This window comes from Thalassophryne amazonica, chromosome 13 (assembly GCF_902500255.1).
Source record: "Thalassophryne amazonica chromosome 13, fThaAma1.1, whole genome shotgun sequence".
Taxonomy (NCBI): Eukaryota; Metazoa; Chordata; class Actinopteri; order Batrachoidiformes; family Batrachoididae; genus Thalassophryne; species Thalassophryne amazonica.
Genome location: NC_047115.1, coordinates 85,551,592 through 85,623,680, shown reverse-complemented (window position 1 = coordinate 85,623,680; position 72,089 = coordinate 85,551,592). Strand labels below are relative to the sequence as shown.

Here is a 72,089-nt window from a genome sequence, read left to right as displayed (position 1 = left end):
ATGGGTAGATATGGTATCAAGGATAGGAATGGGGAAGGACAGATGGTAGTTGATTTTGCAAAAAGGATGGAAATGGCTGTGGTGAATACCTACTTTAAGAAAAGGGAGGAGTACAGGGTAACATATAAGAGTGGAGGAAGGTGTACACAGGTGAACTACATTCTTTAAAGGAGATTCAAGCTAAAAGAAATCAGAGACTGTAAGGAGGTGGCGGGAGGGAGTGTCGTTAGCATAGGATAGTTGTTTGTAGGATGACTTTAGAGGTAAAGAAGAAGAAGAGAGTGAGAGCTCAACAAAGGATCAGATGGTGGAAGCTGAAGGAGGAAGACTCTTGTGTGAAATTTAGCAAGCAGGTGAGAGAAGCACTGGTAGAAGGGGAAGAAATTTTGGACAACTGGAAAAGTACTGCAGATGTGGTGAGGGAGACAGCTAGGACAGTACTGGGTATGACATCTGGACAGTGGAAGGAAGAAAAGGAGTGGTGGTGGAATGAAGAGGTCCAGGAAAGCATAAAGAGAAAGAGGTTGGCGAAAAAGTTTTGGGATAGTCGGAGAGATGAAGAAAGTAAACAGGATTACAAGGAGATGCGGTGTAAGGCGAAAAGAGAAGTGGCAAAAATGACAGAAAATGCATATAGCGAGCTATACAAGAAGTTCAATAGTAAGGAAGGAGAAAAGGGCTTGTACCGATTGGCCAGACAAAGGGACAGAGCTGGAAAGGATGTGCAGCATGTTAGGGTGGTAAAAGATGCACATGGTAATGTGCTGACAAGGGAGGAGTGTGTGTTGAGAAGGTGGAAGGAATATTTTGAAGAGCTGATGAATGAAGAAAATGAGCGAGAGAAAAGGCTGGATGATGTGGTGAGAGTAAATCAAGAAGTACAAGAGATTAGTAAGGAAGAAGTGACGGCTGCTATGAAGAGGATGAAGAGTGGAAAGGCAGTTGGTCCAGATGACATTCCAGTGGAGGCATGGAAATGTCTAGGAGAGATGGCAGTAGAGTTTCTAACCAGATTTTTAAATAAAATCTTGGAAAGTGAGAGGATGCCTGAGGAGTGGAGACGAAGTGTGCTGGTTTCTATTTTCAAGAACAATTGTGATGTGCAGAGCTGCAGTAACTACAGCAGCATAAAGTGGATCAGCCACAGCATGAAGTTATGGGAAAGAGTAGTAGAAGCTAGGCTTAGAAAATAGGTGAAGATCTGTGAGCAGCAGTATGGTTTCATGCAGAGACAGAGCACTACAGATACACTGTTTGCTCTGAGAATACTGTTGGAGAAGTACAGAGAAGGCCAGAAAGAGATACATTGTGTGTTTGTGGACTTAGAAAAAGCTTATGATAGGGTGCCAAGAGAAGAGCTGTGGTATTATATGAGGAAGTCTGGAGTGGCAGAAAAGTATGTTAAGTTAATGCAGGACATGTACAAGAATAGTGTGACAGTGGTGAGATGTGCAGTCGGAATGACAGACTCATTCAAAGTGGAGGTGGGATTACACCAAGAATCAGCTCTGAGTCCTTTCTTGTTTACAGTGGTGATAGACAGGTTAATGGATGAGATCAGACAGGAGTCCCCATGGACTATGATGTTTGCAGATGACATTGTGATCTGTAGTGAGAGTAGAGAGCAAGTTGAGTCTAGTCTGGAGAGGTGGAGATATGCTTTGGAGAGAAGGGGAATGAAAGTCAGTCGAAGCAAGACTGAGTACATGTGTGTGGATTGGAGGGAGCCCAGTGGAATAGTGTAGTTACAAGGAGTAGAAGTGGAAACTAGATGAGTTTAAATATTTGGGGTTGACTGTTCAAAGTAATGGAGAGTGTGGTAGAGAGGTGAAGAAGAGAGTGCAGGCAGGGTGAAGTGGATGGAGAAAGGTGGCAGGCGTGATTTGTGACCGAAGAATATCAGTAAGAGTGAAGGGGAAAGTTTACAAGACAGTAGTGAGACCAGCTATGTTGTACGGCTTAGAGACAGTGGCACTAACAAAAAGACAGGCGGCAGAGCTGGAGGTGGCAGAGCTGAAGATGTTGAGATTCTCTTTGGGAGTGATGAGAATGGACAAGATTAGGAATGAACATATCAGAGGGACATCTCAGGTGGGACGGTTTGGAGACAAAGTCAGAGAGGTGAGATTGAGATGGGTTGGACATGTGCAGAGGAGGGACCCAGGGTATATAGGGAGAAGGATGCTGAGGATGGAGCCACCAGACAGGAGGAGAAGAGGGAGGCCAAAGAGGAGGTTTATGGATGTGCTGAGGGAGGACATGCAGGTGGTTGGTGTGACAGAGGAAGATAGAGAGGACAGGGTGAGATGGAAACGATTGATCTGCTGTGGCGACCCCTAACGGGAACAGCTGAAAGACAAAGAATAAGAAGAAGAAGGAGAGAAACCACGTCTGTGAAACCTCTCTTGTGCTGCCTGCTCTCTCCTCTGTTGACCGCTGAATGGGAGGAGAGGAGGGGGAGTGAGGAGGTTTCTGAGCTGAAGGCGGGTTGTTTCTTTCGCACAACACAGCTGAGAGTTAAGTCACCAGTAATGGCAAATTTCCTCTCGGGTTTAAATGGTCTGTGCCGCCGAGTATGGATTTTCCAAAAAATGAACTGAATTGTTACTGAGCTGCTTCGATGTGCTGAGGCTGTGAAACACTTTAACAGTAGCTCAGAACACAGCTGAGGACAGGTGAACAGAGATTCACTTTCTCTCAGCTGAATGGGGGGAAAAAAACCCCACCAAAATCCTTCAGTGTTTACCCAGAGTTACTCCTGTGAGCACCACTGATGATACATTTAGAAATTTAATTTATTTTACAGTTGAAAGGCTTCGTGTTTGCTCAGGAGGATAACGGCGAGTAAGGGAGAGAGAGAGAGAGCGAGAGAGAGAGGACTTTTACATCAGCGCATGTTCGCCATGTGTAGCTTTCTGTGCTCATGCTACGTCACAGCAGTTTAGCAAGCGATCCGGGGTTTTTTTCTGACTGGTTAAAATTGTGTCAGTGGCAGCATTTATGAAATCGCTAATGATGGATAAATTCTGCTTAAATGCCGACTTTCGGAGGTGGATATTTCAGTTGTAAGAGCTCCTTATTTTCATTGATACGCATCAATCATTAGTTTTTAGCACAATCTATCTTGTCAGCTGTATTTTATCAGTGGATTTTCCTTTCTTTAATTACAGTTATACACAATCCAACCAGCAGTGGGTAGCGTCCGGTGCCTGGGGACCAACTCCAGATGTAGAGATGCTGCCTTGGTCAGGGGCATAGAAGGGAGCAGTCCCCAAATAAGCATGTTTTTGATTGTGGGAGGAAACCCACACATACACAGGGAGAACATGCAAACTCCGCACAGAAAGGGTGGGAAGTGATCCCACAACCTTCCTGCTGCACTCAAAAACATAACTTGCTCAGTGAACATAAATAAATTATGTAATGTATTTCCACCCGAGTAAAATGCGTTAACCTCACCAGAAACAATTTTTGCTGAGTGACCTAAGTGTAAATTTGCTGGATCAACATGATGAATTTGCGTTACTGTTACCTAATTACCATGGTTCAGGCCAACTAGATTTGAAAAGGTAAATGTAGACCTAAATGTAAATTTATTAGGTCAGCATGATTAATTTCAGTTACTGTTATTCAATTACCATAGTTCAGACCAACTAGATTTGTAAGGGAAAATGTAACAAAAATAAAAACTAAGTCCCTTCAGCTTCTCCTTTGTTTGCGCTCAGGGTCACCCCAGCAAATCGATTCAGATCGCCCGCTGCGTGTTGTGATCTCACAGTCACCTGGGGCAGCCTGTCAGTGTGCACTCTGTGTGCATGCTCAGCGGTATATGTTGCTATGCATGTCCACGTGAGGACAGAAAGCAAACACACGCGCGTCGAAGTGGGCAGTTGTTAGTTCATGTCCGTCCAAACACAGCACGTGTTCCCCAGCCGTGACATCCAGAACCACAGAAATCCACAGCTACTCCTGTGGGCGGACACACCCCCTGTCAGTTCAGCGCACACACCAATGTGTCACTGTGTCTATTTCCAAAGCCACACTCTTGGGGGCACTTAGACAAATTTCACATCCAGCTGGACAGTGATCGTCTGCTGACTGTTGCCATGCTAATAATCTGAATGGCCACACATTTTGTAAGTGCCAAACCAGCGGTGTTAGATGTTTGTGTGTGTCAGCTGGAATTTGGCCGACACCTGCCGTGAGAGGGTTCGATGGGCTCTCACAGCGCACACTCTGTCTTTCATCTGCTGATGTGCGCAAATATTTGTAGCAACAGGTGTACGAGGCATTGGAGGCAACTACGGTTTTACATGTATTTCATACGATTCCTGCTTCATGTGCACTTCATGCGCAACTCGACCACATTCGTACAATGTGTGAAGGGGCCCTTAACGGGGTTTACCTGTAATAAGGATGCACTGATCCCAATGCCTGTATTGGGTATCAGCCCGATCCCATATGTCTTTACTTGTACTTGTAATCACAAAACTGCTCCGATACTAGACACCCGATACCCCTTTACAGCAACGTGATGTCAACCCTCTCAATGCATTGTGTTTGTATTGTGGGTCGATTGCAGTAGCTCTTGGGCAGGCGGAGGTCGCGGTTTGACGGAACTGCCTATTTTGCCCACAAAGCATTTGATGCCGCAAGCTTTTCACCTGTTTTCTGCAGCACAGCTCAGAGTTGAAAACAGTTGTCTCTCAAAGCGCCGTGATGGCAGCACACCTGCACTGAGCTTTACGAAGACATTTTTAAAGTGTTTGTCTTTAAAACTCTCTGCTGCTCCAAGTGTGTCCTCGATAAAAACAGCTGATGCACACGCATTAACAAATGCTAATGCTTGTTTTTTCCACCCAAATGCATCTAAAGTCTCTTTCTGATGATGACATGACGTAAAAAAAATGCTGTAAAACATAGAAAAAATTCCCTACCAGTCAATCTGGTCATGCTTTTTCCATAAATACACACGGTCAATTCTTCCTGCTCAGGCAGGAAACCAGGGGTGAATCCAGACGGAAGGGGGGGGGGGTTGTTCCCCCTCCACACCCCAAGATTAAACGTCCACTTTTAAAGTTTTTCATACTACTACTACGACTACTACTACTACTACTAATACTATGATAGTAATGCAACCCCAATTCCAATGCAGTTGGGACGTTGTGTAAAATGTAAATAAAAACAGAATACAATGATTTGCAAATCCTCTTCAACCTATATTCAGTTGAATACACCGCATTTATTGCTCCAAAACCTGGATGTACCATTCAGCATTGATGGTGCCATCACAGATGCGTAAGTTACCCATACCATGGGCACTAACACACCCCCATACCATCACAGATGCTAGCTTTTGAACTTTGCACTGGTAAAAATCTGGATGACCTTTTTCCTCTTTTGTCTAGAGGACACGATGTCCATGATTTCCAAAAACAATTTGAAATGTGGACTCATCAGACCACAGCACACTTTTCCACTTTGCATCTGTCCATTTCAAATGACCTCGGGCCCAGAGAAGGCGACGGCATTTCTTGTTGTTGTTGATGTATGGCTTTCGCTTTGCATGGCAGAGTTTTAACTTGCACTTGTAAATGTAGTGATGAACTCTGTTAACTGACAGTGGTTTTCTGAAGTGTTCCTGAGCCCACGCGGTAAGATCCTTTACACAATGATGTCAGTTTTTAATGCAGTGCCACCTGAGGGATCGAAGGTCACGGACATTCAATGTTGGTTTTCGGCCTTGCCGCTTACGTGTAGAAAGTTCTCCAGATTCTCTGAATTTTCTGATTATGTTATAGACTGTAGATGATGAAATCCCTAAATTCCTTGCAATTGAACATTGAGAAAAATTGTTCTTAAACTGCTGGACTATTTTTTCACGCACTTGTTCACAAAGTGGTGATCCTCACCCCACCTTTGCTTGTGAATGGCTGAGCCTTTTGGGGATGCTCCTTTTACACCAAATCAATTGGAACCACTCACTTGTTTCCAATTAGGTGTTCTTTGAGCATACATCAACTTTCCCAGTCTTTTGTTGCCCCGTCCCAACTTTTTTGAAATGTGTTGCAGGCATCCATTTCAAAATGAGCAAATATTTGCACAAAAACAATAAAGTTTATCAGTTAGAACATTAAATATCTTGTCTTTATGGTGTATTCAATTGAATATAGGTTGAAAAGGATTTGCAAATCACTGTATTCTGTTTTTATTTACACTTTACACAATGTCCCAACTCATTGGAATTAGGGTTGTAATTTTAGTCACAAAAATGGACCAAGAGAGGACTTGTGACCCTGCTAGAAAGATGTGTCGGCATTGATTAATAGTCTCTGGTCCCCTCCCCTCCGGGGTACTGATGAGGCATTTAGCAGGCTGACATTGTTAAATAGGTGGCTGGCGCAATTTTGGAGACAGCAAGGCTTTAGCTTTATTGATAACTGGCCTTCGTTCTGGGGCCGCCATCTCTCATTTTGTTCTAAAATTATGGAAAAAGTGGTGTCACGGCAGCTTGTGGACTATCTTACTGAGAATAATCTCTTTGAGCCACTGCAGTCTGCTTTTAGAAAATATCATTCCACAGAGACGGCTCTCACTAAAGTGGTGAATGATCTTCTGCTTGCAATGGATTCTGACACCACTATGGTTCCAGTGCTGTTAGATCTCAGTGCTGCATTTGATACCATGGATCAACATATTCTACTTGATAGGCTGGAAAATCACTTTGGGATTACTGGGAGTGCCCTTGCATGGTTGACGTCATATTTGACCAGTCGTTCTCACTGTGTTTTGAACAGTAACACTACCTCTAACCTTAGTGACATGAAATTTGGGGTTCCACAGGGGTCTGTCCTAGGTCCCTAGGTATGGTGGATCACCATATTCTACTCGAGAGGCTGGAGAATGATTTTGGGATTACTGGGAATGCTCTTGCATGGTTGACATCATACCTGAGTAGTCCTTCTCACTGTGTTTTCTACAACACTACCGCTGACTTTAGTGACATGAAGTTTGGGGTTCCACAGGGTCTTCTCCCTTTATATAGCACCCCTTGGGCACATATTGCGGCATTTTGGGATTACCTTTCACTGCTACGCTGATGATACTCAGTTATACATACCAATAACTGCTGGTAATCTCATTCACATAAAATCCTTAGAAGATTGAAGAAGAAGAAGATTGAAGATTGAGAAGAATAAACAGAAGCTGCTTCTCAACAAGAGTCAAGACAGAAGTCAGACTACCAGAGCAAGAATTTTAGCTGAGGAAGCCTCTGCGATTTGAAGCGAAACATCCTCGCGTCAAGCAACCCAGTCCAGTTGAAGATTCAAGCTTCTCTACTATGGAAACCACCTGGACAACTGAGAGCCTACACAGAAACATCAATAAATACACCTCTGGGGTTGACTTGGTCCACAGGTGCACTGATTATGGTTAAAACAAATTCATATCTCATTCAAACATTTTATCACTTTGTTTTCAATTTATATCAGAATTTTATCAATTAACTTCATGACATCACTGAGGGAGTCAGACTGTGTAGATAACAGCCTGCCTTATGATGTCACAAACACATAGAGGGGACTATTGTTTAAAAAACTGTCCTGTGTTGGAGGTAATAAAGGCTGGCTGTTACTATGCAGAGATGTGTTGCCGGCACATTTCTCGCTTTTTTTTTTCTTCCTTTTTTACTTTTGTAGCGGTGCTGTAAAACAGTTTCTGCCATCAGTGAAATTACTAAGTGCTGAACAGTGCACTTTCAGGGTGCACCACTCACATGAAATGAAACATTGTAGTATTCTGGCACATTTTCAAATTTGCTGCTATTTCATGGCTTTTATCTTTTATGCTAAGTGTTTTTACAGAACACACAAGTAGAAGTCTTGCTGTTTGGGGGTTTCCTCTCCCGCTGCTCCCTTAATGACTTAATGGGATTAATTACTGTGTGAGGAAGCCAGCCTGGGATGCTTAGGAGGGAATCCTGCAAATTGGTTTCACTGCAGAGCTTAAACTTACTGGATCTCAGTGTTAAGAGGGTCGCTTCCTTGCTAACACTTGTTAGCACACTAGTCCCAGATTTTGTGTCTGATAAAAAAAGGACAAGGCCCCGCAAAAGGAGATGACAAAAACAAGACAGGATGTCGGCTTTGTTTCACCTCCGATGGCCCGAGCTGAAAGAGAGGACCATGTGATCGGACAAAAAGTGCACACACACACACACACACACACACACACACACACACACACACACACACACACACACACACACACACACACACACACACACACACACACACACACACACACACAAACCTCACTTACAAAAACCTTCCTTCTAATTGGGCTGAGGGTGAAGTTGGGGTGGGGAGCAGCTAGGAGGCATACATGTGACCTTTTTTGTCTCTAGGAAGATTCCCAAGACACAGTGGGAAAGGTTTCTTTGCTTCTGCTCACAAAAGAGCTTCAGTTTATTCCGTTACTTAGCAGTCTGCACATTTCCCCCAGCGACTGTTCAGAACGAGCACAAAGACAAGAAAATCTAAACTCATAACTGAACACCAAGTGTGACGAATGCTTCAAACATGCAACACCTCTGCAGACCGCAGCATGCACACCACTGATGTGCACATTTTCTCAAAGCTCTTCCTCTTCTGCTTGGCTCCGTTTTGTTGCCTTCAGCGTCAGCGGCGCTGTGGGGACACACGCTGTACTCTGACATGCTACGGTTCATCAACTCAGCAGCTGCAGCTCTGCCTTTAAAAATGTTAAATGGTGAGAAAAAAAATCTCAACCTTAAAGCTTTTATTGACAGAAGCAGCGTTAGCGCTGGATATTGTGTGGATGGACTGTGCAGTTGGTTCTTTTGGTTCCCACCAGCCTTCGCACCACGGTGCACAAATAGTCAGTTTAAAAGAGAATATATATATATATATATATATATATATATATATATATATATATATATATATATATATATATATATATATATATATATATATATATATATATATATACAAGGTTGGGTAGGTTGGGTTACATGTATGTACATACATTTGGATTACTTGTAATCTGATTACTTTTGGATTACCTTTCAAAAAAAAAAATAAATATATATATATATATATTGAGAATGTAATCCATGCTTTTGTTAACACACAACTGGATTATTGTAACTCACTGTATTTTGGCCTGGACCAGTCACTCCTGCACCACCTGCAGCCGGTACAAAATGCATTATTTTAATGTTATTTGAATTTAATTTAATTTGAATTCATTTATTCAGTTCTATTTATAGTACTGAGTTATATATTTTAGTACTATTTATTGTAATTGCTAGGCCTGTTTTCCACAGCTGGTCCAATCAGAGCAGAGCTTAACAAAAGCATTTCTGCAAATGGAGTGATGTGTTTCCTGCAAAGACAGCCACCGCACCTCATCCTTATGTTACACTAGAATGTTTAAAAATCATCCCACAAAACAATATTCATTAATTTATGACATGAACACACATTCATTCCGTGTTTGTCACAACATGAAAAACCAAACTTTTGTCAGAAGAGATCATGACCCCTGGGATAAAGATGAGAGGATGCAGAGTGAGTATGGCTGCTGTGTGCCGATGTGAGGGTGTGTGTTCTGCTTGTGACACATTAATCCCATCCTGTGCAGCATACATGAAGCTCATCAGTACATTTGTTTGCACGGCATACAGCCGCTGCTGGTCCAACACACACGTTTATATATTAAAAGCCAAGTGGTCTCTGTGTGCGTGTGTGCGTTTGAATGGCTTTGATGATGGAGAAACTGGGGAGAGCTGACATTTGCCATTTGGTGTGCTTATATATTTTGGGTCAAGGATGAATGACACCAAAACGGAACGTTGAGGGGGACTAATATTTTTGTAGACAGTGTGGATATTAGGTAACAACACTGAACAGTGGATGTTGATAATTACATTCTGGACTCACGTCATTCCAGCAGGGGGCTGTAAATCATCTATATATTAAAAGTGAAGTGGCGTATGTGTACATGTATGCGTGTGTCCATGATTTTATTTAGTTCAGTGTAAGTACAGAATAACTGTAAATACATAAAAATATATGGATGACACAAGAAAGTGAAAACACTTATTTCCATTGTGGTCCATTTAAGAATCAAATGACAAAACAGAAGTAATAATAAAATACAGCAATAATAATAATAATAATAATAATCAGTCTGTATATGATAACAAAAACATAAAAAGGGAAATAAAAGTGTTGAGTTTTTTCTCTAAAAATTAATGAGGTCTAAGATTCTATAAACATTCTGAACTCTGCCATTCCAACTCATTACAGAAACTTTGCATAATTTATAATGTCAGCTACCTATTTTATAAACACTACCCAATCTACAGCCTGTGGGAATCCACACTAGTACACACAAAGCTTCCCTGATATGGATGACACAAGAAAGTGAAAACACTTATTTCCATTGTGGCCCATTTAAGAATCAAATGACAAAATAGAAGTAATAATAAAATAATAAAATACAGCAATAATAATAATAAGGACAAAGATATATATATATATACACACACACCTTTGAAGACTATTTAGACTGTTTTATTATGTGCACATAATAACAACACAATAATAACAATAACAAACATATTCTACTACTTTGAAAAAGTAATATGTTTAATATGTTATGATGATGATTATTATTATTATTATGTGCACATATACTACTACTACTACTAATAATAACAACAACAACCAGATTCTACTACTTAAAAAAAACAATAATTAAAATAATATATTGAATATATTATTATTATATTATCTTTTTTAATCTATATTATAATAGCCAAGTGGCTTTTGTGTGTGTGTGCGTATGGCTTCAATCATGGAGAACCTGGGGAGAACTGACATTTTGTCATACCTAAGTTTTTTGGGTCAAGCATGAACGCTGTGAAAATAGAAAGATAATAGGACAAATACTTTAGGAGAAATTAGCAATTTTGGCTCACCAGTAATGTAGATTCATCAGACCACAGCACACTTTTCCACTTTGTGTCTGTCCATTTTAAATGAGCTCGGGCCCAGAGAAGGCAGTGGCATTTCTGGATGTTGTTGATGTATGGCTTTCGCTTTGCATGGTAGAGTTTTAACTTGCACTTGTAAATGTAGCGACGAACTGTCGTAACTGACAATGGTTTTCTGAAGTGTTCCTGAGCCCATGCAGTAAGATCCTTTACACAATGATGTTGGTTTTTAATGCAGTGGTGTCTGAGGGATTGAAGATCATGGGCATTCAATGTTGGTTTTCGGCCTTGCCGCTTATGTGTAGAAAGCTCTCCAGATTCTCTGAATCTTCTGATTATATTATGGACTGTAGATGATGGAATCCCCAAAATCCTTGCAATTGAACATTGAGAAACATTGTTCTTAAACTGTTGGACTATTTTTTCATGCAGTTGTTCACAAAGTGGTGATCCTTGCCCCATCTTTGCTTGTGAACGGCTGAGCCTTTTGTGGACACTCACAGTTAGTGTCCTCAGTTCACAAAAGCTTATTGAGTGTTGTTAGAAGGAAAGGTGATGTAACACAGTGGTAAACGTACCACTGTCCCAGCTTTTTTGAAACATGTTGCAGGCATCCATTTCAAAATGAGCAAATATTTGCACAAGAACAATAAAGTTTATCAGTTTGAACATTAACTATCTTGTGTTTGTGGTGTATTGAACTGAATATTGCAAATCATTGTATTCTGTTTTTATTTACATTTTACACAACGTCCCAACTTCATTGGAACTGGGGTTGTACTACCCAATCTAAGATCCTCTGGATCCCCACGGGCAACACGCTAGTTACTATTATTATTATTATTTTTGTTGTTGTTATTATTATTATTATTATAAGGGCTGAAGGAACAACTGGAGCAAATGTGGTCCAAAGTGGTCCCAGTGGTAGAAGGAGCACTAGGAGTTGTAGTGGCTCCAGCAGATTCCAAGCAGAACATCAGAGGAAGGAACAACTACGATCCTGTGCAGAACCCTCAAACTCCCTGGCCTCTGGGAATATCTCTCCCCCTCTCCAAGGGGTGATAGAGACAAATCTGCATCAATCTTTCTATATCATCCTTGGCGTATACATCACTATTTCCAAACATGTCATTGTACCACAAAATCTCTGCACAGTATTGTATTGTAAGAATACTATTGTAAGAACGCCTAATCTGATTGTGATCAAACTCTGGATGTGAAGTTATTTGATTTTGGTTAACTGGTTTGAGATCAAAGTCAGAGGTCAATGGCAAATTTCTGTAACCATGCCAATATATTTGAAAATGAGTTAAAATATATTTTATTGTTAGTGAAGCTGACTATTTAAAATCCATGTAAGATTTTCTTAACATCCCTGATGCTTTGAAATGTGGGTGTGGCATCACTTGCTCTCCGTCCATTTTTGATCTAGTTGTGTTTTTGAATTCAAACGATGAATACTTAAGTCACATTTTCGACATTACCAAGGATTCAAATATCACACTGTACAATGTTCAGATGTATTTGAAACATTTCCATGCATTGCCTCTTGATCGTATTCACCACTTGTGCCAAAATGATTACAATAGACACAGTTCAAAACTTTAACTCCTTGAGGGAGAAACAGGACCAGGCCACTGTGTACAAGAGGTATAACAGTAAAGGAGTTTATCACAACTTGATGTATACCAACATGTATGAAAGAAAATAAAAAACATGTTTTGTCTGCAGCCATATACATATTATATACGAGTATATGCAAATTTGAACCACACGTTTCACAAGTTTCAAGATATTTCACAACAACAGCACCAAAGAGTTTTGATTGGTTCATCAACCCTCTAATACATTCATTCATTCATTATTTTCCAGATATACTAATCATCTATTAATTACAGTCCATAATTTACAATAAAATAACAATTATAAGGTACATTTCTTATTTTATACTACAATAATTCACCCAGCCTTCTAAATCATTTTTAAGAAGGCTGTGGATTTTTGAAAATTTCATGCAAGAAATTAAATTCATCATATTGTCTTAAAGACTTAAAAAGCTGTAACTATGTGTTGAGCTTTGCAACCAGCTTTCTCACTGATGAAAAGCTCGTTCTTAATGTCGCTCATTCGCCCCGTCACCAGCAGAACCTGTACACCCAAACTCAGAGGACTCACAGAGGTATTAAAACAAAGAAAAAAGAAAAAGAAAAGTCAAGTACTGCATCTTGAAGGATTGAACACCACAAAGTGAGGACGGGTGAAAAATGTCAAATTTTCACAAACCACTGAGAAAACAACACTGAACAGTTAAACTACCGGACAAAATGAGGGCACCTTTTCTGGATTATGGTTCCGTTTGGTCTGAATACTAAACTTAATCTGCATATTTCATTCACGCATTCAGACAGCCGGTCGGTGCTGACATGATGCTCACTGCGGCGTGCAAACAAAGGCACTTTGTAATCTGCGATGCTGCCTTTAAACATTTTCCAGTTTGTTGCACAGATTTACAAACTGCTGTTCAGGTATTTGGCTGTTTGCACTTTCTTACGTGACATGCGTCTGTCCAACACAGTTTTTAAAAAAGTGTAGACTGTCATTTCACTCTTTCTGTCACCACTTCTTGCTGCTGTACACTGTGAACCGCTGGCCCTGTGGTGTGCGCGATGGTGAATATTTACCAAACAGAAACCTGACAGATCCTTCAGAATGTGTTGCTCTAAGTATAACAAAAATCCTCTAATGGAAAATCTTGTGCAAAATGTGTCAAAGCATCACATCAGCCTTGTTAACTGAGCTTGTACCTTTTTTTTTTTTTTTTTTTTTTGCTGAGGTGCCAGATGTGTAACTAGATTATGAACTGCTACGGAACAAACATGACACAGACGGATGAAAGCCAGCAAACCCACACCAAGGCAAGAAAAGAGAACACATTCAGAGGAGGTGCAATCCAAGCCAAGAAAGTATCACTCCAGAATTTTCTTATCCATGGATTCCTTTCCGTTGGTCCGCGAGTAAGGTTCAAAGGCAGAGGAACTCAGGTAGCGGGCAGAAAGTTCCTGCAGGTTGCCAGCAAGTGAGCCGGCCATGGACAGAGGGCTCGAGGAGATGCGGGTGGCCACGCTGCTGAGTAAGGTGGGCACAGGGAAGCTGAAGAGGCTGTGAGCCGCGGGTGAGCTCTGTAAACCCGCCACTGTCCCTGAGGTGGTGACAGCAGGTAGAGGAGGGCTGCCGGCTGCCGTGCTGCCGCTGCCACCGCTGCAACTGCTACTGCTGCTGTTGCTGGCCATGGCCAAGGAGGGAGGGCGCATTGTAGAACCCAGCGTGCTGCTGCTGCAGTGAGGCAGGAGGCCCGGCAGACCCGGAGGGGTCAATAACCGACCCTGCTCCAGCAGTCTGAGGACGCTGCAGGTCGCAGCTGTTTCTGAAACCACCGAGCGAAGCTCAGAGTCTTTACCCTGGTCTTTCTTTTGCTTTGTACGACGGTTCTGGAACCAGACCTTCACCTGGAGACACAGACAGATTGAAGAGACATGGTCAGGCCAAACGTCTGTGAATGCAGTTGTAGTTGTAGACTGGTTCATGTATGCAAACACGATTATTGTTTTTATGATCACAACATGTAACTTCATCGAAACTGTTATCCCCCCCGTAGACAAAGTAGATACTTGAAAGGCTGCTTGAACTTTACATACATTTCTGTACAACCTTTGGGCACAGCTGAGCACATCAGTGCACAGTTTGAATTTCTGTAAAAATGAAAAATAAATACACAAGACAGAGCACAATTTCTTAAAATTTCTATAAAGAAGCTGATTATTACCCAATGGCCAAAATATGGCCATCAGGTACTGCAAAGACTTTGCATCCGTCCGTCTGTCCATCCGTCCGCCCATCCTTCCATCTGTGCTCAGCATAAGTCCAGTCCTGTTCTGCCAGAGTCTTTAAATTCACAGGGAACATTCTTGAGACACAGACTTTGGACAAGTTCAAAGATGGCTAACCTCGACCTATTTAAAAGGGTCAAAATGTCACATTCTGTTTCCTATTTATATACTCATACGGCCGAGGGTATTTTAGCATTCTGTTATATTTTTAAAAGGCAAATAATTATCTCTGTGACTCTCAGCAGTGTCCATTCCTTACAGATTTGGACTTGGAAAAGTTCTCGTGTCTGTCACTTGTCTTGACTCAATGCACCTGCATGAGTTATGTTCTGTTAAAGGGGGTGCACAATTACACAGTCAATTATTGTATCATTTATGGCTTTATTTGCTTTACATCATATTGATGATGGTTGTTTTCAAGTTGAGTGCAGAATTTTGTTTTATGTTGACATTAAAATCAAATACATGCACACACACACACACACACACACACACACACACACACACACACACACACACACACACACACACACACACACACACGTATATATATAAATGCTATCAGGGAATTAAAAATGTATCTAATGAATTACTATGATTTTAATTGCAATTAATTAATCTAAATTAATCTAATTTAATCACATGTATAATGTTTTAGAAAATTCACCCCCAAATTGTAAAACACATACACAGACTCTCAGAAACACAAAAACAATGTAGAAAAAAATTCACTCTCAAAAGCAATTACATAAGATCTTTATGTACGAAAATAAACTCTGCAGTCTGTGAACTTTGCAAAAATGGGGCATCATGAACGTACTGAGCATGATTTATTGCTGCATGACAAAATGTATTTTGAAAAATTGTTATCACTTTAATTAAGTTGATGGTGTGCGTTTTGTAGCAATTTTCCCTTTGCATATCAGGGTTTTTTTGTGATTTGGAACACAGCTGTAATCCAGGGCTATTTAGAAAATGTGTGTGTGAGTGGGGGGGAGCTTTTAATACACACACACTCATCTTCAACCGCTTACTCCAATTAAGGGGGCTGGAGCAGTCATAGGGCGTGAGGCGGGGCACACCCTGGACAGGACGCCAGTCTGTCACAGGGACACATACAGACAAACAAACACACTCACACCTACGGACAATTTAAAGTTTCCAATCCACCATCCTCCTAACCTGTGTGTCTTTGGATGTGGGCGGAAGCCCATAGTGCCCATAGCACTCCACACAGAAAGAGCACAGGTGGGAATCAATCCCATGAACTTCTTACTGTGAGACAACAGTGCCACCGTGCTGCCCGGGCTTTTAGTTAAAATAGTGGGTATGAGGGGGCAGGTTATTTCTCTTACATATATCACAGGGATGCTCATCAAACTGTGTCAGTCATAAATCCTGCTTAAATCAGGAGAATATCTGTAAAAACATGTTGAACATTAAATATCAAACATGAAAATATAAAAGATAGATAAAAATTGATTTGCCACATTATGACTCCTTTAATCATTATCTTATTGGATCCAAGACCATTTAATTTTCAAATCTGCTGATTAAATATTAAAATCTGGATGAAAAACATCAAAAATCAAATGTTTTTAGAATGTTTTAAGCCTGTAAGAGCTCCGTGTGGCTGTTTAATGATCATTAAAGCTGAACCAGCGTTTTGTGTGCGAACGTCGATTTACACACAAAACATCCACATTTGACATATGACAATGACAGTTATTAAAGCAAGTTACTTTGGTATGAAAAGAACTGAACATGTATTTCACCTGCATGTGCCATTAAGCAGGAGGAAGCATTAATGAAGTGCTTTTATTCCTCATGTCAGTCAACAAGATAAAGCTAAATGCATGTGCTGTAGATGTGCTATTCTTACTTTCCTTGGTGCTATTAAAAAAAAAAAAAAAAAAATTTAAAGTCACGGACATCCAAACAGTTATTGTCAAAAACACACTATTTGCAGACCAGGTCTGTGACTCAAAAGAAATAGGATCAAAGTACAGTTGATCGAGATTTTAAAAATTTAAGTGTTATAGGTGCTGTCATTAATTAATCTAAATGAAGGCATTATTTTGACAGCTGTAAATTTTTAAAATCTCAATTCCACAGCCAGTACATGAATAACAAGCACAGTGTGTGTGCACGGCTGCCTTAGATTTGTGCTATTTGTGGTGGAAAGCAGTTGACAGATAGTAAATGTTTATTTTTCTAGATTGTTTTTTGCCCACAGCGTATTTGTTGTGTTTCTGTACCCCTAACTTCACATTTATGCTATGCGTTTGCGTCGCATCACATCAGCCTGGTCCGCTGCTCAACGTGTGCACGTTTTCAAAATGTCTCCTTACTGTGTTCGTGTTTCCTTTCTGTACCAACAAATATTCCACCAACTGTAACTTTGTCATTGTTTTCTGCTAATTTCAGGAGTATAACTTCTCCAGTCACATGAAGAGGACCGTATGGCAAATACAGTATTGATGAAATTGCCTTTTCTTTTCTGTCCATGTATGTCGTCACCAAACAAATGAATGTTCTGTTCCAGATCATTAATTTAAAATCATTCTGTGAAAATCAGATCATTCATGTTTATGAAATGTTACAAGCAAACTGACAAAAATAGAAAAAATACAACTTGTGTTTCAAAGGCAAAAAGAGCATAAAGAAAATCTGAGCGTTTCAAAGGAAGGAAAAACTGACAGGGTGTCATCATTTGTGGTGCAGACTTTAATTTTCCTACCAGTGGTTCTTGTTTATCCTTTGGATGGGTATGTAAAATTAAGGACAATGAAAAATAATGAATTATAATGAGCAGAAAAACAGCAAACACGTCTTTTGTAATATGAGCCTTTTTGTGAGGACGGATGATTTTTTCTGTTCCCTAGTCGAGTGGGGAAGAGTGTGCCGATGACTGACGAGGGCGTTTTCAGCTTGGTCATAGAGCCGTTTGACCATCGCCTCATCAACCAACTCCCTGCCGCTTAATTCAGTATTGTCATTATAATACAGAGCCTGTACCATAAAAAGTATTATGTGCTCTTAATACGAGTGCAATAAATAATGTGCTAATATCATCTTAATATAAGCAATTGTAAAAGTTTAGAATTAAAAAAATGGCTGGTGCTCAATAGGTGCCGAGTGCTGATAGTCACAAGAATATAATCACAATAATGTGAATTGTAAATCTTAGCAAGACTGATGCTCAGTTTGCTTAAAACTTTTAAAAATAATGAAAAGCTGTTAAATATGGTGCATTTATACATTTATAGCAATAACTAAAATTATTAACCCTTAATAATATGCAATATCTTTTATACAACCTCCTGCAATGTATGGTAAAACATTCAGGTTGCTTTCATTTTATTGTGGTTATTAAATGAGTGTCAGCAATTATCTTTGCAGGTGTACTGTTCTGTATATGATATCATAAAGTAATGAAAATGTTTCTATTTTAAAATGAAGTTTGAAACTTCATAATTAATCAGCTTCATCATTTCAGTTAAAAGTGTCATTTCAAATGAGATCTTTTTGTTAACACAGAGATGAAGTAAACACACACACACACGCTCGCGTGCATGCCCACACACTGAATACCAGGGATTCTACTCTGTGAATATAAATGTCAGCACATTTTAAAAATCAGAGTTGGAGTGTTTTAAGGACTGAAATGGTCTCACTATTGTCAGATCTTATGGAATGTCTAAATTCAGTCATTTGGAAGCTTATAGTACCACATTTAGTGCTCACGTTTGCAAACAGAAAAACAAAGGCCGTCTTAATGATTTTGACTAAATTATAACAGCTACACTGCAGTTGTCCATTTTCAAGTTATTATTCTATTTCAGTGATTTGAAATATTTACAGTTTTCCCAAAAGCAGCTGACATTTCATAAAATAGTTAAATTTTTTAAATTTACTGTGTTGTTTAGTTCTTCCCCAGTGAATCCAGCTGCTCCTTCAAACAGGTTCAGGTATTTTCAACTTGAGTATGATGAGGTCAGAAAAACAGGTTCAGCAGCTCAGTCCAGCCGTCTGTGTTTGGGACCTAATAAGTGTTGAGACGAACATCTTGTTCATTTTAAAGTCAAAATCAAAGATGTAACGATTAGTGTGCGCACAGCAAACAGCCATTATTCCTTCATGGAACAGCCACTGAGTGACATGGAACAAATGGTTAAAGTCGCCACGCTGCCATCAAAACATTCCCGCAGGACAACACAGTAAATGCTGCTTCACCATGCACCTTTACCTGCACGTTATCATGAACATGCTTTGAAAAGACACCTGCCAGTTGTGTTACTCAAACAAAGAGAAGTATTAAAACATAGTAGAGGTTCAACACGGGTAAACTAATATTTTTTCAGGGAACGGTTGGTTCAGTGATTCACATTGTGAGAAATCGCTGATGTCCTAGAGAGCTCCCCATGAGGTCGACCCCCTCGGGGTGAAAGCACGTGTGACTCTTTGCCATTTAAAAACCATTTCAAAATAACTTAAGGCAGTAAAACATGAGACAAATTTCACTACCGTGTGGAATAAAATGGCGAGGTTGCCTGAAGTCCAAATCAGTCAGGTGGGTGGCTGTGACATTTGGTATCAAACAGAATTCAAATCCAGTTTGGCCTCACTGGTCAGTGCATGACCTGCTGCTGAGTGTGCAGCACTACTGCCAATCAGCTTATTAAAAAAACAAACCAAAAACAAAACCTAAAGGACGGCACAAATAAATATATTGTGTAGCTGACCTTTAAACCCATAAATTATATTATTTTGGATGAACCATGCATCGTATGGTTTTCTAAAATCATCACGCAGATGGTCATGATTTATTTTTTCATTATGAATATTATGTCATGTTTTTTTGTCTTTGTAGCATCCTGCACTGGACTGTAGACAACACAGTAATGAGATGCTTTTTCATCTGAAAAAGTCTGCTACATTCTGGAATAAAACAGACAAAATTCTTGGTAACGTGTGTGTGTGTGTGTGTGCGTGCATGGAGTAAATTCTGCAATTCTGCATAATTTAAATTTTGTGAGTAGAAAGGAAACAAAGTGTGACATTACCTGAGTCTCAGACAGATTGAGCTGGCGAGCCAGTTCTGTCCGTTCCCTCCCAACAACGTACTGGCACCTCTGAAACTCCATTTCCAGCCGGTAGAGCTGCTCTGCGGTGAAGGAGGTGCGGGTTCGCTTGGGCCGGTCCAAATCCAAGCCCTTTGGCAGGATGATCTCTCGGATAGAACCTTTAGCATCTACAACAACCAGGCAGCAAACAACAAATAAATGAGAACTGCAGGAAACACTGCAGATGGGTGAGATTTTACTCTTAACTCAAATGAGTGAAAATCGATGATGAAAGGGTAATAAAATGCTTGTAATTCAAATTCTGTTACTCATTTTGGTGTATTTGGGTGTAATGTGATAATACACCCAAATACCGTGCCTCAGGTCTGTTATTTTAATCATCATGAGGACATACTTTTAAAAACGACCATTAAATAGAGTTTTATTTTAGCTCATATTATGACTTTATTTCCTGCTGATTTCAACATTGATTAGGAAACAAATAGCAAATAAAAAGCAAATATTCAATAAAATGTTTGAATTAAAACTGCAATTTCACATGGAACTAATCAGGTATTATGTGAGTGAAGTTCTAATTATGATGTGGTTTCAAGCACATGTAGCAACCAGCAATTCAGGCAAGAAATTATATAAATTACTAATATGCACACAAATAATTTAACATTAAATATTGAGTAAAAGTAATCCTGGTCATGTATTTCTTTTATTTATGAAAATATTGAAGTTTCAAAAAAAAATAATAGTGCTAATTTTAAATGCATTTCAGAATATATGCCATTAATCCTGTTAGCGTGTTTCTATCATGTTATATACATTTTATTATAATTAGTGACAAATAGGAGTGCATCATTCATTTTAATAATTGTCCTTGAACATTTCAAAATATAATTCAAATGGGGAAAGGAAACAAACATCTTAAGTCTTTATCACATCCGCAGGGAAAGCAGTGTCAACAAACAATAGTCATAATAATAACTATAATAATATTACTATCAAACACGTACATTCTCACACACACAAAAATTTAATGTGGGTATTTACACTAAAAAACAAAACAAAACCAAGTCTCTGATATTTTGTGTTATCAAAATCATAAAAGGTTTTGAGGTCATATTGTGTATTCTAAATGAGCTACACATAATATGTAAATATTTTTTATTTATTTATTTATTTTTTTACAATGTAATATCTAATTCTTAATTCAGTGACATTTTCTCTTAACTTTTATTCAAAACCGAAATCTGAAAACCAGGCAGACTGTTCTGTGTGAAGCCACTGCCACGGTCTAAAATTTAAAAATCATGTTTTAAAACTACAGCACAATACACTCAAAATATTTGATCAATAGTACAGTGAATCTAATATGGCTTGAAATTATTGTTGCGCAGCTAAATGTGTATATTTTCAAAAACGCAAGTCAAAAGAATAGAAGTAAGCAAACAAAGCCATACCTCGGACAAGTATTCTCCGACAGTATTCTGGGTCCCCTGAGCTCCCCCTGCTTTTCTCGCAGCTGTCGACAGTCCCAGAGGACGAAAAGGAGCCCTGCTGCTCCTTGAGGAAGCTTTTGGACAAGCTGCCCTGGGAGTCCTTTCCATCTTTTCCCTCCTTTAGTCCATTCTTCAGCACCATCCCTTCTGTCTCTTGGCTATACCGCACCTCCATGCTCAGTGCTTTCGGACCTTCGGCTTGTCCGCCTCTTTCCTTTTTCAGGTGGTGAAAGAAAGACGATGAAAAAAAAAACTAAACAACAAAAAACAAAGACGATGCGTTGGACAGTGTGGGTTCTACTTTCAAAACAGCACCTTTAAGCAGGGCAGAGTCAGCTATCTAATGTTTGCTGAAACACCTCCGTCGCCCGACCAAGAAGCCCTATTATCACTGATCAAAGACCCCTGCCCAATGATCATGGACTTCTCAGCGAAAGTCAGCAGTAATTCAATGCTTTCCTCGTTACATAGACATCAGACAGATAGATGATCTCCAAAATCAGAGCCATGGATGTGCACTTGCCTTTTCAATTGATTACCGTAATTTTGCTGCCTCCATATTTGCGTAACCTCATGAATATACTAAATTGTTTGGGGAAATAGATCAGGTCTAATGGAGGGGTTTGCTCATCCCGTCCCCCTCAGTTTGCCTGCTCTCAGCCCAGGGAATCAGCCAAATGATTGGTCTTGTCTCGCAACCAAGCGTCCCTGAACCCCACATGAACACACAATCACAGGGTTATGACTCTTCCAGACCTGAAAAAAGTTCCTGGGTGCTTCATTCTTCCATCTGCAGATCACATCAGCCATTTTTCTTCTGATTTGTCAGAGAGAACCTGATTGCTGCATCATGTCAGGAAACTTTGATCGCGCTCTCCTTTGGCTGACTCGCCCATCAATAGAATCCTGCAGTGTGCAGAGCTCGTCGCTATGCTATTGTCAGCCAAGAGACACGCGAGAGAGACCGAGCAAAAAGGAGAGAGAAAGATTTAGGTGACGAGGACAACCAACAAATCCATGTTGTGCAAAACTGATAAAGACAGTCACGAGTCTCCTGGTTTCAGCACTGAACATTGTCACATTCATAGGAATTGTGTTAAAGTTTCCTGTTTTTTTAATTTTTGAGTACGATGAGCACATGGAGTAATCTAGCGAGGTCCTGGCCACGAACGCCACGTTGTTCAGTATTCAAATGATTGCACCCCAGAAGACAACCTCAGCTCTCAGAATCTTAACCGACACATTTGAAAAGACACCAGAAGAGGAAGAAAATTACTGATTAGTGCTCAGACTGCCTGCACTCTTTCACACATGGATACCCCTAGAACGGCCCCACCTCTGTTCACAACTCGCCTTCCAGCCCAATAGCCACCCACCTAACCACCAACTCTAAGCTGTTCCCATTGTCAGTGCAACAATATCTCTGAACACAGCAGTGGCCAGTAATCCAATAAGACCATTGATTAGGCTACAGTGATTCAATTCAAGCCAACTGCGTTTTACAAGGAACATTCTCTGGCCCTTCTTGTCACCTTAGCTGGCCAGAAGACCTCTTCAAGCTGCCCCCCTCCCTGAGTGCCGTTCATGCTTTTATGGGAAACAGAGAGGAAAAGGAGTGAAAGATGGCAATTATCTAATTGGACTATTAACAAACAATTCAGTGAGTGTGGCTGCCTGGCAGCGGTCTTTGGGTGGGTTTAAGGACTGCATGTTGGACTAACTTTATTCAGCGAGTGTTTGGGGAGGGGGCTGCTTGGAGTGGGGTGGGCATTATTGTTAAAGAAAGGTAAAAAGGAAACAACTAAGGGAACTGGGGCTTCTCAAGCTGCGGTGCAGAGCCTCAGCCTGGGAAAAAGATGGAATATTTTAGGCATCTTGGCTCAACACAATAGTTAAGGAGAACAAAAGGCTGTTTTCAATTTCAACATACGGTACACATCAAACATTTCATAAGGAATTCAAAGTTGAAGTGCAAAGTTTATCATTTTGTGAAGCACTCGTGTTTCAAGCAATTACATCAGTTTGGAATTTGGAGTAAAAGAAGGTTTATATGATGGCAGGTTGTTGTTTGGCACCATAGAGCTCTTCTGCAGAATGTAGAATAATCCAAATGAGCAGTTTTAAAGGGAAACAATGGTCTCAGCATGTTATATATCATTTCAATCTGGTCTCACGGCAAGTCGTGATTCAGCAGCACGAAATATACATTAATCTATTGGTTTGTGATATTGTGACGAAAAGCGCCTCATTTTTGTCATGGCAGCACAAATTCATTCTAATTCATTCCATGATGGCTGCACGAAATTAAAAGTGAAGTGGGGGAGTCGGGGTGGTTATGGTTAGGGTGGGGGGAAGGAGTAGGTTTAGGTTATGGTTAAGTTTAGGGTTGGGGGTAGGAGTAGGGTTAGTAATAGTAAGTTAAAAAAAAAACCTGTCACAAAAATTTTACTCAATTCGTCACGGGAGCACGAAAAAAAAATGTGAGACTGGGCTGATCATTTTTCCTGTGGTGGGTGCAGCTTTAAAAAAATGTTGTATCACTAAGGGTCCCTTCACACATAGTGGGCCTCATGTATCAACGTTGCGTACGGCGATATTTGAGCGTATATGGGGTGTACGCCAAAACGACAACACCACTTGGCATTTATCAATGTGGTCGTTGGCGTACGCTGCGCTGAAAATATACACCAGGTCGAGAGGTGGTGTAAATTATACACCAAAATGAACCAGCGCTGGAATCCACATAAAAATGAAGATGATCAACATGATAAACAGTACCATTATACAAATCAATGCATATGTTACATAAATAACACTTTCCTGATTATACTACATAATAAATACAAATCCCGCCTTTGCGGGACTGTTATGGAGCACGATCCGTGGTCACAGCGCTGACAGGAACGAAAGCGCTGAGCTTAACTTCATGTGGTGTGATCGTTTTAGACAGTGAAATTGATAATAACAACTGTAGTTTCGTCATTCCCTTAATTCGCCGTGCTGCAACCAGGTTTTGTCGTCTCCATTTGGTTGTCACAATAAAATAAATACAGAAATACATTTAAAAAATAAAGAAATCTGACAGATTAGGCGTGTCTTATTAATTGAGCGAGCAAATATCCACATGTCAAGAATTATTGACATGTGAAAAGAGAATACAGTGGTCCCTCGCTATAACGCCGTTCACCTGTCGTGGCCTCGGAGTCTCGCAGAGTATTTAGTCCAATTTTACATGCTTTTTTTTTAACACTGTTCTGTGTTCTGCATATCTGTTTGTAAGAATCTTGTTGCCCAGAAGAGAAAAGAGCGCCAACTGTGTTTGTCACACGGAAACAAACACCTGCTGCAGCCAGGTGTGAGTGGGAAAAGGCGCAGCGTCAGGACGCAGAAGAGCGATCTGTGACATACTGGTCAGTCACTATTAATAATTTCTTATGTGTCCGACCTCATGCGTTGATCGTTAAAATTAATTTGTTAGTTCTAAAAGCTATCATAATTATTTATAGGAAAACGTTCTATTTTTATTTCTCAAACAAATGTTTGGGCCTGAAAACAGTTTGGTCTTATTTTCCTACTAAGGTTTGAACTTTGAGAGTGTTTACACACGAGAGAAAAGTGAGAAAATGTTCATGCCTGATTGAGAAAGTGTATAAACTGTGTAGTGAGGGGTTTTACAGCTTTGAAACGTCTATAATAATTGTAAAAAATAATGCTGACTACGTCGCGGTTTCGCGTATTTCGGGCTATTTTTTAGAACGTAACTCCAGCGATTAATGAGGGACCACTGTAACACTTTATTGATTATATACTACAAAACAATTGATACGATGGCCGCTTTTGACGCTGTATTGGCACGCGTCGTGATTGGTGGAGTTCTTTTTCATTGCCGTCTCCCGGCTTCCATGTCGAAAAATGAGGGTGTGTCTGAAGCGGAGTCTGAATATTTATGGGCGTGTTTATTATAATTACGATCGTTTCCACCTGCTGCATTTATCAAGATCACGTCAGGCGTACGCCAGAAATGGGCAGGTGCGCACTGCTTGATACATGTCACGGCGACTTTGGTGTATTTCAAGTTTACGCCGTAAATTTACACCACAAGTGCGCAACATTGATACATGAGGCCCAGTGTGAATATGTGCAACTCAGGGCAACTTACAGCGGTAGAGCTTGTATGAGCACACCACGTACATCATGCCGGCGGGCAGGCATGCACGATGCCGGTGCGACAGTTCATGCATGCGGGAACACAGTGCCAGCAGCTGTGCGATGTGTAACCACGTCGTACTGCTGCTGTGAAAATATGTCACCCACGGGATTCGAACCTGCACTTCCAAAAGCTCTGGGTACCAGTCAGAAACTTTACCACTGCGCTACCATCACTGTCCTGTAAAAGGTGCGGTAAATGGACGTATTTAAGAAAAAATAAAACCACACACCATATAAATACACCGTATTATACTGAATCCCTCTTATCAAGCGGACAATACAAATATGATCCGTCTGTTCCTCTGTAGATGACCCATGGTCACAGACATAAAGTCATGAAATGACATGAATGAGAAGCAATTTGCTCGTTTCATCATGTCCACATCTACTGGCATGTGTCCAGCTGACCCGCACGCGTGTCCTGCCCAACACGCATGTCTTGTGCACAGCACACCGCAGGACAGACACCACATCATGTGGAACAGAGCTCACATGAGTAGTGTGACCTTCAGATCGCCCGCTGTGTGTTATGATCTGACGGTCTGTTTCAGCCTGGAGGCAGCCTGTCAATGTGCACGATGTGCGCGCGCTCGTTGCAGCCCGTCCCCACAGTGATATATGTTTTTATTTATGTCCATGTGATGACAGCAAGCAGACACACGCGTGTCACAGTGGGCAGTTGTTAGTCCATGTCTGTCCAAACACAGTATGTGTTGTCTAGCTGGGATGTCCAGAACCACAGATCTCCACAGTCACTCTGTAATAGCCACACCTCCTGTTAGTTCAGCACACACACCAAAGCCACACTCGTGGGGCACTTAGACAAATTTCACTGCCAGCATGACAGTGATCATCTGCTGACTGTTGTCATGTTAACAGTGTGAATGGCCACACATTTTCTAAGTGCCATGCAAGTGGTGTTAGATGTTGGTGCATGTCACCTGGAATTTGGACGACACCTGCCATGAGAGGGTTCGATGGGCTCACACAGCGCACATTCCACACTCTGTCTTTCAGCCACTGGTGTGTGCAAATAGTTGAAGCAGCAGGTGTATGAGGCAGCTGTGATTTTACACATTTTGCACGATTCCTGCTTCATGCACACTTTATGCACAAATTGACCACATTTGCACTATGTGTGAAGGGGCCCTAACACATGTATGGACTGTATCAATGGAATGTGAAGGAGGAACATAGAGGGAGTGTACACCCACCTCACATGCACTGCTGAAATGGAACCGTGCAAATATGAGCGACCGTACTGAAATGTAACACATAAATAATGAGACAGATTTATGGAAGTACTTCATCACCTTTGATGAAAGCTATAAACATTGTCACTGCTAGTAAGAGAATACAGTCACAACAGACACACTGAAATAACGACCAACCTGTCGGCTGCTTCAAACACACATGCTCATTGTCATTAATCAATTCATATTAAACTGGAGCTGTATTCATTAAAAGACTTTGAAAAAAAAAATCTATCTATGTCCATCTATTACACTGGTCAAAAAAAAAGAGAAAAAATGGCATGGACTTTGAGAACTTGATTTAGGGTCATTTTTGGGGTGCTGAATCTGAAGCTGAGCTCAGATTTCTTCTATCACATCACATTTTTTTTTTTTTTTTACTTTAATTTATGTCATTTCAAACAGAAAAAATACAAAATATACAAAAAATAAAAATTTTCCTTAAACTTAAACTTGATATAAACTTATGAAAAATATAAAAGCAAAAATGATGGGCTGCATAAGTAACGCTTTGGTATAACGCCTGTAAATAATCAGATTTATTGCCAGCTTTCATACATTTCCAAGTCATTGAATATGTCTTGGACTTTATTTACATCAATAAAACAGTATGGCACTCGATGGTCAATCTGTGTGGAGTAGACAGTTCTCAAAAACTGAGTGACTGTGCAAGAAGGAGATGACACCTCCACCACGTCGCCAAGATATCGTTCTTCTAAGGAGGTAATATTCTCAGTCATAAACTAAACTGTATCTTAGTCTGAACTCTTTTTGCATCCTCTTTCCTGTGGAGCCTTGTCCGCTGATTGGTGGTTTGTGAGAGTGCCGACGTCTTCGCCTCTCACTCTTTCCAGATAAGTACTGAAACAGGAGCTGCAAGTGTGTGATTTGAGGTGGAGGTGGAATTCCCACCGTTGTTGTTACTGGGTGTACACACCCACACTTGACTGTCTTTGTTCTTCGCCAGCAGTACCAGATCCGACACGCGGAGACGGTGGCCACCTCGGGGATTCGGGAACTGGCGACCCCAGTATCCTTCTGGTTCGGTGGCGGAGGAAATCGTGTGGTTCCGGTTCTTCTTTAGACGGACGTCTCCTATCGTCGAGCCTGCCCACACGACACCTTTATCCATTGACTTTGTATCATTCTATAATCTGCTGTGTATGGTTGTGGCATTCACAACAGTAAAGTGTTCAAATTTGACTCCTTCTATTGTCCGTTCATTTGCGCCCCCTGTTGTGGGTCCGTGTCACTACACTTTCACAACAGTACATCTGAGATGCAAGCCTAGATTTAATGTTTTGGTGAAAGTGAAGCCCTGTGAATACTGTCCGGACACACTATATACGTATATGTCCTTCTGCCTTTTTTTTTGCAGAGAATCATGAGTGTGAGTTGTGGTTGTGAATGCAGAAAATTATCCCCATCTCTATTTTAATTTTAACTGTACAGTTGTATGCAAACGTTTGGGCACCCCTGATGATTTCCATGATTTTCCTTTATAAATCATTGGTTGTTTGGATCAGTAATTTCAGTTAAATATATCATATAGCAGACAAACACAGTGATATCTGAGAAGTGAAATGAAGTTTATAGGATTTACAGAAGGTGCAATAATTCTTTAAACAAAATTAGGCAGGTGCATAAATTTGGGCACCCCAACAGAAAACTACAACAATATTTAGTAGATCCTCCTTTTGTAGAAATAACAGCCTCTAAACACTTCATATAGCTTCCAATGAGAGTCTGGATTCTGGTTGAAGGTATTTTGGACCATTCTTCTTTACAAAACATCTCCAGATCAGTCAGGTTTGTTGGTTTCCGAGCATGGCCAGCCCGCTTAAAATCACATCACAGATTTTCAATAATATTCAGGTGTGGGGAGTGAGATGGCCATTCCATAACGTTGTACTTGTTCCTCTGCATGAATGCCTTAGTAAGATTTTGAGCAGTGTTTAGGGCAGTTGTCTTGTTGAAAGATCCAGCCCCAACGCAACTTCAACTTTGTCACTGATTCATGAACATTGTTCTCAAGAATCTGCTGATATTGACTGGAATCCATGTGACCCTCAACTTTAACAAGATTCCCAGTACGTGCACTGGCCACACAGCCACACAGTATGATGGAACCACCTCCAAATTTTACTGTAGGTAACCAGTGTTTTTCTTGGAATGCTGTGTTCTTTTTCAGCCATGCATACCGCCCCTTTTTATGTCCAAATAACTCAAATTTAGTTTCATCAGTCCACAGCACCTTATTCCAAAATGAAGCTGGCTTGTCCAAATGTGGTTTAGCATACCTCAAACGACTCTGTTTGTGGCGTGTATGCAGAAAAGCCTTCCTCTGTGTTATAGCATCATTCAGCATCTCTTTGTGCAAAGTGTGCTGTATAGTTGAACGATGCACAGAGATGCTATCAAGATCATGCTGTAGGTCTTTGGAGCAGGTCTGTGGGTTGACTAACTGTTGTCACCATCCTTCGCTTCAGCTTATCTGAGATTTTTCTTGGCCTGCCACTTCGGGCCTTAACTAGTACTGTGCCTGTGGTCTTCCATTTCCTCACTATGTTCCTCACAGTAGAAACTGACAGCTGATATCTCTGAGATAGCTTTTTTGTATCCTTCCCCTAAACCATGATGTTGAACAATCTTTGTTTTCAGCTCATTTGAGATTTGTTTGTTGCCACTCATTAGAAGAGAGGCAAAGAGGGTAAACATTTGTAAATGGCCACCTTAAATACCCTTTCTCATGACTGTATTCACCTATGTAATGAGGTCAAGGGCCAGTGAGCTTACCAAACCAATTTTGTGTTCCAATAATTAGTGCTAAATGGATTCAAATCAATAAAATTACAAGGGTTCCCAAATTTATGCACCTGCCCAATTTTGTTTAAATAATTATTGCGCACTTTCTATTCCCCCCCGTCTGCATATATGGTAATGTAAATGCCACACTGGCAGAACCATTTATGGACATTAATACACATATATGCAATTTATTCTTGCAAGACAGAAGGTATGTAGTGCATGAGTGAATGTGGTATGTATGTGTGTGTGTGTGTGTGTGTGTGTGTGTGTGTGTGTGTGTGTGTGTGTGTGTGTGACCCCCAATCCACGTTTCCCGAGCAGCCTTCAACATCCTACTCAAAGCCAACCGACAACCTCTATCAGGAAAGGCCAACCACCAAAACAACACGAAGACAGACAAGAATGAACGACAAGTGGTGAAGGCTATAACTGTGAAGGGAGACACAGAAGAGACAGGGCCTCAACCATACAACCTACCAGGACAAACAACCACACATGAACAAACAGTGACAGCAACAGTCTGTTGTCTAATTAGTGAGCATCCATACCGTAATCTAGGACACCAGAGTGTTAATCCCCAAAAGAGCACCCAAAACCGAATTGTGGTGATGGCCACAAACACACAACCATCAAACACAGAGACCCAGATCACAGCTGAATAGCTGATCACTACTGTGGCTGGTGTGTTGGGCCAAGATAAAAGTACAGAACCTTACCATATGACATGGACCACTCTGGCGCGTCGGGCCCAGGGCACGGGGCCCCAGGAAAAACCAGGATAAAAGGTCAGCAGAAGGGCACAGGAACCAGGAAGGGCAGCCCCAAGAGCCACTGGGGCAGATGACAAACCAACAGGGGAGCGGCCCGGCGGCGCCGGAATGCACCCCTGACACCACCCCCTCCATGGAGGCATGGGAAGCAGCCCCATACCCAACGGAAGCACACTGGCGCCGGCAGAGCCCACCAATGGGGGGGACCCCAGAACCGCACCATCAGGGCCATGGCCCCAAAAGGCGGGAGCGAGCGGCGGCAAGGACGGGGGGCAAAGGAGCCACCGCAACTGAATCCAAAACATGGGCAAGGACCATCGAGCCATACGAGGGCGGGACCCAGCCCCCGTATGAGAGGCAAGGCCCAATCCCTGGGGCCAGTAAGCACGAGGCCCCACGACACCCAAGCCCCCCAGTGCAGCCAGCTGAACCCCTCCAAACTCCCCCGCAAGCCCCCAACCCACCCCCCACCACGGGCCCCACCCCAAACACCAAAGCCCAAGACCAGGAGACCGCCCAAGCGAGAGCGGGGCACCATCTCACGGAGACCCCGGGCCCCACAGTCCCAGAGTGGGGCCCAGGGACCACAGCAGAACCGGCGACCCCCCACCCCAGAGCCCCAGACATCCACAGCGATTCAGGGCCAACCCCACATGTCACACTCACCCTACCTACCAACCCCACCATATAATTAATTTCCCTTGCTGTGTGTGTCCCCCTAAGTGTGCAAAGATAAAGTGTTGCATTAAAAGCAGGGCAGGAGATGGCAGGTGGCAGACTGCTGTGGGAGGCCGCGGCACACTGCACCACAGCCTGCCCTGCAAATCCACCATGTCTAGTGACTCTGACTCTAAATTAGTGAAGGTGTTTACTAAATGTGTAGAAAGAATGCGTGTGCATTAAAATTGCAGAGCAGGAGTGGCAGATGGAGATCGCAGTGGAAGGCTGCAGTGCACAGCTGCGCCTCAGACTGCCGTGCAAACCCATCCTCAACACCGGACCACAAAACTCCATGAACCCTGTAATGTGCTACTTACAACCCAATATGATGTGCGTGCAGGTATTAACCTGGTGAAGTGCATTAAAAGGGTGTGATATGTGAGGCCCAACCCCAAGCAGCAGGTGGAAGGAGAGATGTTGCACAGGGAGCGGGCCACATACACCAGCCCCACCGGGCCCCAGCCCAACCCCAGATCCGACGGAGGAGCCAGGAAACCACAAGACGGGGGGAGGCAGGCAGCCCCAGAGGAGCACCAGAGGCCCAGGGAGTAACAAACCAACAGGGGGGACAGGGGGCCAGGGAGCTGCAGATGGATGGGCCACCACGCCCGGTGGTCCCTGAACCAGGGAAGGCGCGAGATGGGACCCCGGAGTGGCAGGGGCAGCCGAGGAGCAAAAGGGAGACAGGCGGGCCCCACAAACCCGGAGGGAGAGGCTAGGGCACGGGGGGGGGGCACATACACCCGAGCCAGGCACTGGACACCAACCCACCAACGGCAGAGCAGACAGACCCAAATGAAAAGGAACGATGGCTGCCCAATTCTTCCCCACCCCGCCAAAAGCCCGTGGAGCAAACAGTACCGGAAAGCAACCCCTCCCGGACCCCCGAAGTCCCACCCCCAACACCAAATCTCCCAGCAAGTCCAGGACCCCACACCCGGACACCAGACTATCCCCGCACGCCTGGGCCGCACAGCCCCTGCCACACCCGAGGGGCAGCCACTCTAAAAGACACAATTCAAATTCAAATTTATTAATTTATATAGCGCAAATTCATGATGAAATCATCTCAAGGCGCTTCACACAACATAATAAAAACAGAAAAAACTGAATTAAAATTTTAAAAACACAATAAAAAAGACAACCATAAAAAATACAAGAATAAAAACACTTCATAACACTAATGATAAAACGAGGAAAACAAATTAGTCTTTTGACGTGATTTAAAAGTCTCCACAGTATCCGACTGCCGTATGTGTGCCGGGAGATCGTTCCACAGAGCTGGGGCACAGTAGGAGAAAGCTCTGTGACCGGCAGACTTTTTATTCACCCTGGGGACACATAAATGTCCTGCACCCTGTGAACGCAAGGCCCGAGCTGGTACACAGGGCCTTACCAGGTCAGCCAGATAGGGAGGTACAAGTCCATGAACAATCTTATAAACTAATACGAGTACCTTAAAATCCAATCTTGCAGCAACTGGAAGCCAGTGTAGGGATGCCAAAACGGGCATAATGTGGTTGAATTTTCTGCTTTGTGTCAAAAGTCTGGCAGTAGCATTTTGAACCAGCTGAAGACCCCTAATCCTGGATTGTGGTAAACCAGAAAACAGAGCATTACAATAGTCCAATCCAGAAGAGACAAATGCATGAATCAAAGTCTCAGCATCAGCCGTAGACAGGATGGGACGAATCTTCTCTATATTTTGCAAAAGGAAGAAAGCAGTCCTCGTAATGTCTCTAATGTGGAGGTCAAAAGACAACATAGGATCAAAAATTACCCCAAGATTCCTCACTTTATCCGTATGATATATAACACATAAACCTAAGCTAAGCGCTAGCTGATCAAATTGATGCCGATACCTCGCTGGACCAAGAACCATCACTTCATTCTTATCAGAATTTAAAAGTAGGAAGTTACTAGACATCCAACTTTTCACTGATGCAAGGCAATCTTCCAAAGATTTGTACATTTGTTTGCACGGCATACAGCCGCTGCTGGTCCAATACACACACACACAGTAGAAAAGTCAGTAGGTCCACAAAAATAGGAACAAATCATAATCTAATATTAATACAGTACAGGTGCAAGAGTGGCATTCCCTAACAGGCAAAAATAAAAGAAAAATTTTTTTTAGACATCCAAATTCAAATTTAATGAATTAATAAATAAGGACCATGTTTCATTAAATTGTGGTAACTGTTTTTTTTTTTTAATGAAGCGGCTATTTTTTCCTTTTAATACAAATTTGATAAGGAGGTTTGACCAGTGGTTAATATTGATTAATTGTTTATTTTTCCAATTCAGCAAAATTGTATTTGGCAATAGTCAGTGCTACAAGTATAGTTTTAGTTTGTTTAGTTGGCAGAGTTTTAACTTGCACTTGTAGATGTAGCGACAAACTGTGTAAACTGACAATGGTTTTCTGAAGTGTTCCTGAGCCCACGCGGTAAGGTCCTTTACACAATGATGTCAGTTTTTAATGCAGTGCCGCCTGAGGGATCGAAGGTATATATATATATATATATATATATATATATATATATATATACGAGGTCTATTAGAAAAGTATCCGACCTTATTATTTTTTTCAAAAACCATATGGATTTGAATCACGTGTGATTACATCAGACATGCTTGAACCCTCGTGGGCATGCGAGAGTTTTTTCACGCCTGTCGGTTACGTCATTCGCCTGTGGGCATTCTTTGAGTGAGGAGTCGCCCACCCTCTCGTCGTTTTTTCATTGTTTATGAATGGCTTAGAGACTGCTGCTTTGTTTGCTAAAAAATTTTTCAAAGCTGTAAGGCACAACTGAGTGGACACCATTCGATAAATTCAGCTGGTTTTCGGTAAAAATTTTAACAGCTGATGAGAGATTTTGGTCTGGTAGTGTCGCTTTAAGGACGGCCCACGGTGCCTGACGGCGATCTGCGCTTCGAGGCGGCAGCGTCTCGCCGTTTCAAGTTGAAAACTTCCACATTTCAGGCTCTGTTGACCCAGTAAGTCGTCAGAGAACAGAGAACTTTCAGAAGAAGTCGGCATGAGGAGTTTATTCGGACATTCGGCAGTCGGACACTGTGGAGACTTTTAAATCACGTTTAAAGACTCATTTATTTTCCCTGTTTTATCATTAGTGTTATGATGTGTTTTTAATCTTGTATTCTTTTACTGCTGTCTTTCTTTTATGGTTGTTTTTATTGTGTTTTAAATTTTTAATTGTTTTTTATGTTGTGAAGCGCCTTGAGACGATTTTGTCATGAATTGGCGCTATATAAATTAATAAATTTGATTTGATTTGAAATTTGATTCCATTGTTAACGGACATTTTGTAATGAAAGAACGTGTGGGCAGAGTCGCATGTCGGGCCGGACCCGACCGCGGGGGGTCGCGACAGGAAAAACACCTCCGTGTTGGAAACCTTAAAGGGCAAGTTGGAACATGCCCAAGCTGTTAAACAATTTCTCAGTTACTCACTTGTTGAAAGCCATCAAAAGCCGCCTGAATTTTACAAATGGTTTTCAACACGGAGGTGTTTTTCCTGTCACGGCGCACACAGATTCGCCGAGTCGTCACGGAAACGGCTCGGCGAATTTGCGCGCACGTCTTTCATTAAAAAATGTCCTTAAACAGTGGAATGTCCGCATAAAGTCCTCATGCTGGCCTCTTCTGAATCTTCTCTGTTCTCTCACGACGTCCTGGGTGAATTAAGCCTTAAATTAGGATGTTTTCAGGTCGAAACAGGCCGCCGATGGCGCCTGGAAGCGCTGCAGGACGTCCCGTTCTGTGGGAAGTCCTTACACCGACAGAAACACCCCATAATCTCTCATCAGCCGTTAAACTTTTCACTGAAAACCAGCTTAAGTTCTCGAATAGTATCCACTCGGATATTCCTTACAGGTCCAGAAAAAATTTTGATAAAGCAACGCGTGCCGTCTCGAGCAACGTGTGAAACAAAGGAATTCAGCCGAGAGGGCGGGACCACATCTCACTCAAGGCCTGCCCACAGGGAAATGACGTCACCGACACGTGTGAAAAAACTCACGCATGCGCACGAGGGTTCAAGCATGATTGGTGGAATCGCACGTCATTCAAATCCGTATATTAAAAAAAAAATAAAAGGGTCGGTTTATTGTCTAATAGACCTCGTATATATATATATATATATATATATATATATATATATATATATATATATATATATATATATATACGTGTTCAGTTCAGATCTGAAGCAAACATTTTTCTTCTTCTACTCTGGAGGATTAGAACTTTTTGTGGTACACAGCACAAACTACTGGACAGGAGGAACCTAGCAGTCAATATGACTCACTGGTTTGAAAATGCAGGTCTTTCAAACAGATGTGTGGTGCCGTCACACATCAATCATCTGTGTCCAGTCAGATTTCAGGGGAGTCCAGTGAAACCCCGGCCTTCATTCTAGCTCCACCCATGGCAGGAAGTGTTCAACATTTCCTGTTTGACTGTGACTGAGAATTTGGCACTTCCTGTTTGAGTGTGAGCTTGCCACTGAGTTCCCGCAAGATTCCATGGGATCTCGTCTGTCAATCCAGGAAGTGTTTGACATTTGAACATTTCCTGTTTTGCTGTGCATTTGAATTTTGGCACTTCCTGTTTAGAACGCCCTGCACCATGAGTGAGCTTCGCGGTGCGTCGCTTCGCTCATATTATGGACTGTCAATGACAGAATCCTTTAATTCCTTGCAATCGAACATTGAGAAACACTGTTCTCACAGTTGCTCACAAAGTGGTGATCTTCACCCAGTCTTTTCTTGTGAATGGCTGAGCCTTTTGGGGATGCTCCTTTTATACCCAATCATGACACTCACAATTAATGTCCTCAGTTCCCAAATGCTTATTGAGTGTTGTTAGAAGGAAAGGTGATGTAACACAGTAGTAAACATACCACTGTCCCAGCTTTTTTGAAACATGCGGCATCCATTTCAAAATGAGCAAATAGCTGCATCCATCCATCCATTTTCTACCGCTTTATCTGGAGTCGGGTCGCGGAGGCAGCAGCTCAAGCAAAGTCGCCCAGACCTCCCGATCCACACACACCTCCCCCAGCTCCTCCGGGGGAACCCCAAGGCGTTCCCAAGCCAGCCAAGAGACGTGGTCCCTCCAACGTGTCCTGGGTCTTCCCCTGGGCCTCCTCCCAATGGGACGTGCCCGGAACACCTATCCAGCAAGGCGTCCAGGGGGCATCCGGAAAAGATGCCCGAGCCACCTCAACTGGCTCCTTTCGATGTGGAGGAGCAGCAGCTCGACTCTGAGCTCCTCCCGAGTGACTGAGCTCCTCACCCTATCTCTAAGGGAGCGCCCAGCCACCCTGCGGAGGAAACTCATCTCGGCCCCTTATACTCGCGATCTCGTTCTTTTGGTCATGAGCCAAATCTCGTGACCATAGGTAAGGATCGGAACGTAGATCGATCAGTAAATCGAGAGCTCTGCCCCCCTACTCAGCTCTCTCTTCACCATGATGGTCCAATACAGTGACCACATCACTGCAGATGCTGCACCGATCAGTCTATCGATCTCACGCTCCATCCGTCCCTCACTCGTGAACAAGACCCCGAGATACTTAAACTCCTCCTCTTGAGGCAAGGACACTCCACCAACCTGTAGAGGGCAAAGCATCTTTGTTTCCGGTCGAGAACCATGGCCTCGGATTTGGAGGTGCTGACCTTCATCCCGGATGCTTCACACTCAGCTGCAAACCGCCCCAGTGCACGCTGAAGGTCCTGATTTGACGAAGCCAAATCGTCCGCAAACAGCAGAGACGAGATTCTGTGGTTCCCAAACCAGACCCCCTCTACACCCTGGCTGCGCCTAGAAATTCTGTCCATAAAGATAATGAACAGAACTGGTGACAAAGGGCAGCCCTGGCAGAGGCCAACATGCACTGGAAACAGGTTTGACTTTCTACCGGCAATGCGAACCAAGCTCCTGCTGCGGTAGTGCAGGGACCGGATAGCCATTAGCAAAGGACCCCGTACTCCTGGAGCACCCCCCACAGGGTGCCCCGAGGGACACGGTCGAACGCCTTCTCCAGATCCACAAAGCACATGTGGACTGGTTGGGCGAACTCCCATGAACCCTCAAGCACCCGATGGAGCATGTAGAGCTGGTCCAGTGTGCCGCAACCAGGACTAAAACCACACTACTCCTCCTGAATCCGAGGTTCGACTATCGGTCGAATTCTCCTCTCCAGTACTCTGGAATAGACCTTATCAGGGAGGCTGAGGAGTGTGATCCCCCTGTAGTTGGAACACACCCTCCGGTCCCCCTTCTTAAACAGAGGGACCACCACCCCGGTCTGCCAATCCAGAGGCACTGTCCCCGACCGCCATGCGATGTTGCAGAGGCGTGTCAGCCAAGACAGTCCCACAACATCCAGAGACTTAAGGTATTCAGGACGGATTTCCTGACAGATTATAATGCAGCCTTGAGCATCTTCAAGTAATAACACCAAAATGTGACTCTTTGTTTCGCATTAGGAAACACTTCCAGAGTGACGTGTCATAATGAAAACATGTTCAAGCCATCTGACTTGATTGTTCAAAGATGCTGGTGTCAGGACTTGACATTTTGACATCACTGATCCTTTCACTGAAATAAATGCTTGCTTTTGAAGAATGAACTACCCATTTGATCAAGTGACTTACTTTTGTTGCATGGACAACCTATTTTGAACAAGTGACTCACTTTTGCAGGTTATCTACTATATTTTGCAGCTTGCACTAATTGTTTTGAGAAACGCCTTAGCAGTGGTGCAAATGTAAATTGTGTGGTGAGGAATGCACCAACGCAACTGAGAAAAACAGTATTTTTTTACATGAATGACCTGATATACTCATATCATGGACACATCAGCCGGCTCCACGTGTTCCTCAGTAAGGTGTGCAATGAAGTGCTGATGGCCATGTTGGAAAGGTTATATGTAGTTTTAATCATTACAATGTTAGGAGAGCCTGCCCATGCACGCGCCTCCCGGTGGTGGCTTGTTAGGTGATATTCTGCATGGCACGATATGTGTTCCCCAGCTGTGCATAGCAATGATGCCACGTTCAGGTGCAGCTTTGACTGCATGCTCATCGCCGTGCGAGCTGACACATGGTTGGGGCAATCTAGTTTGTTTCATTTTTCCCCATGTCGTCATCATTTGCAGACATGGGCACCTTTGGCCATGGGCACATGGGTGAGTGCAGCACATGTGACAATATGTGTCTCCAGCTTTGCATTGCACTGACGAGACGGCTGATGATGTGGAGCGGCACATGCAGCAGGACCATAGCACTGGCCGTGGCCAGTAGTCAGCCCCATCCCTGCATGATTTCGCATGTCATCCAAGCCCTGGCAGTTGTCAGCTGTGACGTCCTGGCATGCAGCAGCCATTGCATCCAGGAGGGACATTTGGTCATGTGGATGGTGATCGAATGGTAGATGATGGTAGCTCATGGTCGATGATGGTTGCTCATATTTCATCTGTCACCCTATCTCTGGCCCTTCTTTGAGCCCCACCATGCATTTTAACTCTCCTCCTACTTCTACCTCTAGGCATTTTTCTCACTTGTTTTTTTGCAAGTCCTCCACCTTGTCCTTTGTCTTGTCTTTTGTTCTTGTCCCTCACAAGATACGCCTGTAAATATACGTAAGGTCATTGGTGATGTGATTGTAAAAAGCCCAGCACCTGAGCTGGGTGAGACGGGAATCCTCTGTGATCAATGTCATCTTCAATCCATTAGTTTTGAACTGTTTTGATAAACTGTGTGAAAGCCATTGAACATTCACCAGTTAACATCTACTGTTTTGGTCATGAATAAGCTTGTGTGTAAAAGGAGTTAAAACTCATTTTAAATGTGTAAAATGTGTGTATTTGTGTCAAAAGAAGAATTGTGTTAACTGTATAGCCCACACAGGCTGATGTTGTGGTAACTGTGTGAAGAGTTTTGAAAAAGCGTTAAAGATATTGAACAATGGGTCATAGCGGTTGTAAAAAACTGTATTGTCTGGAATGGTCCCAGTTTGCATTTCGGAGCTTCTAGAATTCAAATATTTTTCATGCGGGTGGTGGTGGGGTAATTTTGGGTTTCTTTTTTTGATTTTTTTGTTTTTCACCATTTTCATCCCTGGATATGTCAATCGTGAGTCACTTTTGTGCGGATTAAAGTCACTAACTGGGACTCCTGTCTTGTTGCAAGAAACGAGAATCGTCCTCCGTTCTGTTCACACAGCTCCAAATGTTGCGCGGCTCTCTGCCGAGTCAAGTTAGAACGATAGAGTCCAAAGCGAAACACCATTTAAATCACGACACCTCTTTCCAAATGTTGTAATACAAACAAACTGCAATCGATCAAAACGTTTTTTTTTCCTCCCAAAACGAGACCTCCTGCGCTGACGTGCAGCAGACGGCTGGGCTCAGCTCAGAGGTATGGAGAGACATTCATGCCAAAATGTCTGAAGGAAATGCTTTTGACAAAAACTACAGATTTTATTTATTTTTAGTTATGTCCAGAGATCAAAGATCCAGTGACCAATTTAAAATGTTGTTGACATAGAAAACCTGTAAAGCGTACTTTTAGTACACAGAAAATTCACAAGAGGTATTGATAAGGGAATTGATAAGGAATCGGCTCGATAAGCAAAATCGATAATGGCATCGATATTGATCAAATCTTATCAATACCCATCCCTAATCACGACTTTGTGTTTAGCCAGAGCCTGAAAAATAGATGTAAGGCTGATTGCTCTGTTTTCAAAGACAAGGTTGTCATAAAATATTGGCCCGAACTTCTTTCAGTTATATTTCTTTGCTAGCAATCACCATGTTGACAATGGCAAGCTCCTGTTCTTCATTTAGAAGCCTGCCCCTGCCCCCCGAAGGACGTAAACATTGTACCCTTAGAGGAACAAAGTTATATATTACTATAGGGGGCAGAAGAATACAGTTACTGTAATTCATGTTACACTGTTTAGTAGGAAAGGCCCTTATACAATACAGTGAATATTGTAATCTACCTGTTGGTTGCTCGAAATATCCGGACAATGGATGCCACTGTGCTCCACCTGAGATTTGGCTGCACACATTCTCCAGCCTCTCTATGTGACATCCCATGGTTGATGATATGGTTGATGATGGTCGCTCGTGTTTCATCTGTCACCCTATCTCTGGCCTTTCTTTGAGCCCCACCATGCATTCTAACTGTCCTCCTACCTCTAGGCATTTTTCTCACTTGTTTTTTGCAAGTCCTCCACCTTGCCCCTTGTCTTGTCTTTTGTTCTTTTCCCTCACAAGATCCACCTATAAATATAGGTGATGTGATCGGTGATGTGATTGAAAAAAGCCCAGCACCTGAGCTGGGTGAGACGTTTTCTGTTTTGACAAACCACATGAAAGCCATTGAAAATTCACCAGTTAACATCTACTGTTTTGGTCATGATTAAGCTTGTGTAATAAACGCAGACTATGCTGGTGTTGCGGTAACTGTGTGAATAGTTTTAAAAAAGCATTGAAGGTATTAAAGGTATTGGTAGAGGTTGTAAAAAACTGCAGTTGCAACCGCTGAGGAGACACTTCTTCATAGTCACTCCCAATTGAATCCATGAACCCCCACTTTACAGCATGTATAAATCAAGAGGTGTGATAGGCACAAGGTGCATACTGTATCTACAATACGGCAACACATGGAAGGTCAGCCTCATGGAAGAGGGGTGAGGATGTGTGGAGGAAGGGGACAGAACCAGGGAAGAAGAGGTCAACAACATAGGCAGATTGCTGATCAAATCAGGGCAACACTTGTGGATCATGTTGTCAATCACGGCCTCACAATGTTGGGAGAACCACTGTCAATTCAATCGTACAAACATTTCATCAGGAGAACAGGTGAGAATATTGTAATTGAGAGTAATTCAGCACTCACCCAGTTGCTCTGCACTACTGTTATACATGTGGCTTGCATTGGGACATAACCATGTAACATTTTACATGTAGACTTACAAATTTATTGTAGCATAGATTTGGTGTGGTATAGTGTGTAGTAGTGTCATCGTGCAGAACAGTATTGTCGTACTATCGTACTGTAAAGATTTGGCATAATTACTATACTTTTATTCTGCACCACGTAGGACTACAAGACAACCTTGAGGTCCCCTTTTGACTCTGCAGCAAGAAGAAGGCATTTGTGCAATGGTGGTTGCAAGCAATGCCATAAGATTGAGAGAAACACAAAGTGCTGTGGTAGAAAATGACAACATTTTTGGAAATATTCAGTCCATATCAATTGCAACCATAGACTGAGTCATCAGAAGGAATGAAATGTACATGAAACAACTGTACAATGTACCATTTGAACGGAACAGTTAGAGTGAAGCAGCTCCGTCACCAGTATGTACAGGTACAGTAAAACATGTACGTGTTCTTTACTCTATGTTCAATGCTTAAAAATCTTTTAGGCACCTTGCATATTGCCATGCACTGCACTGCATGGCATGTTATACTGAATGTGTTTTTTTCTCCCTCTCTTTTCTGTGATAAAGTGTGTCCTGGAGTTGAGGGCCAGGGAACCCCTCCACACATTCATATATCTTGATGAGGCAGGATTCAATCTGGATAAAGGCAGAAGGCGTGGAAGGAATCACATTGGAGAGGGAGCCACCATTGATGTCCCAGGCCAAAGAGGAGGGAATATTACGTGTGCAGCGATCTCAGGAAACAGCGTCCACACCCATATTGCTCGTCTTGGTCCTTACAACACCCAACATCTGCTGACAGTTTTAGACACACTTTATAGGGGCATACTCCCTGAGAATGACAGAGATCAAACTGACGACAATCTGACAAAGTATGTGGTAGTTTGAGATAATGTGAGCTTTCACCACTCTGCTCTGGTCAGACAGTAGTTTGCAGCACATGACAGGATGCTCATGGAAAATCTCCCTCTCTACTCTCCATTCCTAAATCCAGTAGAGGGGTTTTTCTTTTCCAGGAGGTGGAAGGTATATGACCGGCATCTGCATACCCAAATCACCCTGCTAGCAGCCATGGATGCAGAATGTGATGACATCACAGCAGAGGTCTGCGGAGGGTGGATTCTGCATTGACAGAGCTGATATTCGCTCTGATGTAGATGAAATATGCAGCCACACAGACGGGAACATCTGGATTAATTTTCAGCACTGTGTCTGTATTTTCAGTTTCAAAGGGCATATACTGTAAAGTAAAAATGTGAAAAATGCATGTTCAGTGTCTTGCATAATTTTCGTTTAGTTTTCAAAATTCCATAAATGGTATATAATGCAGCCTTGAGCATCTTCAAGTAATAACACCAAAATGTGACTCTTTGTTTCGCATTAGGAAACACTTCCAGAGTGACGTGTCATAATGAAAACATGTTCAAGCCATCTGACTTGATTGTTCAAAGATGCTGGTGTCAGGACTTGACATTTTGACATCACTGATCCTTTCACTGAAATAAATGCTTGCTTTTGAAGAATGAACTACCCATTTTCATCAAGTGACTTACTTTTGTGGCATGGGCAACCTATTTTGAACAAGTGACTCACTTTTGCAGGTTATCTACTATATTTTCCAGCTTGCACTAATTGTTTTGAGAAACGCCTTAGCAGTGGTGCAAATGTAAATTGTGTGCTGAGGAATGCACCAACACAACTGAGAAAAACTGTATTTTTTTTACATGAATGACCTGATATATCATGGACACATCAGCCAGCTCCACGTGTTCCTCAGTCCGGTGTGCAATGAAGTGCTGATGGCCATGTTGGAAAGGTGATATGTGGTTTTAATCATTACAATGTTAGGAGAGCCTGCCCATGCACGTGCCTCCCGGTGGTGGCTCATTAGGTGATATTCTGCATGGCACGATATGTATTCCCCAGCTGTGCATAGCAATGACGCCACGGTCAGGTGCAGCTTTGACTGCATGCTCATCGCCGTGCGAGCTGAGACATGGATGGGGAAATCCCGTTTTTTTATTTTTCCCCATGTCATCATCATTTGCAGACATGGGCACCTTTGGCCATGGGGTGAGTGGAGCACATGTGACAATATGTGTCCCCAGCTTTGCATTGCACTGATGCGACGGCTGATGATGTGGAGCGGCGCGTGCGGCAGGACCATAGCACTGGCCGTGGCCAGTAGTCAGCCCCATCCCTGCATGATTTTGCATGTCATCCAACCCATGACATGATTACATGTCTATCATGGTCCTGTGACAAATGCATAACTAGTGTGTGTGTGTGTGTGTGTGTGCGTGCACGCGCATGTGACCATGTCAATCAATATGTGATCGATACACAACACACCCACCTTTCCATTGCAGCAACACACTCACATAGATGGGCACACAGCTCCAGCCTGTGGGGCAATTGAGCTGGGGGAGGAGGGTGAGTCAGCACACTCACACGCCATTTGTGTTGCCCAGTAACACACTCGTGGTGCACTTACAAAATGTGGAGCTTTTTGCACAGCCAGCTAAAAAATGGTCACCTGCTCTCTACTTTCGTGCTGGCAGCTTGAATGGCCCCACCTTTTTCGAAGTGCCCCGCGAGTGGTGTTGGACATTCATGGGTGGCACGTGGACTCCGGCCGAGAGTGGCACTCGCACAGCATTCGCCAACTTTTAGCCGCTGGTCTGAGGGCTTCCTCGATAGCACCATTCGGCCACAATTTGACATGGCCGATGATTTCATGCAGCTCTTCAGCCGCAGCACAACATGTCCCACCTGCATACGGCATGACATGCGAATGCTGTGAACTTGATCAGATGGCAGTGCGACCTCATCTTGCCCGCCATTCAAATGGGTTTCCTGCTCAAACGGCATGCAAATATAGAGTGCAAGTGCCGTTCTTGATGTGGTGATGTGGTGGACTGCTGTATGAGGAGTTTGAGTGCGGTTACGATTTTGCAGGAGTGCCTTTCGAGTCCTCCTTCATGGGCCATTCTGCCCCAATTGTCTTATGTGTGAAGGGGTCATAAATTGTACTTTTGTTTTTCTCAATCATGCTCTCGTTTTACTTAATCACGCTCTTGTTTCACTAAATCATGCTCTTGTATCACGAAATCATGCTCTCGTTTCACTAAATCATGCTCCTGTTTCACTAAATCATGATTTCGTTTCACTAAACCATGCTCTCGTATCACTAAATCACGCTCTCGTTTCACTAAATCATGCTGTTGTATCACAAAATCACACTCTTGTTTCACTAGATCATGCTCCTGTTTCACTAAATCATGATTTTGTTTCACTAAATCATGCTCTTGTTTCACAAAATCATGCTCTCGATTTACTATGCCTGCAGTCATTTGATTAAACGTTACACTCATTTTCCTAAATTGTGAACTCATTTTACAAAATCGTGTGCTCACCTTATGAAATCATGCTCTCGTTTTATGAAATCGAACCCCTAAGCTGGGCTTACACTGTGTGAGTTTTGGCCCTTTTTGAGCCGAATTTTCACTCGTGCGAGAATTTTTTAGATTGTGCCGAGTTTCAGCTTAATTGTGTGTCCTGCATTGTGTAGTATACATGGAATAACGAGCTGCGTTTAACCTCTCACAACCACCTCTTGATCAGCAATCGTATGGTCGGATGAAAATCAAACCTGTTTCATATTCTGGTTGGTCCTCGTGAGGGTATTATACTGTTGAAGCAGCTCTACAAGCATTTACGAGCTGATTTACCCCAACTTCTCGCACTGTGCATGTGCAAACACCAATGCGGAATTGGAGAGCATAAACAGTGATCATCTCTTTGGGAGAGCAGCTTCTGTTTCTTTTTCCCCCTTATTCTTCAACTCATGTAAAGTCTTGTATCATTTTTGTTGCTGTTGTTGTTGTTAAAACTTTGATGTCTCCCATTGAGAGTTTTTGTAAAAAATAAGAAATGTAAATTAAATTTGAAAAAAAGCTTTTGTTTACATTTTGCTTCTGGAAACACAAGTCCGACGTGTGGTTTTTGAAGATACAATGTGTGTGAGAACATAAATCGCGCTCTGAACTTTTACACTGTACGGTTCTCAGTGTTGCCACAGTTACTTTGAAAAAGTAATCCAATTACTGATTACTCCTTGAAAAAGTAACTTAGTTACTTTACTGATTACTCAATTGTAAAAGTAACTAAGTTAGATTACTAGTTACTTTTTTAGTTACTTTCCCCAGCTGCCAACAACAACCCACATCAACATGACAATGATACCTTTTTTTTGCCAAAACTCACTTTATAGTCACCCTTTCTTGACTTCAATGAAAATACTTGTTTTATAAAAAGTAAAATAAAGACCTCTTTCTTGACCTCATATTTAACTGTTGACAGCACTGTAACAGTAAAACTTGCAATTTCAAACCTACATTGTTTATAAATGTAATTATTAAATTCTAACATTTAAATTCTCTCTAAACATTTTACTTGTCGAAATTATTATTATTTTAAGCAATATTAGTCGTTGTAGTAAAAAACGGCTTCAAAACTGGACCTTTAATCTAGGGGTGTTGTGGGGGAGGGGCACATCCCTGCCCCACGCCCCCATTCCATCTGGATTCGCCCCTGCTTTGGCGTTTGAGCACAAAGAATGGATAACATTTATTTATACAGAAAACAGGACCAGATTTACAGGCAAGAAAGTTTTATTGCGTTTTCACATCATGTGGTCCTCAGAAAGAGAGTTTAGGTGCATTTGAGTTGAAAATAGTGTTAGTTGTTGACGCGTTGCGGAGGATCAGCTGTTTTTAACGAGACGATACGGAGCAGCTCAGCTCACAATTCTAAATAAAGGAGGGAAAAAAAAGTATAAAAATGTCTTTGTAAAGCTCAGTGCAGGTGTGCTGATCACCGCGCTTTAAGAGGTGAGGACGAGTCGAGCAGCTGCAAAAAACCGTGGATGAAAAGGTCACAGCTCACTGAAAGTGGGCAGTTCAGTCGAACCCCGACCTCCTGCCCACGGACCAAGTTTAATGCTGCTATCGACCCACAATGAAAAATAATAGTAACGCACAGTGACATGGAGAAGTAACTTTAATCTGATTACTGATTTGGAAAGATTAACGCGTTAGATTACTCGTTACTAAAAAAAGTGGTCAGATTAGAGTAACGCGTTACCGGCATCACTGACGGTTCTGTAGTACAGTTTGAGCTGGAACCGAGTACAGTGATTGAAAATATCAGCCCAGCTTCAGGGCGAATACTGCCATGAACACTACTGGCCAGTAGATGGCAGTAAAGACCGTAAAAACTTGCCAAAACAAAATTCCAGATAATCCGTGTCTGCTACATTTAAGATGCGTGGAATTTAATAAACGCAAACACAATAGCAATGTCTATAAACCCAGAGAATATATTCATGAGAGTTTTAGGCACTAGAGTTTAATGCTATTATCCGTGAAGCCTCATCAGAGTGTCTGAAACGCGTTTCTCCTGTCGTGAACGTACTGAGATTACCCTATCCTACCCATAATGCACTTGGCACAGCTTGTCCACACTAAAACCTTAAAAATTAGCTCATTACTTTAAAACTAAAACATATATCTGATATTTTCACTTTATAAAACTTCAGACGTGACCAGTGGTGGGCACAGTTCCGATAATCCGATAACCAATAATTATCAAAGATAATGTTTTCATTATCGGATTATCTTTTCGGATAACTTTGAAAACCATTATTGGACTAATTATGTTATGTGTCGGACGCAGCCCGGAGAACCGACCAGCATTTGAAGGACCCAGTATAAAATAAGCAGAGCACGGTACAAAGGATAACTAAATTTAATGACATAACAGTGAAGTGGAAAATACAACAAATGAGTGCGCGGTCTGGTGTGGTGGATTACGGTGCACTCCTAGCAGCACAAACGGTCCGGAGCCAGAAACTGTTCGGACCCAAGGACCCCGCCGACACCCCCCAGGTGGCCGCGACAAACCGAGTCTGTGAAAGAAGAAATCATCATGTGAGTCCACACTCCACACACAGAGAGACCGCTCAAAGGTGTACACAAACAGCAAACACTTCCTGGCTTAATTACTAATCAACTTCCCACCCTGCAGGCATGGAACACCCTGTTCACAAACTCAACTGCAGTGGAAGCTGATTAAACGACTAACATAACAGCTCAATACAATAAGGTGTGAGGGACACCACATTTATTGACTGTACAAATGTTAGTCACAAAACCTAATGTACCTCAGGAAGTGTGCTGACGAGCGTGAGACCTCACCCCTCCTCTTTCACAGACCATAGCATCAAACCTGGACGTTCTCTGCATCCATAATGATGAGATGGCTCTCGAGACGACAATCTCACCCGTCTGGTCACAAGGTCGAGTCTCCGGCAAACACACACTGTGTACTCCAGACTCAAACGCCACCATGCTCCAATCCGTGCAGATGCACCACAGCTGCGAGTCCTGACGAGCTGCACATGATCAGCCTCAGGTGATCAGGGTGAGGTCCTGGTAACTCAGCCACACAGCCACTCAGTCCCAAATGCGCACCACCTGGAAGGAAAACCAAAAGACAGAAACAGAAGACAAACAAAAGCCAGCCAGGCACGCCAGCCACAACAAATTATCTTCTGATAAATTTTTGTCCAATAATTTTTAGATCATTAACATGGTAAACAAAGCTGAACAGCTACAAACATTTATAAAATTTAAAATCAGTTGGGCACCTACCTGTTAAATGCTTTGTAGCAGATGTGTAGTTCTACCCTCTGCAAACAGAGGAGAGCTGCTTCTAATCTTAATCTGGAAGAGATTTAACCCTTGATTAAATTGTTACTGTCAGGCAAATCCCCTGGCCCTGATGGATTCCTCTCATTTTTATAAGACGTTTCATGTGTAATTAGCCGTGTTCTTTTTGTCAGTTTTTGAGGAATCATTGGAACAGGGTTCTCTCTTTCCACAACGCTCAGACAGGCATCTATTGCATTACCGTTCAAAGAAGGAAAAGATCCGACTTTCTGTGCTTCTTAACCTCCTTAATGTGTATGTGAAAATTATTGCCAAACTGTTAGCGTCCCATATATGCAGAATACTTCCTACAATTATATCAAATGAACAGACAAGTTTTATCAAAAAGCATTTGATGGAGTGTAATGGGAGTACCATTTCGCACTCCTGAATACATTTGGTTTTGGCGAGAGCTTTACTTCTTGGATTTATCTCTTGTATACTTCTCCCCTAGCTTCTGGCTGTACTAATAATGTAAAATCCAACTATTTTAGTCTGTCATGTGGTACCCATCAAGATTTACTCCTCTCCCCTTTAATTTTTACTTTAGCAGTAGAGTCACTATCAATAAGTCTCAGAACCTCCCTTGTTCCAGGGAGTGTATCGTGGGGAGTGGTGGCCACAGTTCCGCCAATTAGCAGTTAGCGGATTGGCAAAGCTAACTGTTTTGTTAGCTGATTAGCTTTTCAGCTAACTTTGAAAGCCATCAGAAGACCAATTAACTTCTTCTAAATTTAGTTCCAATAACTTTTAGACTGCTAATATCTTTTTGTGAGCATAGTGTAGGCCTCTACTGGTGGTTGGCTCTCACTGCGGTATTGTATCACTTCCTGTTCTGGAGCACAGCGGTGTTTTGCTGTATCTGTTAGCTGTTTAATCTGCGCAGTTAGATTGATCTAGTTAACTAGATAACGATTTGTTTCACAGTGTAATCTTCACGTGCCTTAACTAAAGCACTCCCTCTGCTGAATCACCTCTAAATTATTTACACATTATTCACTTTGTGTGTTTTTAGGAATCCGCTAGCTTAGCGCAGCTACTAGCTCTTAGCCGGTTTAGCATGGCGGCTTCTCCTGTCTCTCCCGCACTTTTCTGCACTGGGTGTGAAATGTTTAGTTATTCCTCGGCCTCCTTTAGCAGTAACGGTACTTGTAATAAGTGTAGCTTATTCGTAGCTTTGGAGGCCAGGCTGGGCGAATTGGAGACTCGGCTCCGCACCGTGGAAAATTCTACAGCTAGCCAGGCCCCTGTAGTCGGTGCGGACCAAGGTAGCTTAGCCGCCGTTAGTTCCCCTCCGACAGATCCCGAGCAGCCGGGAAAACAGGCCGACTGGGTGACTGTGAGGAGGAAGCGTAGTCCTAAACAGAAGCCCCGTGTACGCCGCCAACCCGTTCACATTTCTAACCGTTTTTCCCCACTCGACGACACACCCGCCGAGGATCAAACTCTGGTTATTGGCGACTCTGTTTTGAGAAATGTGAAGTTAGCGACACCAGCAACCATAGTCAATTGTCTTCCGGGGGCCAGAGCAGGCGACATTGAAGGAAATTTGAAACTGCTGGCTAAGGCTAAGTGTAAATTTGGTAAGATTGTAATTCACATCGGCAGTAATGACACCCGGTTACGCCAATAGGAGGTCACAAAAATTAACATTGAATGTCAGACTCTGTAGTTTTCTCTGGGCCCCTTCCCAATCGGACCGGGAGTGACATGTTTAGCCGCATGTTCTCCTTGAATTGCTGGCTGTCTGAGTGGTGTCCAAAAAATGAGGTGGTCTTCATAGATAATTGGCAAAGCTTCTGGGGAAAACCTGGTCTTGTTAGGAGAGACGGCATCCATCCCACTATCTGGTTTCAGTCTTGTTTCTAAGAGTTACTGAGGTTAAGGATTATTTCTAAATGTCCTACTTTGGTTTTCTTCTTATAGCTTGTCAGTTTCACTCTACTTCCTGTCTGACTTGGACACAGTCTTCTCTGTTCTTGTTTGGTTTGCTTTCTTCATATTACACTCACTCATTCAGCTATCAGTGCACCTGCTGTCAATCGTAATAACCTCCCAGTCTGTTGAAACTCTGCTTTTCAAATTCCCGGTTGCTGGTTCGTTAGTTGTTTTTGCCCTAGTGTTTCTTTCTGTGCGTTCATGTCTTCCAAGTTAAATGCCCTGCTTTTTTTTTCTTTTGTGACCTTTGACCCTTGATTTTTGGACTTTGTGTTTTGAAAGGTGAGCACCTGCATATGACCTTGAACTAAAATTGACTTTGATTAAAGAACACTGTTTGAACATATCCTGTTGGATTTTTTGCATTTGGGGTCACATCAGAACCAAACCACAACAGAACAAACCAGCACAAAAGAGTGACCTCACAGAGAACATTCATGTCTCGTTCCAACTGGTGGGCCAACCCTCCACCCAAAGTAGAGAGAACTGAATGGAAACCAACAATTCAGTTAATGATAACAGATCAGTGGCTGAAGTTACAAGCTCTTTTCGCTCAGATGAAGCGGGCAGGGCTGTCACAGAGACAACCTTCAGTTGATGGAGTCCTTCATGTACCATCCACTGAAGCAACAGAAGAGCAGCACACAACACCAATGCTCTGGGTGCCTAATCAGTGCCTCACCTCCACTGTTCAAACCGGGCCATCAGTTCCATGCTCCTGGTCCCAATGTGGTCGAGGAATGACGTAACTCATGAGTTCTTTTTTCTGGTCTTGAGGCAGTCAAAGAATGACACACCCCCTCGCCTCCATCTCCTGGTTCTGAAGCCGTCACAGAACGATGCACCCCCCACAGCTCTTTCTCCTGGGTCTGAAGTGGTCGAAGAATCAAAGAACGGTGCAACTTACCCGGCCTTGTCCTGGTAACGAAGTGTCTGTTAAGCAGTGCACCTCTCCTGATGGTTTTTCCAAGGTGACTGTCCAGTATCACACCTCATCTCCTCTTGTGGCTTCTGTCTCTGAGGCAGATGGAGGGCAGTGCACCTCATCAGTTTCAGCAGTCATTGTCACAAAAGCACCACACGTGACTGTTCCTGTCTCTAGTGTTGGGTGAAATGAAGCGAGGCTCCGAAGGCTGTATCAAGCAAAAGGGGGCATGTCAAATGAAGCCCCGCTTCGAGGCCTGTATCAAACCATGTGACTACAGCTAAACGAGGCCTCATTTCCTGAAACCACGTGACTGCTTCGTTGAGCGAATCAATTCGCTGAAAAGCGCTCGAAAAATGCAGGAAACGTTTGGTGCTTGCCCGGTCCAGCACGTGGAGGAGAGTGATTGACAGGTTCAATGCCTGCAGCTGGGATGCAATTTTATGGATTGTTTTAAATTGTTGATTATGGACTTAGCAGCCCCTCTCTCCCCAAAATAGTCTTTCATTGTTATAAATTATTAGTTGAAACCACCCATTTAAAAAAATGACATTAATATATGTCTCAAAACTAATATGTCTAGGGCCTTATTTGTTTAATTCACTCAGTCATTTGTTTAATTCACTAAGTTAACGAACAATATTATTCTTGGTTTATTAATTTATTGTTTCAAGTATTTATTTGCACAATTTAAGGTCAAACATCAAATCAAATCCAGGGGGTCGTCAGAGTAAATTCATCCAGTGCATTTCTTTCTCCACTTGATGGCAGTACAGCAAACCAAGCGTTGCGTGAGGCCTCGAGACGTATCGAAACGTTTGATGAGAAGCCTCGAGTCTTGAATGGGGCTTCATTTGCCCATCACTACCTGTCTCTAAGGCAGCTGAGGGTTGACATGCTTGATTGATTCCACTGATTTCTCTCTCCTGGGAAGTGGACAAGTTTCCACAGACATGTCCATAAGAAGTATAGAGGGATATGCTTTGCGAACTTAATACCCATTACTATATTGGATGGCGTTGAAGTTGAGGATGGCCCGCTGCCTGTACCAACAATATCAGTTATTTTGCGTCTGCTACGTACAACCCGTGTGAAATGTGTCAAACCTAAACCTACTTCTAGGTATCTTATACTGTATTAGCTACTCTGGACCCACCCCTAAATCCAAACAGCCCAATTGTCAACCCCACTGAGGTCCTTAGTCTGCATCTCATTAACATAAGCTCACTGACCTCAAAATCACTACAGATTAATGATCTAATTATGGATCACCACGTAGATATGATTGGGTTATGTGAAACCTGGCTTAAACCTACTGCTGTCCTCCCCTTAAATGAGGCCTGCCCACTGGCATACATGTCTCGTGATACAAAGCAAGGTGGAGGTGTTGCTCTAATTTATTAATCGAGGTTTGCTTTATTAGCTGTTGGGGTCATAAATACGAGGTCTGTTAGAAAAGTATCGGACCTTTTTATTTTTTTCAAAAACCATATGGATTTGAATCACGTGTGATTGCATCAGCCAAGCTTGAACCTTCGTGCGCATGCGTGAGTTTTTTCACGCCTGTCGGTTGCGTCATTTGCCTGTGAGCAGGCTTTGAGTGAGCACTGGTACACCCCTCTCATCGTTAAGGAAATGGCAGAATGATTTGGAGCTTTGCTGCATCAATTTTTTCCTGAAACTGTGAGAGACCTCCAGGTGGACACCATTCGGAAAATTAATATGGCTTTCAGGGACGATTTTATGGGGATTACACAGATTAAGGAGTGCTCCAGCCGGTTTAAAGACCGCCCACAGCGTCTGAGAGCGCGGCGTGCTCCGAGCGCCGATCAACAGGCTGAAACCCCGCTGAAACAACTAGATAATTTCCAATGTGAAGGCTTTGTTGATCCGGGACGTCGTCTGACTTTCACAAAACGGCAGAAGGCGTGGACATCAGCACTTTTTCGGCACATTCCACTGTTACAGGAGTTTTTTCATGGAAAAAGAAGCGGATGAATGCGCCACCGTGCCGCTCATGGCGCGGGACAAAACCACCTCCGTGTTGGTCTCTCAGGACGGCTTTCAGGTGGCTTTCAGACAGCTTCCGGTTGCTTTTCAGTCGTGTGAATATCCGAGAAATTGAGCATGAGCTGGACATGCCCCAACATGTCCTGTGAGGCTTCATCACGGCGTTGCTTTGTGCCATGCGGCTCCGCCACGACGCGTGGGATTTACACTGGGAAAATTTACACTGCTGGGATAACATTTGGCCTCAGTCTAAATAGAGTAAAATACACTCTGTTATAGAGTGATATCAGCTCTACCGTCTTATCAAATCCAGTATTTCTACTCAAATAAGAACTGATTTTACACTGTGATAGAGTTGATTTAACTCTGTTTGGACTGGGACCAAATGTTATACCAGCAGAGTAAATGTTACTCTGCAAAATTTACTGTGCACCTGCAAAATATAGCAAAGATTTGCCCCATCCTGTATATGGCTGATGCTGAGACACTGATTCATGCATTTGTCTCTTCTAGATTGGACTACTGCAAAGTTCTATTCTCTGGTTTACCGCAGTCCAGCATTAGGGGTCTCCAATTAGTTCAAAATGCTGCTGCCAGACTTTTGACAGGAAGCAGAAAATTTGACCACATTACACCCATTTTGACATCTCTTCACTGGCTTCCTGTCTCTTTGAGGTCAAATTCTAAGGTTCTGCTATTAACCCTTAAATTTATTCATGGACTGGCACCTTTCTACTTAAGTGACATAATTAAACCCTACGTACCGGCCCCGGCTTTGCGGTCTCAATTCACAAGGCTACTTTGTGTCCCTAGGGACACAGGGCAAGGCTGCATCGTGTGAGTGCAGAGCCCGGGCCGGTACATGGGCTTAAGTAGATCCATCAAGTAGGTCGGTGCCAGTCCGTGAACAGTTTTATAGGCCAGATTAGATTCGATTTCTTAAGTCATGGTTTAATCACATCAGGTTTGAAACATTTTGGAACAGATCCAGAGGTTAGTGAAAGATTAAGATTTCCAGTACATTCGACCCGAGAGTGAGCCACAGGTCCTTAAACAGTTTTGTTGGTATGGGATCAAATAAGCAGGTTGTGCTTTTCATAGATGTCATGAGTTTCGTTAGCACGCCTAGTGAGATACTATCAAATTCTGTAAATCTAGGTAACATCTCAATGGTAGCACCCACCTCGACAGCAGGGTGCTGTGGCTGAACAAAAGCCTGCTGGGATATGCTCCACCTAATGTCTTCTATTTTCTTCCCGAAATAATCCAAGAAGTCCTGTGCTGAAAAAGGACATCGAGAATGAGAAATGCTTCCATTTCAAACAAAAACTTTGAATTATGCTTGTTTTTATTAATCAAATGAGAATAATAGGCCAGCTTTGTAGCCAATAGTACATGCTTATAATCTAAAATAGCATCACGCCTCGCAAGGTGGAACACCTCTAATTTGGAACTGCGCCATGTCTGTTCCAACCCTGTAGCCTTCTGCCCTGAGGTCACGCAAATAACTGTTGAACTAAGGCAACTGTACCTTGGGAAGGCATGATCTTAATAGAGGAGGTGCAGTCTCATCAAATGTGGTTATGAGCACTGAATTTAAGCTGTCCACAAGGCTGTCTACTGACTGAACATTCACCAAACTTCAAGATAAAATTTCAGACAGTCTAGGGTGAATAAAAAGTCTGTGGAACATAGAGTACATATCAGAGTCCACCATTGCACCTTCAGGGGCCTCTCCAGAGCTTCCTTTTTCTTCCATATTCCACTCCAGAGTACCAAAAGTTTCCTCTGGGATGCTGGAGCCACCGAGACCCCTCTAGAAGATGCTGCAGCCACAGAGACACCATAAGAGGATGCTGTGGTCTCTGTTCCTGTCTCCAGGCTATGATACAGTGCACTCCACCTTCTCTTGTCCCTTGTGGTTGAGGATCGGTGCACATCATCTGAGCCTGCAGTTCCAGTGATCTTGGTGACCCATGATAGGCACATCTCTTCAGTCTCTGAGATGGCTGAGAAGAGGTGCAACTTATCCAGGTCTCCATTTCCTGTGGTTGAGCTTGCAGAGAAATTGCTCACTTTACCCAAACTTGCAGGGCCCCATCAGCCTCTGCTGCAGTTCCTGACTCTTGGGCACATGAGGACCAGCACACCTCATTTGCATCAGTTCCTATTCCCGAGGTAATGGAGGGCCAGTACTACTCATCCATTCCCATTCTGATTCCAAAATCTGAGGCGAGCATAGGATAATGTGCCACATCAGCATCGGTAACTGTACTCGGCTACGGGGCAGTTGTGGTTCAACATGGCTCATCTCGACTGTTGTTCCTGTTATGCCATGCCTGTGGGTTGGTGCACCTCCTCAACTTCTGACTGTCAGCTTGCTCAGGGCTGAAGTAGTGTGCCTAGATAGAGAGAGTGGCGACATGATGAGTAAAAAAAAAAAAAGTAGTCACATGACTCCTGGTGCCATCTTGGGCTCAAAATAGCATTCGCTGTTAATCTGTCTGCATGTAAATCCAACTATTTTTTTGTTATTTATTTGCTGAAAATGCCGGGTTGCTGTGCATTTGGAAGCACAAAAAAACACAGTAAGGGCTTCAAGATGTACAGATTCCCTTCAGACACAAAACAAGAAAAATTTATTTGTTTATTTAAATTGATTGTTCAGTCCCATGTACAGTAAAACTCACCTAAACCGTCATTGTATAAACCGAATATTCGCAGTCACCGGACAAAAAAAATCCCAAAGTTTTTGTATTGTTTTCCATGTAAAACAGATTTTGAATAATGGATTTTGGTTCACATCGGATAAAATGTCCTGTCTGATCACAATGTATTTCCATTAAACCCCCTGTGGGACCGGAGTCATTTCTGTGATTAAACGTCTGACTGTTTATTTTTTTCACACCGTGCTCAGACTCTGAGCCACAGCCTGACATGCACCTGTTAAATCAGACACAAAAGGCTGTGATTTGACACTTTTCTGCTTTTAATCCTTTGTCTCCCACCATATTTTAATAGTTTTTACAGTGTGCATGTTGATTACAAATGGATCAGAAAAGTCTGCAACGTTAAAGCACAAAGTCAGTAAAAGATGAAATTGTTCAGCTTACCTTTGATTTGGAGGTGATGACTGTAGAAAGAGAAGCTTGTTGAGGGTCAGATTAGTCCATAATAAAGCATAATCCAAAGACGGAGAACTTTAAAACTGTCACGCACGTCACTGCATGACACAGAGTTACAGAGCTGCAGAAGCACAAATCAGGCTTTAAATTAATTAAATAAATCATCATAAACTGTAAATGTATGTAAATTTGATAGCTTAACTATATTTATATTTATTTTGATAGCACCTGTACCTGGATGTGTTGCTGTATGTCGTTAAATAATTTAAAAAATGTTGAAAACATTAAAGGTTCATTCAGTAGTTCAGCACAGTTGGAACCAAAATGGTGCCATGTTCTGAGTTGACGCCACTCTATCTAGGCACACTAGGCTGAAGCGCCCCTCCCATTCCTGTATTTTGGACTGTTGAAGATTTGGGGGTGTTCTTGTTTCTGTTGTCAATCAATCAATCAATTTTTTTATATAGCGCCAAATCACAACAAACAGTTGCCCCAAGGCGCTTTATATTGTAAGGCAAGGCCATACAATAATTATGTAAAACCCCAACGGTCAAAACGACCATGTCATGTCTGTTTGTCATTGTCAGTTCATCCATTCTGCTGTCTGTCCCTGCTCTTCCTTCCTTATTGTTCTTTTGGATGTGCCTGACCTCTGGCCCCCTCCTCTTTCCCTGCTCTTACTCAACATGTTTGTTCCTCGCTGGTTCTGGTGTTTTGGTTTCTAGGAGCAGGGGGTAATGTCAGGGGTCATGTTTTGGTGTTTTAATTTAATCTCCATGTTATTTTATGTCTAGTAATATTATCTGTGTTATCTGCTGAATTCTCCCTTGTTGTTAATGTCATGTCATATTTTGGTGTTTGAGCTTCATCTCAGTTATTTTGTTTCTAGTCTGGTTCTCAGAGTTGTTATTATTCTACGTTTATTCTAGCTTATTGTTAAACGTCTCCAGCATATTATTATTCCCATGTTTCCCTACTATCTGGCTTCTGAGTTCACGTTCCATTTTCCTTCTCTCTCTCTCTCTCATTTCTGGCTCCCTCCTTCTTACGAGGTCTGTCCATAAAGTATCGTACCTTTTTATTTTTTTCAAAAACTATATGGAATTCATTCATATGTTTTTACGTCAGACATGCTTGAACCCTCGTGCGCATGTGTGAGTTTTTCCACGCCTGTCGGTGACGTCATTCACCTGTGAGCACGCCTTGTGGAAGGAGTGGTCCCGCCCCCTCGTCGGATTTTCATTGTCTGGAAATGGCGGAATGAAAAGGACTTTTTTTCCATCAGAATTTTTTCAGAAGCTGTTAGAGACTGGCACCTAGAAACCATTTTAAAAATTTTTCTGGCTTTCAGTGAAAATTTTACGGGCTTCACAGAGAATAAGGACTTTAACTACAGCTTTAAGGACCCCTTTAAGGACCCCTTTAAGGACGGTCGGTGCGCCACGCTGCGACGATGCGGCACAAACCACTGGATCATTTCTAAACTGATGGCTCTGTGGATACGAGACCATCGTGTGCTCTTTCTCTGGTTATCACAAGACCTGGACATCAGCCATTTTCCGGCAGATTTCACTTTTAACAAGAGATTTTGTCATGGAAAGCCGCGCGGAGGCTTCGCGCGTCACGACCGATTCGCTGATGAAGCGAGACAAAGGAACACCTCTGTTTCAGAGTGTTAGAGGACAAGTTGGGACATGTCTATCTCGGCTTTCAGTGCTTACCAGTCGAGTGAGTATAAAAGAACTTGTGGAGAGCTGGACACAGTCCAACAGTTTAAGAACAATGTTTCTCAACCTTCAATTGCAAGGAAATTAGGGATTCCATCATCTACAGTCCATAATATAATCAGAAGATTCAGAGAATCTGGAGAACGTTCTATATGTAAGCGGCAAGGCTGAAAACCAACAATGAATGCCCGTGACCTTCGATCCCTCAGGAGGCACTGCATTAAAAACCAACATCACTGTGTAAAGGATCTTACCGCGTGGGCTCAGGAACACTTCAGAAAAATTAATTTACTTCTACATTAAAAAAAAATGCTTAAAGTGGCAGGGGGTCTGTGGGGTGGAGCCCCCCCAGAAGCTGAAAGGGAAAAAAGAAAAAAATGTTTAAAAAGCCATGCTCATGCTCCCAAGAAACATTTTACTGAAAAAAGTCTGAAGGACCTAAATAACATGGTGAGATGGTGAGCAGTCAGATCTTTGGACCAAAAAATGACTTATATTTACACATAAGATCCTTCTGAATGTAGTAAAGTAAATCTGCAAGCCCAGATCTGTCATTCAACGGAGAATTCTTTGTCTAAAAATGACAAATTTACAGCTAAAATTTAGCCCTCCGCAAAATTGTCATCACATCCGGGACGTTGCCGAGACGTCAAAGAGAAGACCCTATCCCAGCATGCATTGCACGCGCTAACTGTAATTTGTGGATTTACATCAGTTTGCATCTCTTACAAAAGCACCTTTTTATTGTCTTATACGGAAGGATCGACTTTTTTTAAAACTTCATATTGTCTTGCGGTACGTTTGGTGAGTACACATTTCTTTTATTTTTGCCTGAAAATTATTTTGGGGAACTTTTTCATACACCCATTTGATTGAAAATCTACTATCTTTAGCCTCCGGTGTTACCATCATGGGATACGGATGCGGGACCCACAAAGAATTCAAGTCATTAAAAAGATACAAACCTCTTTCAGTGGCCACGGAGCTCTGCGGCTGTGATTACAGAGACTGTGCAGTGCTGAGGATTTTTCTGCAAGAAGTCTGTCTTTGCAGGCAACAGGTGTCACCGGCCGCTCCGCATCAAAACAGCAAGCGTAGTCTCTGGACTTGTTGCCAAGTTGGCCACACCTCCATTCAGTAGACAGGGAGGTGGTGCCGGCTGCACAGCAGACACGGGGGCGGTGTGAGTGGCCCGCTGTGGCGTTTACGGAGCCTGCAGACTCCGTAAGCGCATCGGAGGCAGTGAGAGCAAGGCGTCGGGGAAGAACGTCGCCTGCTGTCAATGTCACCGCTGATCTGAGCATGCAGAGCTGTATCTCGCATTCATTGCAGCTTACTTTTGGATGTTGAAACCAGGATGTGTATAACAGTAACTAACAGATAAAATCAATTTCAATGCGGGATCGGACTGAAGGCGCTAGCGCGCCGTCTTCTGTCGCACGTCACTGCAATGTCCCGGATGTACAAACAGTTTTCACGGAGGACCAAATTTTAGCTGCAAATTTGTCATTTTTAAATGAAGATTTCTCCGCTGAATTACAAATTTGGGCTTGCAGATTTACTTTACTGCATTCATAAGGGTCTTATAAATACATATCAGCTATTTCTTTCCGAGATCTGACCACATTTATTTCAATGCAGGTCTACTTTAAAAAGAGAGCTGGGGGGGGGGGGGGGGGGGGGCTGAAAGGTATTTTGCCATTCTAATGCTCCCCTGAAGTATTTACTTAAAAAAAATTGTCTGAAGGACCTAAATGACATAGTGAGATGCTGAAGAGCTTCACTTGTTCATGTCTGCGACATATGCATATTATTTCCTCTGGAATGCCATGATGCATACTGTTCTTCTGCTTACCACACTACACAGACAAAACACACATATACTTTTATACATACCATTAAAGCTAGCACTCACCGCACATAAAGGTCAAATGCAACATCTTTCAACCAATGACATAACTTTACTGATCAACACTTGAGGGGAGCGGCCCGCCCATCTGTGTGTGTTCGCTCCCCATTAAGCTGGGACAAATTGGGAATTACAACCCAACAGCCTACAGGGATGAAATCTCGTGATTGACTGAGTGGTATTCAGTGAACAACATCTCACTGAACACAACAAAGACTAAAGAATTTGTACTGGAGAAAATGTTAACCATTTTTAACCTGTGTCTTTTAACAGTATTTATCTTAGTATTCTCTACTTGTTATAATATTTTTAGTATTCCCTATTTTTGGCAGAGAAAGTCTTTTCTCGAGTGAATGTTTGAGTGGTTTGTATAGATGCACAACTGAAGCAGCGCTCCTAATTCTGTTGTATGCTGTACCTGCAGTGACAATAAAGTGTCTGTCTATCTATCTATCTATCCATCTATCCATCCATCCATCCATCCATCCATCCATCCATCCATCCATCCATCCATCCATCCATCCATCCATCCATCCATCCATCCATCGAGGGTTTACCATTTGACCTGAGATTGATGGCCATAATGAGATCAGTGAAAGCTATGTAGAGTGTGTGATGTTTTTTTCTGCATGTTTCCTGCAATTATCTGAAGAAGAACACCAACCTTTTGGCACGGAATCAGCACTGTGATTCAGGGTAGACTCTCTGCCAGTACTTGGAGCCTCTTCAGTGCAACTCGAGCAAATACCTTCGAAACTATGCTGAGAAGAGAGATGCCGCGGTAATTATTACATTCGACCCTGGTGCCTTTGTTTTTATAGAGTGTGATGATGTTGGTATCCCTAATGTCTTACACCTCTCCAACACAAGCAGAAGATTTCATGCAGTTCAGCTCAGTTAATTCAATTAAGCTATTATTTTCAATGTATACTGGCTACAGCAAAATTGCACGTTCCATGGTACTAAAACATATAAAGAGTGTAAAGATACTACATACAAATTTTTAAATAAAATGTAGAATAAAATCTCAGTATACTATGTATGTGCATACTATTTTACATTCAACTTGTCCCACACAGTCACAATGGATATTGCACACAGAGTCAGGTTTACGCAGAATTCAGTGGTATTATTGCTTTGGGATAAAAAAAACCTATTTTTTAATGTATTTGTCTGGGTTTTTATTGTCCTGAACCATTTGCACAAGGGCTGCAGTTCAAACAGTGAGTGTCCAGGATATGCTGGATCCTGTAAAATGTTGTGGGCTCTTCTGTGGCACCAGGAACTGTATAAATCTTCCAAAGTAGAGAAACATGGACCAAAATGCAGTAAATGACACCAAAGGGTGCATGCTAGACACATTCACAAATCTGCCCCTGCTCAGGATGTACACTTCGACAGTAAGGGGGTGCATGTGCATGCTGTCTTGGCCAGGTCACTCTTGGAAAAGAGTGGATGTCAATCTCAATGAGTTTTTTTTACCTGGGTAAATAAAGGAAATGATGATGATGATGTACCACATCCATACAACTGAAATACACCACTTGGGTTATGTAGCATTGCATCTATGATGCTTGACTGCTGTGGCTGATGTGCCTGTATGTAATGTAACCATGTTTGTGTTGTGTTGCTGCTCAATCTTTCCGCATCATTTATCTTTGATCATGGCTTTCATTTTTTCTTTCAAATGGTTTTTAATAGGGGTTAATCAGCTTTGTGTGTGTGTGTGTGTGTGTGATTTGTTGATGTTGTTATACTTGTTCATGTAGTTGATCCAGCCATCAGTTGATTGCACCTCCCATGTTCAAGCTTAATTGTAACTGGCATGTTGTCTGTGGGGATCCATGGGCGCAAAATTGGGTAGTGTTTATAAAATGAGTAGCTGACATTTTTCAAGGGTGTTAATAAATTAAGTCTCTAAAAATAAGTTTCTATAATGAGTTGGAATGGCGTGTGAGTCCAGAATGTTTTTTAGAACCTTAGACCATATCAGGCTTTGTCCAACCTGTCCAAGCTGGGACATTGTGTGAAATGGAAATTAAAACAGAATACAATGATTTGCAAATCCTCTTCAACCTACGAGGGTAGGCTGAAAAGTTCTAAGGCTCCCCATGAAGTAGTGCATTAACTGCATTATAGTGAGCCTTAGAACTTTTCAGCCTACCCTCGTATATTCAACTGAATACACCAAAAAGACAAGATATTTAATGTTCAAACTGATAAACTTTATTGTTTTGTGCAAATATTTGCTCATTTTGAAATGGATGCCTGCAGCACATTTCAGAAAAGCTGGGACAGTGGCATGTTTGCCACTGTGTTACATCACCTTTCCTTCTAACAACACTCAATAAGTGTTTGGGAACTGAGGACAGTGTCATGACTGGGTATAAAAGGAGCATCACCAAAAGTCTCAGCTGTTCACAAGCAAAGATGGGGCTAGAATTGCCATTTTGTGAACAACTGCGTGGAAAAAATAGTCCAACAGTTTAAGAACAATGTTTCTCAACCTTCAATTGCAAGGAATTTAGGGATTCCATCATCTACAGTCCATAATATAATCAGAAGATGCAGAGAATCTGGACAACTTTTTACACATAAGCGGCAAGGCCGAAAACCAACACCGAATACCCGTGACCTTTGGTCTCTCCAGCAGCACTGCATGAAAAACCAACATCATTGTGTAAAGGATCTTACCACGTGGGCTCAGAAACACTTCAAAAAACCATTGTCAGTTAACACAGTTTGTCGCTACATCTACAAGTGCAAGTTAAAACTCTATCATGCAAAGCGAAAGTCATACATTTTGAAGCAACACATGCTGCCAACAAGCAATGTCTTTTTCAGGGACGTCCCTGCTTATTTCAGCAAGACAATGCCAAGCCACATTCTGCATGTTACAACAGCATGGCTTGGTAGTAAAAGAGTGCGGGTACTAGACTGGCCTGCCTGCAGTCCAGACCTGTCGCTCATTGAAAATGTGTGGCGCATTATGAAGCACAAAATACGACAATGGAGACCCTGGACTGTTGAGCAACTTCAGAACTGAAATTCTTTCCCAGCAAGAATGGGAAAGAATTCCACCTACAAAGCTTCAGTAATTAGTGCCCTCATTTCCCAAACGCTTAAGTGTTGTTAGAAGGAAAGGTGATGTAACACAGTGGTAACCATACCACTGTCCCAGCTTTTAGCTTTTTTGAAATGTGTTGCAGGCATCCATTTCAAAATGAGCACATATTTGCACAAAAACAATAAAGTTTATCAGTTTGAACATTAAATATCTTGTCTTTGTGGTGTATTCAATTGAATATAAGTTGAAGAGGATTTGCAAATCATTGTATTCTGTTTTTGTTTTTATTTACATTTTACACAACGTCCCGACTTCAGTGGAATAGGGGTTGTATGAAATGGCTGGACACAAGTGCTAGGCTTAGAATCAGAGTGGAATTGTTCAAAAAGTTTCATTGGTAAAGCATGCAGAGTTCGGTACACAAAAAGTCCAGGAAAAGCAACAGTAACAAGCTCATCAGGCAGAGACGTGGTCCAAATATCAAGCAGGTGGTCATGTAAACAGTGAGAGGCAAGCAGGACAAGATAAACACTGAACAGGGCTGGAAGTGAAGGGATGGAGCACAATGATCTGGCGGAGAACAGGTGGACAAGGTGAGGTTTAAATACAAGAAGATGATGAGCTAAAAATAGGGAACAGGTGTAAGGGAAAGATCCAGGGCGTGGGAGTAGAAAGGCGTGGGAGTGGAAAGGCAGGGGACACGCCCACCATCAAGCACCAAGTGACAGACAAGAAAAGTAGAGACAGATAACCCCAAGCAAAAAGACAGACAAGAAAATAATCCCACAGAACATGATCAGACCCAAACAATCTAAAGCAATGGTTTTCAAATTGCGTATCATGACATTAAAATTTATAACAATTTATAAAATTTTGGCTTCCTATATAGTAAGCTAACAGGGTGAACTTTAGATACCTAAAACATATTACTTCATAGCTTCTGTTTGTTGGGAAAGTGAATGAAACGGACCCACGTTAGGGGGCGTAAATGAGCGGTCAATAGGTTCACCAATAAATCACAATTTATTATGCAAATAGTGCAATAATGGTCCAAAATGACAAAGTCCAATTAGCACAAAAGTGACACGTGGGCAGGCCCGAGGGTAGCCGAGACCCACGTAGTTCCACCGCCAGCCGGAGGTCTGCAACACACCAGAACCGCCAAGCCCTGGTACCCCAGGTGGCCACCGCTCAAGGCTGTCGGACCGGTACTGCTGGAAGGAGCAAAAACAGATTAGGTGGGTGTGTGTGTACACCCAGCAAACAGTCAGCAAAACACAGTTTCCTCTTGAGGGAAAAATCCAATAATTCCTAGAGTGCAGAGGAACTTGAGAACGTGCAGTGTCAAAGGTTATACTTAGAAACGAGAAGTGAGGAGTGGAGAACGCCAGCTACTCCAAACTTCCACAAATCCAGCTACAAGCTGCAAGTATAGGGTCACAACTGCAAAAAGACTTCAATAGCAATGAATGTGCGTACGGCACAAAGAGGCTGAGTTGGTTTACCTGTCGGTTAAGCTGATAACTCGGCAGAGTTATGATGTCTCTACCAGGCTTTTATGGGTGCAATGATGAGTGATGAAGTGCAGCTGATGACAACCTTAAGGTGTGCCTCCTGGTGGTACCCAAAGGCCAGTGCGCCCTCTGGAGGCCAAAAGGTGCCAGCATGGCCGGGCGCCATCTGGTGGTGGGCCAGCAGTACCTCCTCTTCAGCGGCCCACACAACAGGACCCCCCCTCAACGGGTGCCTCCTGGCGCCCGCCCCGGCTTGTCTGGGTGCTCCCGGTAGAAATCCACCAGGAGGGCGGGGTCCAGAATGAAGCTCCGCTTCACCCAGGAGCATTCTTCCGGGCCATACCCCTCCCAGTCTACCAGATATTGGTACCCCCGACCCCTCCGACGAACATCGAGGAGCTTCTTCACCGTCCAGGCTGGTTCTCCATCGATGATCCGGGCAGGAGGTGGCGCCGGTCCAGGGGAGCAGAGGGCTGATGTGTGATACGGCTTAATTCAGGAAACATGGAAGACCGGGTGAATCCGCAGTGAGGCCAGGAGTTGAAGCTTCACTGCGGCTGGGCTGATCACCTTGATGATCTTGTAGGGTCCAATGAAACTTTGTCATTTGATTTTTAAATGGACCACAATGGAAGTGTTTTCACTTTCTTGTATCATCCATGTATTTTTTAACATATTTTCAATTAAGAATAAGATCAACTTTATTCATCCCAAAGGAAATTATTTCGCCAGAGTACCCAAATTGTAACAGTAAACAGTGAACAATTTTTTTTAAGACATTTGTACAAGATGTTTGACAATATTGCACATAACTCAAACTAACTGAATTACTCTGTTCATTATGTATTCATCCTGCAGAGGGGGAAGGAATCATACAGTCTGCCACAGGTAAGAAAGAAATCCTGTGGGTTCTGTGATTCTGTGGCTGAAGGTGCTCTGACAGGACGTCAGTGTGGCACGCAGGGGGTGAAAATAGCTGTCCAGGATGATGTACAATTTCCTCAACATTCCCCTTTCTGACACCTCCACCACAGACTCTAGCTCAACCCCCAGGACAGAGCCACTCTCCTGATGAGCTTGTAGAGTCTGTTCATGTCAACTGCCTTCAGCCTGCTGCCCCAGCACACTACAGCATTGAAGATGATGCTGGAGACCATATTTCTGCAGACATTGAAAGATCTGAGCCACCTGAGATAGTACAGCCGGCTCTGAACTTTCTTGTACATAGCATCTGTGTTTACAGTCCAGTCCAGTTTGTTGTCTGTGTGGACACCCAGGAACTTGTAGTAGTCCACAATGTCCACCTCAGTTCCATTGATTGTAACTGCTCCTCCTGATTATATTATGTACTTACATTGAACTTACTAAATAAAATCACACATGCAGACTTTATTACAGATGATTTACCACCTCCTGCTTGAATGGCGTGTGAGTCCAACATCCATTTTTTTTCAGTGTTGTTTGCTATCCGTAGCTTCTCCAAAAATATTTGTCAATGTTCCGTTTTGGTGGCATTCATCCTTGACCCAAAATACATAAGCATACCAAACAGCAAGTGTCATCTCACCCCAGTTTGTCCATGATCAAAGTTATACACATGCACACAAGCATACATGTACAGAGATGCCATCTCTTTTAATATATTGTGGCGAGCTGCATGAAAGAATAAAAACCAAGCCAGAGCTTTTTTGTCTTTTCTGCATTCTGCCACCAGCAGGTGCTTTTAGTTTTACACACACACAAACAGAGATGTGGCAGAAGACATCAAACACACTACACTTCTCACTCATGGTAATAGCTACAGGACACAAAACTAAACTAACTAAAGCCTGGTTCACACAGTAAGATAATTAGGCCAATATCAGACCAGATCTTCCCCTTCCGACAATCTTAAGGAGACCCCGACAATCGTGATAACGCCAAAGATAATCTTATCAGATATTCCTGTCACGTGTGGTGTGTTAAGAGCGCTCTGATCTGCTTGGAAGGACGTCAGTGTCAGGCTGAGTGGAGGCAAGGCACAGACAGAAGTTGGACACAAATGCAGGCTTTCAATGCAGGATGTATGAGTAAAAATATAGGTCTTTATTACAGGCAGGGGTTCGGTAAACAGGAAGGCAGTCTGTTGAGCAAAAGTACCATGCAGGGGCGAGACAGAAGACGTGGTCAAAAAACAAGCGGGGTCAGTACACGAGCAAACTGGGTTTTCAGAGCTGAGGTGAAAAGCAGGATCCGGTAAACAGAGCAGAGTCAAAACACGGCTTGGCAAAAACAGGACAGAGATGAAGTACTGGTAAGTGATAATCATCAACAAACGAGCAATGAGGGAGTGAACAGACGCAGTTTAAATAAGGAAGGCGGTGACAGGAAAACAAGACAACATGAGGACGAAGAATCTGGAAAGGGGGCTGGCTGACAGATGAGGAACAGGTGCAAGAGAGTGAGGGAAGAAAATGCAATGCAGACAAACAAAAAGAACTAAGTGACTGGAAAATTAACAGTGGAAAATGTGACGTGCTTAAGGCAGACAATAATTAAAGTGAGCAAAACAAAAGGGAAAAACTAGGAAATAATGTGACTAATCTATAAAGTGGAAAACTAGGAGATCAATAATAATAAACGAAAATGGAACAGAACTGACATTGAATAAAGTATAAAAATAAATGCAATGACAATACAAAATAACTAATACACAGAAGGCAATAAATCACAGACGGAACATAATCAGATACAAAACACTGAAGATAAATAATAAGCAAAACCTGTGACTAAAGCATAATTACAACTGAAGATAATGAATACAAATATGAAAAATAAAAGGTAACCCAGAATGAAACTAGTGACCACAGCTAACAGAAAGAAAAGCAATACGAGGTCTGTCAATAAAGTATAGGTCCTTTTTATTTTTATCAAAAACTATATGGGTTTCATTCATATGTTTTTACGTCAGACATGCTTGAACCCTCGTGCGCATGCGTGAGTTTTTCCACGCCTGTCGGTGACGTCATTCGCCTGTGAGCACTCCTTGTGGGAGGAGTCGTCCAGCCCCTCGTCAGAATTCCTTTGTCTGAGAAGTTGCTGAGAGACTGGCGCTTTGTTTGATCAAAATTTTTTCTAAACCTGTGAGGCACATCGAAGTGGACACGGTTCAAAAAATTAAGCTGGTTTTCGGTGAAAATTTTAACGGCTGATGAGAGATTTTGAGGTGATACTGTTGCTTTAAGGACTTCCCACGGTGCGAGACGTCGCGCAGTGCTCTCAGGCGCCGTCGTCATCCTGTTTCAAGCTGAAAACCTCCACATTTCAGGCTCTATTGATCCAGGACATCGTGAGAGAACAGAGAAGTTTCAGAAGAAGTCGGTTTCAGCATTTTATCCGGATATTCCACTGTTAAAGGAGATTTTTTTAAATGAAAGACGTGCGGACGGATTGCAGCGTCGGCTCGCAGCCGCTGCGACGCTCCTCCACAGGAAAAACACCTCTGTTGGAAGCCTTAAGGACAAGTTGGAACATGTCCAGCTGTTAAACAATTTCTCATATACTCACTCCACTGAAAGCCATCAAAAGCCGCCTGGATTTTACAAATGGTTATCAACACGGAGGTGTTTTTCCTGTGCCGCCGCACTGCGTCGGCTGCGTCCCGACGCACGGACCCGTCCGCACGGACCCGTCCGCACGTCTTTCATTAAAAAAATCTCCTTTAACAGTGGAATATCCGGATAAAATGCTGAAACCAACTTCTTCTGAAACTTCTCTGTTCTCTCACGACATCCTGGATCAATAGAGCCTGAAATGTGGAGGTTTTCAGCTTGAAACAGGCTGACGACGGCGCCTGAGCGCGCTGCGCGATGTCTCGCACCATGGGAAGTCCTTAAAGAGACAGTATCACCTCAAAATCTCTCATCAGCCGTTAAAATTTTCACTGAAAACCAGCTTAATTTTTCGAACCGTGTCCACTTCGATGTGCCTCACAGGTTTAGAAAAAATTTTGATCAAACAAAGCGCCAGTCTCTCAGAAACTTCTCAGACAAAGGAATTCCGATGAGGGGCTGGACGACTCCTCCCACAAGGAGTGCTCACAGGCGAATGACGTCACCGACAGGCGTGGAAAAACTCACGCATGTGCACGAGGGTTCAAGCATGTCTGACGTTAAAACATATGAATGAAATCCATATAGTTTTTGAAAAAAATAAAAAGGACCTATACGTTATTGACAGACCTCGTAAATGACTGAACTGAAAATGCAATACAGAAAACCAAGAATACTATAAAGAACCAAAACCAGGGACCACAGAATAATACAAGAACTGGAATAAACAGAACCAAACTAGAATGAACATAATCAAGAGGCCAAAATAAAAAACTATAAAGTCAAAATCAAAGCAAACGGAAAGAAAAGACAACAGGACAAAATGGAAACTGGAACCCAAACAGGACAGAAACATGACAAATCGGGATATCCAACATGTTAGATTGTCTTGGCCCAATATCGCAGCGTGTGTAGTGCCCTCCAACCACAAATGAGCATGCAGCCTGCTGAATGTGGTGTACTGCCAATCAGAAAGCAAGGTGATGGATGCACGGAGTGGAAAATAAAATCAAAACAGCTGTTCTAACTTACCAGAAGTCTGGTGGTCGTGCTGTCTCCACTCCTTCGAAGAACGCCTTTTCTTTTTCTTTTTGTATTGTTTTTTTCCTCTGTTGTAAATAGTCCACAAATTATCCCCGTTTGTTTAGTCTCAAGTCACATTTAATCTCGAGAGATTTTGCGAGATTTCCTGTCTGACCTGGGAATGTTCATGTGAAATCCGTTCGTGTGTGGTGTTGTTGTCCTTACTGTGTGGCTGAACACCACACACTGTACGACCAAACCTGTTACATCTATTTTTTTTTTATCTCCACGTGTGTCGTCTCTCAGGTTTTGGAAACCTCCAGACAATTTTAAAATCCTGCCATGTGAATCAATCAATTCAATTCAATCAATTTTATTTATATAGCGCCAAATCACAACGAACAGTTGCCCCAAGGCGCTTTATATTGTAAGGCAAGGCCATACAATAATTATGTAAAACCCCAACGGTCAAAACAGGCTTAAGGCAATTGAACGACAAAAACACAATAAATTAATAACACTAACAACACTGTTAAACTAACATAAACCACAGTAATAACATTTAAAACCCCAAAACCTCAAACTCCCATGGTGCATTGCAGCACAATGTCCATTGTTCACTGTAGTTAGCTAATCGTTAATTTCTCCAAAAAATATTAGCCTTATCAAGTTTCCATTTTCACGGTATTCATTGTTGACCCAAAATACAGAAGCATACCAAACAGCAAATGTCAGCTCCCCCCAGTTTCTATGTGATCGAAGCCATACACACACATACACGCACGCATACAGAGCCAACTTGGCTATTATAATATAGGTTTGTGTTCAGTGGGACAAACTACATGCACCATGCACTCCAATGCATATACAGTTGCAAACGTTTGGGCACCCCTGATAATTTTCATGATTTCCATCCATCCATCCATTTTCTTCCGCTTTATCTGGAGTCGGGTCGTGGGGGCAGCAGCTCAAGCAAAGCCGCCCAGACCTCCCGATCCACACACACCTCCCCCAGCTCCTCCGGGGGAACCCCAAGGCATTCCCAAGCCAGCTGAGAGATGTAGTCCCTCCAGCGTGTCCTGGGTCTTCCCCGGGGCCTCCTCCCAATGGGACGTGCCCGGAACACCTCTCCAGCGAGGCGTCCAGGGGGCATCATGATTTTCCTTTATAAATCATTGGTTGTCTGGATCAGAAATTTCAGTTAAATATTTCATATAGCAGACAAATACACTGATTTGAGAAGTGAAATGAAGTTTCTACTATTTACAGAAAGTGTGCAAAGAGGGACTAGACAAGGCTGCCCACTCCCACCACTATTATTCGCAATATTTATCAAACCACTTGCGGCTGCAATATGTCAGAACGTCAACATCAAGGGTATCAACTCTTCAATGTCTGACCATAAAATCAATTTATATGCTGATGATATCATACTATATCTCCAAGAACCCTCAAAATCACTACAAGAAGTATTTAAACTGATCACTACTTTCTCACAACTATCAGATTACTCTATTAACTGGTCAAAATCAATGATACTTCCTTTAACTGAGAATTCATGGAATCCTTCACCTCAAGATCCACACTGTACCTTTCCCACTGGCAATATTAAGTACCTAGGCATAAACACCTCTTCTAAATTAGGAGAGCTGACCCATTTGAACTTTGCCCCACTCACTGACAAAATCTGTAATGATTTGAAACGATGGAACAACCTGCCCATCTCCTTATTAGGACGGACAGCAACTATCAAAATGAAAGTATTACCACATATTAATTGCCTCTTTTCAATGATTCCATTCAAACCCACAGTCAAATGGTTTCAGTCTTTAGCGTCAGCCATTTTCAAAGTTTTACTGGAAAAATAAAAAAGATAAAATTAGTCTAGCTTCTCTTCAGAAAAATAAATCTCAAGGGGGTGTGGAAGTGCCAAATTTTCTACATTACTATCTGGCTAACCAGATACAATACTTGTTAAAATCCAGTCCACAGCTCCTGGATTGAATTAGAACAGTTAGAATGTAACAACATCAAACTCTCAGATTTACCCTTTATTACTACTTCCATTAAATGCCATAAATGTTTTAAAAATCTGTTGATTTCTTCCACTTTGACTGCCTGGTGGAAAACTTTAGAAATTACAAACTCATTAATGGAAATCTGTATCCTATTTGGCACAACCCAGACTTTAAGATCAATAAAGCAACTCTTCATGTCAGCACATGGGAACAGAAAGGAATCACACACCTTCATCACCTCTTTCAAAATAACAGGTTTATACCATTTAACAACTTAATGCAGAGGTTTGGAATTATCGGAGGAAATTTTATTCATTACCATCAAGTAAAGTATGCTGTGATGTCAAAATTTCAGACGCATCAGTGTCCACCAGAACCACCCACATTAGTAACAGACATCAAGAACCTCCTCCCAATAACGAAGACCTTGTCTAATGTACATAAGTTAATATCATGTGTGGACACTGCTTTACATTTACCCATCTTAAAATGGGGGTGGACTTGCTCGGAGTCGAGCCGCTGCTCCTCCACGTCGAAAGGAGCCAGCTGAGGTGGCTTGGGCATCTTTTCCGGATGCCCCCTGGACGCCTCGCTGGAGACGTGTTCTGGGCACGTCCCATTGGGAGGAGGCCCTGGGGAAGACCCAGGACATGCTGGAGGGACTACGTCTCTCGGCTGGCTTGGGAACGGCTTGGGGTTCCCCCGGAGGAGCTGGGGGAGGTGTGTGTGGATCGGGAGGTCTGGGCGGCTTTGCTTGAGCTGCTGCCCCCGCGACCCAACTCCGGATAAAGCGGAAGAAAATGGATAGCTGGATGGATGGATGAACTTCCTCCTCACCTCTGACCCTGACCACTGGACACAGATTTGTAAAAACACATTTTCAATGACAAAAAATACCAACTTACAACTCATCCAATACAAGGTTCTTCATAGAACACACATTACACAATATAAGATGCATAAAATGGGCTTCTCAGTCTCTGATGTTTGTTCACAGTGTGAGGTAAACACCACTGATACCTATTTTCATGCCCTTTGGTTCTGCTCACCTGTCCAGTGTTTTTGGTCAAAAGTCACTGAAAAATTGTCCTCCATCTTGGGATATACAGTAGAATTCCCTTATCTCCTAATTTATGTTTACTTGGAGTCACTACAATTATTGAACTGCCAACTAACAATCTAAAACTATACTTGTAGCACTGACTATTACCAAAAAAAAAAAAAAAAAAAAGAAT

General features: G+C 42.5%; 2 protein-coding genes across 2 annotated transcripts; one reads left to right on the top strand and one right to left on the bottom strand.

Moving 5' to 3' along the window:
• Positions 1-13,831: 13,831 nt before the first annotated feature.
• Positions 13,832-22,838, bottom strand: vax1 (ventral anterior homeobox 1). Its single transcript, XM_034185175.1, has 3 exons — positions 21,452-22,838; positions 19,980-20,167; positions 13,832-14,532 (listed from the first exon to the last, which is right to left on the bottom strand). The coding sequence occupies exons 1-3, from the start codon at positions 21,663-21,665 to the stop codon at positions 13,993-13,995; spliced, it is 942 nt and encodes a 313-aa protein (XP_034041066.1). The 5' UTR covers positions 21,666-22,838; the 3' UTR covers positions 13,832-13,992.
• Positions 22,839-30,600: 7,762 nt separating this feature from the next.
• Positions 30,601-31,802, top strand: LOC117522992 (proline-rich protein 2-like). The gene is made up of 2 exons (XM_034184411.1): positions 30,601-31,100; positions 31,634-31,802. The coding sequence occupies exons 1-2, from the start codon at positions 30,601-30,603 to the stop codon at positions 31,800-31,802; spliced, it is 669 nt and encodes a 222-aa protein (XP_034040302.1).
• The last annotated feature ends 40,287 nt before the right edge of the window (positions 31,803-72,089 follow it).

What these genes read in the sequence shown, in the direction of transcription:
- vax1 (XM_034185175.1), bottom strand. Translation starts at nt 21,665, where the DNA reads ATGGAGGTGCGGTATAGCCAAGAGACAGAAGGGATGGTGCTGAAGAAT. An exon ending in TCGGAGAATACTTGTCCGAG is followed by an intron (nt 20,168 to 21,451) that starts GTATGGCTTTGT and finishes TGGTTGTTGTAG; the next exon opens with ATGCTAAAGGTTCTATCCGA. An exon ending in TCAATCTGTCTGAGACTCAG is followed by an intron (nt 14,533 to 19,979) that starts GTAATGTCACAC and finishes CTGTGTCTCCAG; the next exon opens with GTGAAGGTCTGGTTCCAGAA.
- LOC117522992 (XM_034184411.1), top strand. Translation starts at nt 30,601, where the DNA reads ATGACAAACCAACAGGGGAGCGGCCCGGCGGCGCCGGAATGCACCCCT. An exon ending in CCGGGCCCCACAGTCCCAGA is followed by an intron (nt 31,101 to 31,633) that starts GTGGGGCCCAGG and finishes GTGATATGTGAG; the next exon opens with GCCCAACCCCAAGCAGCAGG.